Source organism: Marmota flaviventris, chromosome 4 (assembly GCF_047511675.1).
Source record: "Marmota flaviventris isolate mMarFla1 chromosome 4, mMarFla1.hap1, whole genome shotgun sequence".
Taxonomy (NCBI): Eukaryota; Metazoa; Chordata; class Mammalia; order Rodentia; family Sciuridae; genus Marmota; species Marmota flaviventris.
The window spans coordinates 17,504,619-17,576,383 of NC_092501.1; the positions used below are offsets into that span (position 1 = coordinate 17,504,619).

Consider the following 71,765-nt stretch of genomic DNA (forward strand, 5'->3'; position numbering starts at 1 on the left):
TCTCCCCTTGTTTCTTCATATTGTCCATGTGTCTTCCTCTCTAGCAGTGTGGATTCCAGGCATTACAGTTTCTATCTTATAATCTTGTAATGTCCCTGCAGGCTACCAGTACTTTGCCTACAGGAACCTGGATGATGGTCTTGTAGGTTCTGGCTGTTGTCACTAGCTGGAAAGCTGCAGGGGAAGTCACCCTACATATTGGTAGATGGGGCACAGCTCCTACCACGCATGAGGGTCACTCTGCTCCTACCACACGGTGGGCCAGGGTCATGGTCATCTGCTGCTCCTCCTTCCGTGCAGCCTGGATTATTACACAATCTTGACATTGAAGTTGGTCTGTCAGGGGTTAAGTATATCAAAGAGATTCTATATGTGCAAGCATTTATGCAGTTGCATGATAAGGGTCTGAACTGTCAGGAGCTAAGTTGAAGATGCCAAGAGGCACTGCCTCTGGTGTGCAAAGATATCAGGATACCAGAAGAAAGGGTTAAAAAAAATTTCAATCTTTTAAAACCAGTGCTGGGACTCCCAGAACTATTTTTCAGCCTGGCCCCAGGTAGCCACAGATCATCTCACTGTGGGTAAAGGACACCAGACCTAAACTGTGAACACCAGCCCTAAACTGTGATTTTTCTGGAAAAAATTCTGGAGTTTCATCAGATCACATTCTTTGAGGCCAGAAAGTTAGGAACTACTGCTTTACCGGCTTTACTGACTTAGTCAATAGTGTAGTTATCAAAGAAAAATTCTATGCAAGTTTATAATTGGAAAGAAAAATGTTGGGGTTAAAGCTAGGGAATACTATGATTTAAAAATACCCCCTTTATCAATTATCCGTGAAATGGTACTAATATCTGGATCAAATAAAACCTTCCTCCTAGACATTATTCCAAGAACTCTTATGCTAATTGCAAGTGTCACAGAGTATCTACCATGTGACCCAGGCACCCTCTCAGTGCCTTACATATCTTAACTTTTAATCCTTATAATACTATAAGATAGGTACTGTTATTAGCTTTGTTTTATAGATGAGAAAAATGGGGCACAGAGAGATGAAAACCATGAATCGAGTTTACATACAGCATTACAAGACCCTTCACATTTGTGGATGATGCAGTTTGTCGAGCTGTAATTAGTGGTTCAGAATAATTATCATTTGGACGTGTCTGAACAGTACCCATGTTGTAAACTTGAAGCACATGCCTAATCATTAACTGGATTCCTAGACATGCTACCTCTGGTTTTGTGAATAAGAGAATTTACCAGGTCATATGCAGAGGGGAGCCAGATCCCAGCTCTGCTTAATTAGAATTTGGCTGAGTTACTGTAGTTTAAAAAAATGAGGCTACTAATCAACAAAGTAACTTTATTTTTCTAGCCTTTATCACTATGAAAATAAATTTACTCTGGGTACATTAGGCATGTCTGTAAAGCTGAAATTCAACTAAACCTTATCTCTGGGAGGTTAAAGTTTCATGCATTCCAGGATTTACTCCCTTGATGGGGCTTTAGACATAATTTACTCTTTGTCTAGAATTGTGTTTATTCAACAGCTAATGAGCAGGTGACCTAGAAATTTAGATGGACTGTTTTCTAAGGATGTCACCTATAACTCACCTAGAGAAAAATCAACATTACTGATATTAATATTTACTTAACACCTCCATGGCCTATAGTGGTTACTAGGAATTCTCTAATTCGTGTGTGTAATTTATGTGTATCCAGTGGTTTTAGAGATGAAGTAGGAACATTGGCCAAAATTGAGAGCCTCTGGAAAAAATTACAATGTTTTACCATCTCACATTGCACCTAGACGTGCAGTGGGAATGCAATGCATGTGTCATTCATCCTAACACAGCGAGGGATCAAGCTCCACAATCCATCCAAGAAGTGGTGTGCAGGAGGAAGCTAGAGAAGAAATCGCACCCCAGGGTGTGGGTTACGGAGAGCCTGTTCTCTCATTCTTACTTTCAGGTGGAGATTATTTCTGTAGGATGATGATGAATGCCTGCTAGAATAGACATGGTTAAACCTCAGTCAACTGAGTTTTGACTTTATATTCAGGTTTTGTTTTATATCAGACAATTTAGATAATTGGAACTGGGTTGATAAAAATTGTTACTTTGGAGATATTTTCTTTGGGGAAATTTGTATGTTAAAAGTCAAAGGCAGTTATACAGAACGTGTTTAGAACACTCAAGAGAATACATTTTCTAAAAGAAAATCTTTGGGCCTCTATATGCCCTTGAAAGTAATAGAATTAAATTTTGTCAAAAGTATTCTAGAAGTGAGCCTTAGTTGAATTTAGGTTAATCTTTCTACTAATTAGACTGAATGGTTAATGACTGAGGTTCTAGTTTACTTTGCATTTAGATATTTCCTTCCTTCCTTCCTTCCTTCCTTCCTTCCTTCCTTCCTTCCTTCCTTTCTTTCTTTCTACCAGGGATTGAACTTAGGGGCACTTGACCACTGAGCCACATCCCAGCCCTATTTTGTATTTTATTTAGAGACAGGGTCTCACTGAGTTACTTAGCACCTTGGCATTGCTGAGGCTGGCTTTGAACTCTCCGTAGTCCTGTCTTAGATTATTTTTTTTCCTTTTAAAAAGAGACTGATCCTGAGGGAGGAAAGGTTTTTAAAAAAAGCCTGTCCCCAGGCATATCCAGCTCTTTCTTTTTTTTTTTTTAAGAGAGAAAGCGAGAGAGAGAGAATTTTTTAATATTTATTTTTTAGTTCTCGGCAGACACAACGTCTTTGTTTGTATGTGGTGCTGAGGATTGAACCCGGGCCGCACGCATGCCAGGCGAGCGCGCTACCACTTGAGCCACATCTCCAACCCCTCCAGCTCTTTCTTTCAAGTGTTTTCAAATTCCTTCCTTCAAGTATGCGGGCACATGTGTGCTTCCTCCAGCTTCTGTGCTGCCCAGTTGACACTGAGGCATTCTTCTCCATGGTGGCAGTCACACAGAGTGCATCCCCACCATGTGTTGCTGGCCATCACCAGAGATCTGGGCTGCTATTCTCCTTCACAGTTAATGCTGTCCCCTTGATTATGACCCAGGGAGTGGATGGGAGTAGAGGACACCTGGGAAATCTGATGCCTTCCTTTGTCAGGCTTGGGTATATGACCACCCCAAGATTCACAAGGTCCTGAGTCCCCCAATTCTGTGATTTACATATCCCTCCTTGAATACTACCCTTGGTCAGGCAAGTTGGCAGTTGTAAATACCTTCCATATTCTTCTTCATTATGTAGTTGTATTTTAGACATTTGACAAACAGATATTGAACATCTGTTTTGTTATTGATCAAGGCACGATTCCATGCTAGGAATGCAGGGGAAGGGAATGGGGGAAATCAAGAACGACATTTAAGAGGGAGAGTTGTAGAATTGTTGCCAAAACCTTGGTCCTTGTCCCTGATGCCAATTCAATACCAAGGATACGGTTTTAAGAAAAGTGAAAAAGGTAATTGCTTTTCTAGTGAAGGAGAACACAGGGGACTCCTGTCCCAAAGGCTGTGATTCTGCCCATCAACCAGAACAGGGGGCTCTTAAAGAGGTGACTCAAAGGCTACATTCCACATGTTCTCTGTTGGGGTTATAATTCACTTGTTAATTTGGGAGATAGTCATTTCTGAGATCTTTTAGAACCATCCCCAAAGTCTGCATCACTTCATTCCTATGATGAGTGTGTACTTAGGGACAGATAACTTTGCCTAGGATGGGGAAGGAAGATTAGGGAGAATCAGGGAGAGAGGAAGAGAAAGAAACATGTCCATTTAAAAAATAAATTGCAGTGGCAAAGCAGCAAGGGCTATATTCAAAGCATATAGTGGACACTGCTACAGAATGTTTAATTCTACAACCAAGAGCTTTAATGGTAACTGTGATAAATTCTATGAGAGAGAAGCTTATGACTTGGGGCCCAACTTCGTCTGAAGAGTCAACAGAGGTTTTCAGGAAGAAGTGAGATTTGAGTGGTGTTTGAAAGCATGGATTGGAGACAAGAAGGGAAATAGTCGGAGAGACCCTTATAAGCAAAGAAAGCAGCCTGTGCAAGGGAAGGACAGACCTCTGTTTCCTGAGGAACTGAAAGCAAGGTAGGGTGGCTAAAGTCAGAGAAGGGGTGTGTAGAAGGAGATGAGGGTGGAGCAGACTGTGCTAGGCATTAAAGACCATGTTTAAGACTTCAGAGTTTGTCCTAAAATCTGTAAGGAGCAATTGTAAGGATTTTAATCAGTTGGAGTGGGGAGGAGGAAGAGAGGTGGGGGTGTTTGGCATGGTCCATGCTGCATTTTCAACTGTGCCAGCTGACAAGCGGTAGGGCATGTGTGGAAGGGTGGTGGGTGTCAGAACTAGACATGAGGTGCACACAGAGTAAGCATTTTGCCTCCTGGGAAAGATGGCGGTTTGGATAAGAGTGCAGGTGGAGAGGGAAATGAGTGGATGCAGGGCTTAGAGCGATTTATAAGGTAAAATTGCTGAGTTATTCTGGATTGAATGTGGGAAAAGATCCAGAAGGGATATGGGAAAATTTCCCGAGTTTCCCATGTGCTAGGGAGAGAGAATAGGGTGAGAATGAAGGAGGACCTGGAGCCAGTAAAAGATGCCAAGAAAACAAAACATCTAGGTGGGTAGAAAGAAACGCAGGAGGGCATGGATCGTGAAAGTCAAGGAAAGACCTTGCCCCTGATACTCAGAGCTTGGACTTGCTCAGTAAAATGTCAATACCCAATAATTTCACATCGGCTTATACAACAATAGGAAAGTTCTGGCCACTGACTTCTAGGTTAGAAGTTAGGGTTAGGGTTATGTGAGGGTTTCTCTTCCAGAAGATACTTAGTTTTCTGTACCATTTGTGTCAGCATCTCGGCTCCACCAACCATCTTAGACGATATCTTCCAAGAACCCATGGTGATTTTCAGGGATGTGGTCCTAAGCAATATTTAGGAACAAAAGGTCTTGCTAAGTGACACGCTGTCTTCAGTGATGCAATCCTCCTGAGCACAATGAAGAAAACTCTCATGATATCATACAGAGTAGCCTGGCTTGATGCCGCAGTCTGGCTGGGCACAATCAGAAGCCACTTGTCAAAAGAAACTAACTTTATTTTTAGAACCAAACACGCCAAACAAAACAGCCTCTCAGGAAAAATCCTCAGAGCCTCAACTGCCACCACCGGCTTTCCACAAGCCTCTCTCTCCCACCCAAGCTTCTTTCCACCTCCCACAATCCTCCTGCTCTTGAGGCCTATTGGCTGGGTCACGTGGGCGGAGCCAAAAAAGTCCCCCAATGAGCAGCTCCGTGGTCTGAAAGGGCAGGGAAACAGTCCAATGAGCATCACCGCAGAGGAGCCAATCAGCTAGATGTTGCTGGGGCCGAGGAGCCAATCAGCTAGATGTTGCTGGGCCGCTGTGAGCCAATCATCAGCCGGCAGCTGGAAGTTTGGTGGCAGCTGGAAGTTTGCTGGGGCCCCTTCGGCTGTGGCTCTCAACAGCTTGATAGAAATTCCTAAATCTTTTCCTTTTAGATTAGGGCCTTTGCTTTCCCTCAGGATTCCTGAAAGTGTCCCTGAGGTTGTTCTGATAGTCATAAGTGCTGTTCATAAATGTTTACTTATTTTATTATGAATTGTAGACAGGATACAGAATGGTACGATTATAATTCCTTACCCACTTGCTTTACATGATTACTTTAGCTGGTGAAATGTGAGTGGAAGTGATATGTAGACTAAGAGCAAGTGCAGAGTTCACTATATTCCCTTTTCACAGCCTTGGCAACCACAGAGGACATGTCAACATGTTGCTTCTTTCAGTCTGGTTCCCTCAATGACCTTCATAAACAGAGCCACTATAATGTTGGCTCTGGGGTTGTGGCTCAGCGGTAGAGGTCGCTTAGTATGTGCGAGGTCCTGGGTTTGATCCTCAGCACCACATAAAAAAAAATAAATAAAAACAAAGGTACAACTAAAATAAATGAATATTAAAAAATAATAATCTGTCATTAACCCATAGCATCTGCAAGAAATAAACTTTGTTTTCTTAAAACTCAGAGATGTTTGTTACTGAATCATAACCTAGCCCATCCTAACTGATCTACAGATGTGCTTCCCAGAAACTCCCTTAAGGGTTTGTGTGAGTTTCAATGGTTTTAGGATAAAATGTTTGCCAGGATTCAAACTCAAAAGAATAGGATTCTCATTCCCCCCCCCCCAAAGTTTCTACAAGAAGTGAGTTTTCCAAGCATAGGGTCTTGGCAGCCTAGCCCTGAGGGATGCCAAAAACACTATGGCAGCATCCATAGCAAATTCTAACAGCAGTGACAGTAATAGCTATCATTTAGCAAATCTTACCATGTGCAGGTACTGTGCTAATTATTTGATGTAGGTTATTCTCTTTTATCTCAAAATAACCCAATAAGTAAATGGATATTAGCAAATCTATTTTCAGAATGAGAACACTGGGACTCAGATTAAACATCTTCTCCAAATGGCTAGCCAGAAGCAGACCTGGGATTGGAAACAGGTGAACTGGAGGCCTAGCCTTCACAGAGTTCGCAGGCATTCTGCTAGGAGGACTGGCTGCTAGTAGCTCAGTTCTTGAGCCACTGTCCTCTGTATGTTAGTGCCCTCGGCTCCTCAGGAGAATGAGTCTTCGCAGTGTGGTCTGTTTCTTTAGGTTTAGGATCTTCCAGCTCAGCCCTAACTAGCAGGCTCCCTCGTAGGCTGGCCAAATGACATATCACTATGAGCTTGTTTGTGCTCCACAATCACATTGATCTAAATTCAGATTGGCATTCTGCCAGTAGCTAGATTCATGGGAACTTTCCAGGTTCCTCAGTTTCCCAATCTGAAAACTGGGAGTACCAATAGTTGGTAATCCATAGGGCTGTTGGAAGGATGGTTCCGGGTTTGCCTCTTTGCCTCCTGACCCACTCTCCAGTCTTCCCTGCTCTACTGTATGTCTGGGGGCGGGGGTGACCCTATAAACTCATGCCTCAGGCTCCCTTGATGCTTGTTTTGATCAATAGGAAGGGTGGATCAGTAGTAGGAGGGCAGAAAGAGGGTAGACCCCTCTTTCTCAGGACATGACTTTGAGGTTTAGGTTCCTCCTGGACAGTTCCCTGTCCTTTGTCTCACTTGGCTTTGTCATTGTAACCCAAGGGGGGAGAGTGATCTCGGGTTGTTGCTATCTCTGGGTTGCCTCATGGTCCCCTTGTGTCCTTTCATCTCTTCCATGACCTTTTTCAATGGTTCTCTGATTAGAATCCCTCAGCTGAGCTGTTTGGCATGGGCTCTGTTTTTCTGCGTGCTCCTGGCTGACAAAGGCTTGCTTGAGATGATGCCTATAAATTACTTACAATAGTGCTTGGCACATGCTAAGTGCTGGATAAAGGGTTGCTCACCAAATGGACTTCCTTTCTGCCTACATTCTCTGTTGCCAGTTGCCCCAGGGCTGACCCTAGGTAGGCCCCTGAATCACTGTCCACTTCTCCTTCCAGATTGATGAAGAAGCACCTGGGCTTCTGTTCCCTGATTCCTCCTTATCTAATCTTACAAAGTAAAGGCTATGCATATCCCTCCATGACCTTTATGTCACATGCTACAGTTTTATTTTTATGAACTTCTTACTGTGGCTTTACAAGTCCTGCTTTATCTGATCTACCTTGGCTTTCCCCTTCCTCCCTCTGCTACTTTTCCTTTTACTCAACTCCAGTTATCCTGGTCTTTGCTCAATTCTCACTCTCTGCCAAGCTCTGTTCATTCTCTGGGCTTTGGCATGTCTGTTGGCTTCTTAGAGAGTCCTTCTCCGGACTCCTTCCATGGAGAGGCCCTTCCTCACCACTTTAAGGTCAGTGACCTCTGCTATTCTCTGTGACAGAGGCTGTTTGAAGTCCTTGTTTAGCACTTTTCTTCTTTTTCTTACTTGTCCCCATCTTTCTTCCAGCTGTCCATTTCTACACGCCATAGGCCATCAGACTATCAATTCCACAAGGGCAGGGTCCATGCATAATCTTCATCCTTGTATCTTCAGAAATTAGCAAGGTGCCTGGTATGGATCAGGCTCTTGGTCAGAGTGTTGGGAATGGGTGAATGTTGTTGAATCAATCTGTCTTTAAATACCTCTTGTCAAGTTTCCCTAGTTATCCAGTAGTGATAATTTGGGAGTCTGCCCCCTGCCCCTTGCCCCAGGTTTGGCTCTGTTCAGGCTGGTCTTCATCACTGCTCCTTGCCAGGGCCCTGCCAGACACATGAAGCTCCAGTCTCTCGATGGAATACCTAGCTACTGTGAGCTAGGTAGATCCAGGGAAGGCCCTACTTCACATGTGAAGGATCTCACATCCAAACCACAACTACTCCTCAGCCCTGTCCCCTTCTTCAGGTCTAGGCCATGCAGATTCCTACCTGCTTCTCAGACAGCAATCTCTTTTGACTTCAGGGCCAAACAAAGGCTACTGACCCCAGGCAAACAATTTCTCATTTTTTGGTTTTCTATCACAAAATGGTTGTTATTTTCAAGTACTCAAGCTCCCTCAAGGGCTTAATGGACTTTTGGATTTAAAGCAAAGGAGCCTAGCTACACTCCTGAAACAAGGGAAAATGGCTTTCATTCCTTAAGAATGAGCTAACAGATTAAGAAAAAAGATATATTAGCTAGTTTCTTAATTGCCCTAAATCCATACCCTGCCTGAGGCACCACTGGTAGCTAGAAGCCCAGAGTTCTGCCCAGTTCCTGCTGTGCTTCCTTCCTGGGAGGTGAGCCTCATTATATACCCCATCTGGCAGGTGGTGCCAGCACAGATCTCCCCGAAGTCTGAGGAGCCCTTCCTGCTTGACTTGGGGATATTTGATGACCACCTTGAGGGACTGTTGCTCCAACCTGCCTCTTCACAGGGGCCTCCTGTCCCAGTGTGCACATGAGTTAGATGTGGTTGGGTTCATTCTTTGGACATTATGTCTTACCACAACTGGCTTTGGTATGAGGGAAATTTCCTCATCTTCCGTTTTGTTTGCCCAGGAAGTTTATACTATTATAAGCCACAGTTCTATGTACTTTAGGACTTGGGAGAAAATAGATATGTAAGAAAAAATATCACATATTGTAGCATGAGAGCAATAACTCAAGGCTGAGTGAGTAGTTGTTTGGGCTTATAGGTTGGGCACACTCTTCATGGTGCAGGATTGTGAATGGTTCTGCTTTCTATAGTGGGCAGGATATTCATTATTTACTGTTCTGAACTATTCAAATTAGAATTAGAATTGTTCAAATTTGATTTATAATTATACACACACACATACCAATACACATATTGGTATATATACTGATTGATGTGTGTGTGTGTGTGTGTAAGTAACATGGGTTGTCCAATTTGCAGTCCAAGTATGGGGTGCAGTTATAGACATTTTCACTCAGTACCACACCTAATATTCCAATCATTCTTTGATATCTCTATTTTAAAGCTTAATATACTAATAAATTTCCTGATGAAGCAGCTTTCAGTAAAAAATGGAGCCTTTGTTCTGCCACAAACATGGTAAAAGAAAGCCAGAGAAGTTCCAATCCCTTCTGATCTAAGGTCCTTTCTAAAAGATAAGGTTTCTTTGCATTGCCATCTCTCAGCATGGCGTTGGCAGGATCTATTTCTAAGCTTTCTCTTTATTTTTTTCATATTTTTGAGTCATTCCGGCAGTAAGATCTGTGCTCAAAATTAAATATGATTTAGAAATGCTTTTGCATGAGAATCACAGAAGACCAGATTCTAGTGGCTTAAATAGGTAGAGAGTGGATAAAATTCAGAGGTGCATGATCGATGATGTTGGTATGGTCATTGTCACACAGCAAGAGGGGAAGAAAGTGAGAAAGCAGCAGTCAGTGACTGCCATGTCTGTTCCCTTTTACTTGGAAAGAAAAGTTCTAGAAGTCTTCAAGTTGGCCTTTCTCTTTGCCCAGAACTGGGTCATATGACTGTTCTGGCTACAGAAACAGCTGCAATATTAGGGAAAAAGAGGATCACCATTGGCTTAGATACCGTCACACATTCTTTCCTCAGAGCTAGATAGGAGATCACCCAGAACAAAATCAGAGACAAGGAATAGGTATGGGGCAGTAAATTCTCAGAGACTGCTCTAAATCAACTAGTGGATTCCAGAATCCATAGACTGAAGAACTTGCTGCTGGTTTTTGTACCTTTTTGGAAATAATTATGAAGCAGGAGTAAAGTAAGTATGCGAGACTGCAAAATCTGTGGAGGAAAACAAGAGAGAGAAATGAATTACAGTAGATGGGGTAGAGAGAGAAGATAGGAGGGGAGAGGAGGGAAGGGGGGATAGTAGAGGATAGGAAAGGTAGCAGAATACAACAGACACTAGTATGGCAGTATGTAAAAACGTGGATGTGTAACTGATGTGATTCTGCAATCTGTATACGGGGTAAAAATGGGAGTTCATAACCCACTTGAATCAAATGTATGAAATATGATATGTCAAGAGCTTTGTAATGTTTTAAACAACTAATAAAAAAAGAATAACTGACAAAAAATCTGTGGAGGAAGGGACTATGCTGTCTTGTTCAATTGTTCAATGTGGTATCTACAGAGTGATGGACATGAAGTAGCTGTTTCATTTTTATTGACTACATAAATAAAGCAGATTAGAGAAAAGATGATGATAAGAACATGGGTCCAAAAAGGATAAATCAATCAGACTATTGCCTTTAAAAGATTTTGATAGACTAATTGTTATATTTTACGTTAAGAACCATCATACTGACTTAACCATTTGGATTTTGACAAGTCAAATTAATTAACAAGATTATTACAGAGAAATGCTACTACACAAATGTGGGTCTGTAGCAACTTGAACAGGTGTGCCAGGATAAGTTTTGATCCATGAGTCTGGATCATTCTAGAAGGAAATCTGTTGAAGACAGTGACAGTTATTGGCAAGAATGAGTTGAATGGGTTTAGTATGAGAACAGTGTAGCTCAAATCCCTTCTCTACTACTGTCTATCTTTCTTAGACTTTGTGTTATTGTCATATATTTTATTTCTAAAAATGTTACAAAACCTCACAAGATATTGTTTTTAATTTTGTTGTACTTGTCTTTTATAAAGTGTTTTTAAAATAAGAAAATTATTTATTTTCATATTTATCTATTAAGATCTCAAATTCTTTGTATAGATTCCGATTTTCATATAATAGCATTTTCTTTAACTTTAACATTTCTTTTAGGGGGAGTCTTCCAGTGATGACTTATTTTAGTGTTTGTGTGTCAAAACATGTCTTTGCCTTATTTCGAATTATATACATATATATCCATACATACATACGTATGTATGTGTGTGTGCCCTTGTGTGTGTCTGAATTTTATATTGATTTATTTTCATTCAGTACTATAAAAAACTGCTCCACTATTTTCTGGTTTGCCTATTTCTGATGATAAGTCTGCTGTCACTCTTATCTGTTGTTCTTCTATACAACAATGGCTTTTTAAATCCATGACTGCTTTTAAGGTTTTATTGCTGACGTTAGGCAATTTGATGGTGATATTCCTTGGCAGAGTTTTTTCTTCGTTTTTACTTACATTGTTGAGTTTCTTGCATTGTGAATTTATAGTTTTCATCATATTTAGAAGTTTTCCTCCATTAGACAATTATTTCTTTCTATTCTCCCTCATCTTTCTCACCTCATATTTTCCCTTTCATCCAGGGACACCAATTGCTTGTAATACTGAGTTAACTGATACTTTGTTCAATTTTATTTTTGCTCATTTTCTTCCCTCAGTGTTTCATTTCAGATAGTTTCTATCATGACATTTTTAAGTTCTTCACTCTCTTTTGGTAATGTCTAATCTTCTCTTAATCCTATACAAATGTGTATGTGTGTGTTAAAAATATCAGATGCTAATTTCATCATCTCTAGATGTTTGGTTTGGATTTATTTAAATAAATATTTTCTTTTTTATCTACCATGCTCACTCAATGTCTTTCCTCTATTTCCTTGAACATATTGAATATAGTTATAATCATTTTCAAAATGTCCTTACCTACTTAATTCTATAATCTATGTCATTCCTGGGACTCTTTTAATTGACTGATTCTTTTCACCCCTCTTCACTAGGCTGGAGGCAGAAGCTTCTTTTTGCATGCCTGGTCATTTCATTTTGATGCCTCTGTAAATTTACTTTGTTGAGTACTGGATATTTTTGATTTCCTATAAGTGTTCTTTATTCTGGATTTCTCTTTGAAATAGTTTGAACCTTTTGGGGGCTGACTGTTATGATTTGTTAACTAGGATCGGAGTAGCACTTATTGCTAATCTGACACACGGTTAATTTTGTCCTGCTACTGAGGCAAGACCATTTGCATCATGAATTATGAGGGTTTTTTTCCCAGCCGAAATACCAGGTTGGGCACTATTCGTGGTCCTGTATGATCACTGAGTATCTTTATGCTCTGACTTGTGGAAACAGGAATAATTCCCTGCTTTGTGTAAGCTTTGGCAATGGTTCTCTCTTCTCATTTATATGTTCTTCCCTGGCCTATATGCTAGTCAGCTAAAGGCTGGAGCAAAGTCTGCACATCTCCATGGTTCCTTCTCTCTTTTTCTTCTCTGATACTCTACTTCCAGCTTCAGCTGCTATAGCCTGCCTGGTCTCCCAGTTCCATCTCCTTAACTGGACTCTCCTCTCTGCAGCCTGGAAACTGTCTAGGTGATAAATCAAGGCAATCATAGGATTCAGCTTACTTGTTTCCCTTCCCTTAGGGACTGTGGTCTCAAACAGATCCATGATGCCTAATGTTTGAAAGCCATTGTTTTATATTTACCTGTTTGGTTTGTTTTTTTTTGTTGTTTTAGGCAGGAAAATAAATTTAGTCCTGCTGCTCCATATTGGCCGGCTAGACTAGATTACAATAAAATTATTGTTCTGTTGATAAAATAGATTGCTGAGGGTGTCACCTGTTTCCAAAACAATTCTCATTAAGTAACCTGCAACACCTAGCATGACAATCCACATTTACAAGTAGAGTCACCCTTGTGCAATGGTTGTTACAGAAGAGTGGCCTACAAAGGAATTTTAGGTAAGACAATCTTCCCTTCTGGCTTACATTTTGAAATTCCTCTGGTGCTTTCTTTACTTCATTTCGTGTTACTTTCTTTTTAGCAATGATTCAAACCCTAAGGCTTTTCTTTGTCCTCCCCCACTTTTTTCAGGGACCAATAATCGGCATATAAAATTCCATGAAATTATGGGATTAGAATTCATCTTATTCTAGTTAATATACAGTATTTAGCCTTCAGCTTGTTGCTAAGGTACAGTTGGGGTTGAATAAAAACAGAGTCTTTTACCTCAAGATTGAAATATTTTAAAAATATGAATACACATTCCTGCTGCTTTGGGTTGTTTCTTTAAAAAAAATTTTTTGTAGTTGTAGATGGACAACATGTCTTTATTTTGTTTATTTTTATGTGGTGCTGAGGATCGAACCCAGTGCCCCACATGTGCAAGGCAAGTACTCTACTGCTGAGCTACAACCCCAGCCTCAAAGGTTGTTTCAAAAGAGAATAATATTTGCATTTTCAGATAGATTTATAAATAGAAGCAGAGAATGCAAGAGGAGGAATTCTTGTTTTTCTTGTTGCTCAGTTTCAACAAGTGTTTACTGAGCACTTTATTATACTAAAGTATTATAATATTAACTAGGAGACTGAGGCAAATCATTGACATGATTAATTTGTAATCTTATGGAAATCTGACACAGATTGATAAAGACCCCAAGATATGCCAGAGTAAATTTATGAGATTTGTTTCACAGGAAGTGTAATCATTGAAGGTTGGAGTGATAAGGGAAGGATTGGAGAATTAGTTCAGGAAAGAATTATAGAATTTGGGGTAGAATGGTGTGAACAGAATGAGGAGCATCAGTGCCCATGGCTTATTTAGGAAACATCAGAGAGGTAGGGGGGTCCTGATGGAGAGCAGTGGGAGAAGTAGAGGCCCCCTGGGGGCAGGCCATAATATGCCAGGTTCAGACATTTGGACTCTAGGGAGCTGTGGATGTTTTTTGATTGGGGTTGATGTGCACAGAGATTTGAGTATTAGAGCTTGTGTGTGCAAGAGGGACAAGTGGCTTGAGGACAGAGACTATGTCTTAATCATCTTTGCACTTCCAGATTCTAGTTGTTTGTTGCTTGAGTGCAAGTAAAAGGTTATCTGTTTCTTTCTAAATTGCTATGCTCTTGATAACCATTAGCTTTACCAATGGCATGACAAATATTGTGAAAGAGCCTTTTCCTGTTCAGTGTTATTTTGTTTAAACAACTCAAGTAAGCCAAATTTTGCTTCAGATTTCTTTAAGCTGTCTTTTAAAAAAATATTTTAATAGTAAATTGACGAATCATAGTTATATATATTTGAGGCACAAAGTGATGATTTATGAATACAATGGGAAGTAATTAAATCAGGCTAATTAACATACTATCACCTCAAATACTTACCATTTGTGTGTGTGTGTGTGTGTGTGTGTGTGGTGAGAACATTTGAAACATATATTTGAAAATCCTTCGGAGTGTAATACTATGTTCACCACTCTGTGCAATACATTTAAAAGGAAAAATGTATCTTTCTGCCGAATGGAGCCTTTGTATCTTTCAAGGTTTATTTTCTTTTTTCATTCTTCATTTTCCTTCTTAGAGGCTCAGCTATTCTCACAGAAATTATACAATGTAGCCTTTTACAAATCCCTGCCTCTCCCAAATTAAATTCTGCATAGTCTTACAAATTGCAAGAAAGGGCAGTTCACCCACACACATACATGAAACCGTACAACCCACCCGCTTCCCAACAGCTGGGGGTGTCCCCTGATTAGCTGAGTTCCTTGATTTGGATGAGCGCGCGTGCGTGCACGTGTACACTCACACACACACTCACACTCTCACACACTCACAGCCCCGGCAGCGCAACCATTTGTTTAGGCACGCTCCACTCTCGCGTGTCCAGATCTCACTCTTGGAGCCACGCGCAGTCACAGCACGTGCGTAAGGCCCTCGGGCCAGCCCGCAGCGCTCGGGCCCGCCCCCTGGCGCTGGCCGCGGGCAGCACCCACCATCACGTCACTGCTGCGCGCCGGGCGCGTCATCAGGGCGCGACGTTGCAGCAGGCTCTGGCTGAGACTTGAAGTGCAGGCAGCTGCAGCAGCTGGAGCCAAGCTGCGGGGTGGAGCAGCTGGGGCGGGAGGGCTACGAGAGGCTGCTGGGCCGCCAGCCTCGGGACAGGTGCGTGGTCGCCCCTCTCCCCGGACCTAGCACAACGCTTGCCAGTCTCCGGGAGGTCTGAGACCCCGTCCTCCTCCCAGCTCCTGCGTTCTCCCTGAGAAATGGGCCGGGCTCGTGCCGGGGAGGGGTCAGCACAGTTCTTCCTGGGAGACCAGGCTGCGGCACAGGGTCCCTGCGGGGGAGAAAGTCCTCATGCACTTAGTGCTCTAAGCACCTGCTGAAGAGGCCGGGGTCGCCTGCCATCCCGTCAAGTGCGGACGTTGAGGCAGCCGGGATGCTCAGAGAGCTGCTGGCACTGGAGGTAATCCGATAACAGCAGCCACCAGTGATTGAGTGGTCACTGTGTGTCGCACACCGTGCTGGACGCTTTGTGTGTGTGATTCAGTCTTTCTAGCAACCCGAATTAGATGGTATGGTATTATTCCCATTTTCCAGATGGAGAGACGAGAGGAGGGCATAGAAGTTAACTAACGAGACCAAATCCACACATATGGCACGCAGTGGGGGATTTAAACATCAAAGCGGGCCATCCTGCCCCTGTCCATTACAGATTCTCTGGTTGACTCGCCTCAGCCTAGCCTCTAGACGCCTTTAGGATCCTTTTTTTTTTTTAACTCCTTGACCTTGGGTAAACCCAGTGGGGAGGGAGGAGGAGAGTAGCATGGACTTCATATTAGCACTAGTCTTTTTCCTCTCCTCATCTCCTGATCACTTCTTTTCTCAGGCAGCTGCTTGTTCTCCGGTTGTGTGGACATTCTGCAGAGGAAACTGATAGCTGAGTGCTGAATTTTTCTTTTGTATCACAGAAGAATTTTTCATCCCAGGTGCATTGCTTTACTATTCTCTCCCCTGGCCTGTTACCTTAGATAGTTCCATACATTATATTGTTAAGGGCATGTGTGGTTATTTTGAGGATAATACTAATTGTAGCAAATATATATGTGAGTTGTAAAGAAATCAGAATATGCCTTCTAAAGAATATTGTTATCTGGAGGTGATCTTTCAGGATTTTGGGGGGAATCCTCTAAGGCCAGATGAGAGTAGCTAAAAGCTAAAATAGGGAATAGATATTAAGTTAGAACAATTTTATATTTTACGTTAATATTAGTGAATGTTTTCCCTTAGGATAGGAAAAGCCTTGTTGAAAAGGATGAAGACTTATAATTTGGATATTCCTAAATGGTGTCTTTCCTTTACAGCTTTGTAAATGTATTAAAAGTGGAAACATTTATTTTAAAGCATTATAAGAAATTAAGACACTCACTTCTTAATTAAGAAGCTCACTTTAGTTTAAGTGGGAAACTTAAAAAGTGCTATAATTGCCTTTATCCATTTTACATTACATGGTAGGTGTGAGTAAGAATTCCCAGCTTATAGTTTTAAAAAATCTTGTGTGCATACATGTAACAAGTTTAATTAAAACTAACTCATGCCTTTGTTCTCCCAGGAACCATTCAATTATTAAATAAAATGAAATAATTATTTGTTGCATACTTGTAGTAAGTTCTTATTTACCCTTGCAAGTAACTGTTCATAACTGTTCTTTTCAGAAAGTCTGTGTATTCAGTATTCAGGAAGTCTTAGGATACAATTGTTGATCCATGCCCCATCCTTCCCTGCTGCAACAGTCAGGACAGCCTGAAAATATAAACACATCAAGGGCAATTTTTACCCTGACTCAGCAAAGAAGCCCACCAGTTCATTGGATACCCTTTTATGGAACAAAATAATGTAGAAGTCAGTTTTGAGTTCTTGTATTTATTTTCTGGATTCCTCTTTAAAAAGGTGTATATTTTTCTAGCACATGATTTGGGAGCTACACTTTATGACATGGATGAATCTGCATTGAGCCTTGGCACAATAGATGTTTCTTATCTGCCAAATTCATCAGAATACAGCCTTGGTCGTTGCAAACACACAAGTGAGGAATTGGTAAGTTTAAGAAAAGAGATAAATGTATTCAACCTAAGAATTCTCATTTCAGTATTGTTTATGAATAAAGAAACATTGACAGCAACAAAATATAAAAATAGAGACTAATGACTACAGAAACTAATTATTAGAATTTATGTTTACAAAGTGTAGTAATACTTAACATTTTTTATGGTATTATGAAATAAAAAATTTAATAGTTGAAATACATTGATTATATTAAAAAGCAAAACATTTGCCTAGGGAAGATCCTAGTAGTTATTTTGGGTAGTGTAATTAAAAGGATTTTGTTTTCCTTCTCTTGGTATCTACTTTCCATAAGTTGTATGTAATAAGCACAAATATTATAACAGAAGTACATTTAAAAAATTAAAGATAGGAGATTGTATAAACCCAGTCTAAAAAGCCTACATATTCTTTTATTATTTTCTCTATTTTAACGTAACATGGCATATTTTAAATATAATTTCAAACAGTATCTGCCTTATAAAAAGATGTTTTTCTTTGAGTTATTTTTAAGAATGTTATACAGTGAAAATGTACATGGTGGTGGATGCCTATAATCCCAGGTATTTGGGAGACTGAGGCAGGAGGATTCCAAGTTTGAGGTCTACCTCAGCTATTTATCAGGACACTGTCTCAAAATAAAAAAAAAATGGGGGCTGGGGATGTAGGTTGGGTTCAATCACCAGTAGCAAAAAATAAAAATAAAAAATAAAAAAATTTATGCAGTGAGATTTGAGTAAATAATGAACTCAAAGAGAAAAAGTTTAATAGTAGAGTAGGGTTTGACCCTAATTGAGAAATGTAGCTATCATTTAAATATCAGGCATTAAACTCTCTTGATAGATAATTAAGTGTTTTTAAGTTTTCCATTTAAAATGAAACATTCTAAACCATAAAACAACTTGTTTGCTATGTCAGGCCTGAGGTTTTATTGTGGGAGGAATGTGGATTGCCAGCATAGGGATCCAGGAGTCTGATTTGTTTATCCTGTTGTCAAAAGTCCCCCCCCCCCCCCTTTTTTTTTTTGTACTGGGGTTTGAACCCAGGGGTATTCTGCCACGGAGCTATATCCCCAGTCCTTTTTAGTTTTTGTTTTGGGATCTTGCAAAGTTGCCCCAGGATGACCACAAACTTGCAATCCTGTACCTTAGCCTCATGAGACGTTGGGATTACACATGTCCACTGCGAAGCCTGGCCAGAGTCCCTTTGACCTTCTACAACTTTGTTTTTTTTGATCTACATTATTTAAATTTTTTATTAGTGATGTTAGTTATAATTTTTAATTTTTAAGTGACAGTAATTATGCATGTTCATGGGATGCAGTGTACTATTTCAACACACAGGTACCTATTAATCAGTTTTTCTTTACTGTCCCCTGCCCCAGCCTTTCCATCCTGGTAACCACTCTGTACTCTCTGCTTCTTTGAGATTAGCTCTTTTAGCTTGCACATATAAGTGAGAACATGCAGTATTTGTCTTTTTATGCCTGGCTCATTTCACTTAACACAATGTACTCTAGGCTTATCCAGGTTGCTGAAAGTGACAGAATTTCATTCTTTGTAATGGCTGCATAATATTCATATATTCATATATATATATATATATATATATATATTTTTTTTTTTTTTTTTTTGAGAGAGAGAGTGTATTTCATATTTTCTTTATTAATTCATCCATTGATGGACCCCTATAGTTTTAAAATTTTAGATGCTGCATTGAATATGCAATAATTGTTAGCAGCTGTTACTGTTCTTAAGTAATCAACTTTTGTTTATGTGGCAAGCTTTCTTCCAAGTGTTAATCCTTAAAGGGAAAAACCATAAATGAAAAATCACTACATAAGACACATAATTATACTACCAAGAGAGAATATGTCATAATTTTCTGTTCTCATGGAAATATCTTTGTTTTAGAGATCAAGTAGACAAGTATAGTTCTCTTGCCATTTAGACTCTATTTTTCCTTAATATTTATTAGGGTGAGTGTGGCTTTAGACCTACCGTCTTCAGATCCGCAACCTTAAAATGGAAAGAAAGCTTAATGAGCCGGAAAAGACCCTTTGTTGGAAGATGTTGTTATTCTTGCACTCCCCAGAGCTGGGTAAGTACATTCCTGCTTGTTGGTCTTTAATAAATAGAGTGAAATTTGTGACAGATGTCCAACTTTGTGTGAATTTTTATTGTTTGGTTTTAATGGGCTTAACTCATTTTGAGTATTGAGATCCATGTTTATTAAGAAAATATTATATCTAAAGAAGTTGACTTAATTTTTCTTTCACTATTTAATAAATATTGGTCCTATAGTTAATCTAGTCACTATTCTTGTTCTTTTGACATTTTAATATAATTTTAGGAGGAAATCTAGATCTTACTTGGACTCTTCCAGGTTGTTGGTAGGAACATTGATATACTACATTCCAGTTATTGAACTTTATGACAACATTAAAATTGTAGCAAGATGGGAGTGACATAATGGGACAGAATCAGAAGTTGAAACTGTGGCTTTGCTCCTGGCCTTGGCTAAATTTCTGTTTCTGAGATCTGTATGTTGGATTTATGATACATGCAGTCACTAAAATGTTAGGATGAAGATTCAAGAAAGAGTGTGCTTGGCTTTGTTTTTTTGTATTTTAGTGGAAAAAAAAAATGTAAGCCAGGCAATACCTTTCACGTTCTAGTATAGTATTTTAGAAGTGGGGACTGGGTGAAAGGTAGAAGGGTGAGCTAGCCTGGGAATGTAGGTCTCATGTTACTGTGCACTAAGACAGTAGAGTCACCTTTTAGAAGGTGTATCTGGATGGTAAGCTCTCCCTGCCACTTAAGTTCCTGCCATTTATAGAGGTTGCTTATAACCTGTGTGAATAGCTAACTGTGCTGTGTGAATTTTCTTCTCAGGGTTGGCTTGGCACAAATTAGAATCCTGAGTCTGGTATAAAGGGATTTACTAACACTGGAGTGATTTGTGTGGGTTCAAGCAGTTCACATTAAATGTTCAGGTCTGCTCAAGAATATCTCCTTATAAATATTGCTGCTTCTCAACCAAGTGCCTTATTGCAAGAATTTGGTAGAATTAAAGGCTCATGGAAATTTCCAGTCTAGAAGACAGACCAGTTCAGATTCATAGGATAGTAGAAATAAAGATTTAAAGAGAAGGTCATGTGTATTTTCTTTTGAGAGCTGGAATCTCATCTAAATCTAATTTTGAATGCTTATTCAAAATAATACCTTAACTACAATATTGGACCAAAACAATACCTTAACTATAATTTGCAGTGTGTTCTTAAGTCAGAATAGAGTATAATAAACTACTTGGTGGTTAATGATGGTGTAGAGTGAGTAGATGGAAAGAATGTATAGGTAATCAATTTTTGCTGAACTGATGAAGCTGAACTTGATCTTGGATTCATTACCATGTTTATTTAAAATAAAAATTTGTTTGAAAACTTTTATATTCTAGTTTATATTTTTATTAACTTTTAAATATTTGCTATAAAAGGAAATTCTGTTTTTCTTTTTTCTTTTTTTTTTTTTTTGTGGTCCTGGGGATTGAACTCAGGGGCACTTGATCACTGAGACACATCCCCATCCCTATTTTGTATTTCATTTAGAGACAGGGTCTTACGGAGTTGCTTAGTGTCTTGTTGTTGCTGAGGCTGGCTTTGAACTAGTGATCCTTCTGTCTCAGCCTCCTGAGCCACTGGGATTACAGGTGTGCATCACCTCACCGGGCCCTTGTTTTCCTTTTCTTTAAAGAGGTTTGACTTAAACATTTTTTACATATTTGGTTGAGTGTATGCCATGTTGTTTTAGCATTTATTTGTGGCATATTTACCTTTTTACTCACATTGGGGAGATACAGACTTTATCTTTTCAACAGAGCTGTCTTTGGATTATTTTTCAGGAGCACCTGTACAGAGGGTGACCTGTAGATGTGCATTTTCTCATAAGTGACTGTCATTTTAGGGGACCATAGTTTTCAAGATCTAAGATGAAATCCTAACCTCCCACCAGTCTTAATTTTCTAACTTATAGAAGGGGGGTAATAATTGTTATGTTTTGGGAGATTTAGTAATCTAACGATTCCTGCTTGGTACTTAGCATGGTTCTTTTGTATTTTGGGAACAGTGAAATCCCTGACTTCCCTATGAGTGACTTACACTATCTGTAACTAGCTCTTTTTTTTTTTTTTTTTTTTGGATGGAGGTGAGGAATGGTATAGGTAGGAAAGAGGCACTATTTCCTTTGGTTTAAAGTGTTAAAAATAAATATTTAACTTGACTTTCTTTGAAGGCTAGAGTACTTTTCAATAAAGCACATTTTCTCCTTTGAAGCAGTACCTAATTTTATGCTTGAATTTTAAAGTTCATTAAGAACTGGTACTGTGAGCTTTTCACTGTCAGTACAGTTGTGTATTTATGACCACATTTATTTTGTTTTATACAGGAAAAATTTTTCAACCCCAGTATTCCATCTTTGGGTCTACGGAATGTTATTTATATCAATGAAACTCACACAAGGTAAACAGAATTCTCTTATACTGCTAATGAATCTCAAAAGAAAAACTCCATAATATACATTAACATACTTTTAGGTGAATTTATATTTTAAAGAGTGAATTGAACATGAAATTTTTTTTTGTTATTGTTTATTTTTGTTTGTTTGTTTGTTTTTTGGTACCGGAGATTGAACTCATTTGTGCTTTACCATGGAGATTTATCTCCAGCCCTTTTTATTTTGAGGCAGGGTCTCATTAAGTTGCAGAAGTTCTTGCTAAATTGCTGAGGCTGGATTTGAACTTGGAATCCTCCTTCCTCAGCTTCCTGAGTTGCTGGGTGTGTGGTTATCTCTTCTAGTGTTCTTTAACTTATTAGTATACTAATTTTTGCATATGAAGTGTGCCAAAATGTGAGAAATATTTGGGAAGAGGTATAGGTTGACTGTCTTAGCTATTGTCACCATGTAATACTTCAAAAAAGTATAAATTGTTAAAATATGTCAATCTGTAGAGTATTAGAAGATACTTTTCTCTATTGAGTAAATCTTCTTTGATTTATTTACCTAGGACATTTCAAATTCTAGGTACATGAACACAGGCTACTAAGTGCCAGAGAAAGAGAAAAAGATATTTGTTTTCTATGAATCCAGGTTATAGGATAAGAAAGGAGAGTTGGAAGGTTAGTAAATGTCTATAAGGCAAGAGATGGAATAGCCAAACAAAACTAGCGCTCCTTGCAATTCTAAGAGTAGCCACTGAAGTAGATAAGTAGACTCAGCTGATGAAAAATGTTGAAATTCTATAAAAAATTAATGCAAGAAGTCAAATATTTACTTTTGAAGCCTTTCTGATATTACTATTCATAATTAGATGATAAGCTCATACATGAGAATGGTAATACCTGCATATATATTAAAGCTTTTTTTTTTTTTTTAAATAGAACTAAAGTCATAGTTCACACATGTATTTTTCCCATTCAGAGCTACTGTTTTCTCTCTGTTTAATTTATATTTATAGGAAAGAGGGTGGACTCTGGGCCATCAAAGCATTTTTTTCTGGGTTAAGATCCTGAGATAAGGAGCATATTATTTTCTTCTTGATGTAAATAGACTTTGTACATATAAATTCAAAAGGTTTGTTTATTGCCCTCAGTTGGAAGCAAGTTAGGAAAAGAGTATTGGCTATATTGATTTGGCAATACGAAACTATTCAGTGTAATAAGCTGCCTGTATAGATTTTTAGTTAGTGTTATATGAAGCAAAATGTAACTGTCTTTACACATACATATGCATTTATGCACACCTACATATATGTACTTGCTTACACACATATAGTATTTCTAGTCAGTTGAAAAGGAAATTCATTGAGACTCTATATTCTAGTAATAATTCTGAAAATGCTTACTGAAAGAAGACTTCAGAATGAACACTAAAAGTACTGGGCTACATTTTCACAAGATTGAGACAAAGTTAAAAAAAAAAAAAGAAAAAGAGGCATGAAGGAGAGAAGAAACAGTGATTGATAAACACTTTTCTTCCTAATTATTTTTCCTCAAGTGAGGGCTTTTGGTTCTTTATAGTATAATGAATTCTTATTTGAATTCTTTTGTATATATCACTATGGAGGAAATGATAATGCAGCATTGTATGATCAGAAAAAAAATAGTTTCAAATCGTTACATGGTGAAGACATGCATAATGCTTATTCTGAAAATCGTGTCCCCATCCCTTCATCTCTATTCACCTCATCTAAATACCTCGTAGTTACTGTCACTGACCAAAATGTGCCCTGTTTCTTGGGCATGTAGAATATGAGTACAAATATTAATGTCTATGTTAGTTATGCTTGATGTCTTTCATCCTATCAGCTTTGTTAATTCAGTTTGAGAGTCAGTGATTTTCTTAGAAAAAGTATTATAATAATTAAAAAGAAAAAACTTCCAAATTTTTCTTTTCATAGCCAATAGATAAAACTATAAGCTATGTAGATTACCTGCTTAATAGCTTACATATATTACATTCAATGTATTTGCCATTTATTGGTATTAATAAAGTCAAATTTTCTTTTGTTTTAATATTAGAATTATCTTCAGCAAAGTAAGACTCTTCAAGCATTAACGCTAAGGAAAATTTGTTACAGGAGAACCCTAACTCTCTGGAATAGGGGACATTAGGCTTTGTTTTTAATAGGAGAAAAAATTTCTGGAGTACTTTTCTTCTAAATGGTTTTTGCATTGCAGGCACCGAGGATGGCTTGCCAGACGTCTTTCTTATGTCCTTTTTGTTCAAGAACGGGATGTCCATAAGGGCATGTTTGCCACCAATGTGGCTGAAAACGTACTGAATAGCAGCAGGTGAGGGTGGGGACACTGTTGTCAAGGTGGGGAGAGGCAGGGGTGTTTGTTGGAATGAGAATGGGGAGGTAGGTCCCTTCAGTAACCCTTGATTTCTCTGGGACTTTGTCTTGAGAAGTGTTTGTGTTTTCAAACTTTAAATGTTAAGGAAACTGAGGACAGATGGGAGAATGGATGGCTTTGGTGAACGGTGCCATGGAGGAAGAGCAGTCCAGTTTTAGGGATTAATACTTAATGAGTTTCTATTACATGCAAGGCAGGTCATGAGTCACTGATGTGGTTGACTTATGGGGTTCAGAGGTGCCAATGTTTCCAGGACTCATTTTCTGTAATATGAATGCCAGGGACCTTGTTTTATAGTCCAAAGAGAAATGAGTTTGATATTTTTGTCAAACAGTTATTGAGTACATGGGTGTGAATTATTGAAATGGAAAGTCATTGGCAGGAATCTTAAGAAAGGGGCTGGAGCTGGAGCTCAGTGGTAGAGTGCTTTGCCTAGCACATGTGAGGAAAGGGGTTTGATTCTCAGCACCACATGTAAATAACCAACTAAATGAAATAAAGATCCATCAACAACTAAAAAAAAAAAAAAAAAAAAAACTTAAGAGGAGTTTTTGCTCTCAGAGGAGCTTGTAAATAGGGGAGGCTGCCTTAGACCCAGAGTGAATAGGGAGGAGGGGCAGGGCAGATTTTTCCCTCTATTCCAAAGGCTTCCTGAAACAGACTGACAATAGACTAACAGGAGAAAAAGGCATGTGGGTTTATTAATGTATATTGGACCTCACAGGAGGGTAATTACCCAATGACCCAGCGAGATTGAGATCTTCATGGGGAGAGAAAGGGGGATGTGGCAATTTTGAGTATAATAAATGACATTTAGGGGATTGTTAGTAAGTCTAGAGAATAGTCAGTAGCTTGGGACAAACTGCCTCTGGTCTCTGGGAAGTTAGGTGCAGGGCAGAACTTCACTGGAAACAGTGTCTTATGCATATAGCAAGACACATAGATAACCTGTGGGAGCTACCCTCAGAATGGATCAAAAGTCTGTCTGGACATGGTGAGGACTCCCAGTCTCCTCTGGTGGCTTATCTTCCCTGATTATTCAGTGAGATTGTTGGGGAGGTTTAAAGACCATTGCATTTCTTTTGGAAAAAAATTTCTTAGCACTTCTTGGCCTTTTGGCTAAGATCAAATCTAGAAGTTTCTTCAGTCAAATAAGGGAATTCTAGAGAACCCCTCCCTATAATTGGATCAAGAAAGAAACAAAAATTAGGAAGTACTTGGTCCTAAAGCATCTTTCAGGGGCTTCTGATTGATTTTAATTACTCAGCATACCAAAACCATACTTCAGCATATGATTTTCTGAGCCCCATCAGGGGAAGTACATGTTCTAGAATATGGGAGTTTGGGAGAAGGTTAGGCTGTTCCAACTCATTGGGGTGGCCCATTGTAGAGATCCAGTTGGATTTGGGGAGAAGGAAATGGGGTGGGTTGAAAGGCTGCTTAGAATTCCCAAGGGCCATTCATGGGCCCTGTGGTGTGATTATTAAAACCTCAGCCGTGTTGGCATGTAGTAAGTACTCAAGAAATATTTATTGGTTGTATGAGCAAGTGGTTGATAACGGTGATATAATAAACACATTAAAAACTTGTGAAGACATTCCTGGCCAGATGTAAAAGATGCTATTTAAGGAATAGACTGGATGTGTTGGGTCCTTAGAATCTTTTCATATTAATGAACTATGAGACCATTTGGAATTTTTCCATACTCCATTAGTCTTAACTCAATAGCAACGGTAAGAGAAAACACAAGTATTTGAATCTCTGTTGGATTATTGTATATTTTCTAGTTAAAAACTTCAAGTTTGTTTCATTCCATTTGTTTTAATTAGTAACTGGGATATTAGAAATGGTTTAAGGAGGGTTAACCTCATGTTTCTTTCCTAATCATGTGAAGGATTTATAAAACTGGATTAAACTTTTCCTTTCACCTCATTTTTTTATTGCTCAGTGCTATGTTGATCTTGACCTACTCCTTTTAAAAATTATCAGATTGATTTGAAAAAAAATTTATAAATATTTGTCTTTTTCTTTGTACTTCCTAGAGAGTTTTACATATGGTTCTATTAATGGGGTACTAATATAAGTCAATAGTAAATTAGGATTTTTGAAAGAAAAATTGCACATTACTTTGGCAATTTGTGTGTGTGTGTGTGTGTGTGTGTGTATGTGTACGTCTGAATTATATACCTACAAGGAAAATATTCCTTATTCTCTCTCTCTCTCTCTTTTTTTTTTTTTTTTGCTAGAGTGTTACTTTTGTCCCTCATACCAAAACTGGAACATGAAAATGTACAGTTGTTACCCAGTGAATTCTTAAAGTCTCATTGATTTAGGAATATAATATCCTTTATTTTTAACTTGAGCATATTCTAACTTCAGCTTATTCTTTCTTGTTACCTCAGGTTTTGTGATTCATCGCTGTAGTTTAGGCAATATGTAATATGCAGTGAAATGTAATATGATACCAGTTATATTGTCTGTCTTTCCATTTTCAAATCAGAGTACAAGAGACCATTGCTGAAGTGGCTGCTGAATTAAACCCTGATGGTTCTGCTCAGCAGCAGACCAAAGCCATCCATAAAGTGAAAAAGAAAGCCAAGAAGATCCTTCAAGAAATGGTTGCCACTGTCTCACCTGGGATGATCAGGTATTAACAGTGGAGGCACAAACTTTTACCCGGAGCTAGCCTGTTTGAGCAAATAGAACTGAACCATTGGATTCTCCTATCCTAGTATAGTGCTGATTGAGCACAAGATATTTTAATATATTTTTTAATGTTTATTTTTTAGTTGTAGTTGGACACAATACCTTTATTTTATTTATTTATTTTTATGTGGTGCTGAGGATCAAACCCAGGGCCTCACATGTGCTAGGCAAGTGCTCTACCGCTAAGCCACAACCCCAGCCTGAGAAGATATTTTAATGTTAAGTCCAATTCTTTTTTATATTCTTATTCAGCTTCTGTGGGAAGTAGCACTATGGTAGGCTCCAGGGTGTCTTAAACTCTGCTAACTGAGAGCAGCCATTGCAATATTTCTGATACCTGTTGTCCTCGACTGGTTATGAGTCAAGTCTCACATGCATGTCTCAAGGGAGAGGTTTGTGTGTGTTAGAGGGACCATTCTGCTCATTATATATTAGCTTGTTTATTTACCTTTAAAGTATGCAGTGTTATTAGAGTGAAATATGATTTTTATTCATAATAAATAAATTACTTCTTTCAGTAACATGTATTTAAAGTTAGCTCACTAGTTCTGCAATTCAGATACATAGGTGTGCACATGTACACACAAAGCCATTTACAAGTACTCATATAAAAGGTTGTAGTTCAGAAACCAAAGTTGAAAAATGTCACCTATAATTATAGCTGACATATAAATCATATTTATATGTATAGGTAAATGTATGCCTATAGATTTACCTTTTTGTTCTTTCTTTCAGACTTACTGGGTGGGTGCTGCTAAAGCTGTTCAATAGCTTCTTTTGGAACATTCAAATTCACAAGGGTCAACTTGAGATGGTTAAAGCTGCAGCTGAGGCAAGAATTTCTGTGAATCTGTTATTCTATTTTCCTCTTGTTTATAGGTTGTGACTTTAGAGTTCTTTGGGAAATACTCTCTGGTATAGTATCATGCAATTCAACCCAGTTGGAAGGTTTCCCTTTTGTGAAAACTGCAGTGGCTGTGTATCTTGGTGGATGTGGGGTAAAGGAAGACCTACCAGCATACGTAGGTTTCCTTTTGTAAATTACCTTGCAAAACCTAAGAGTCAAGTGGAACAATCCCTATTTTATAATAAGGAAATAGAGGCATAGAAAGAAATCACAGATAGTAAGGGATTTAGTTTAGGATTTCAAACCAAGCCTAACTCCAAAAACTTATATTCTTTTTACATGCTTAGGCCTGCCTCTCAGAGGTTCAACTTGAATTCTTGATTATGCCTCTCCTTCCCCTAGCTCATTCTGTTGTTATAGTTTTCCTTCTATTTAGTAAGTCAGTATTAACTTGAAAGAAGTTCACATTCTTGGAAAATATTTTTAAAGAATGAGTCACTGATTAGCCAGTGTTTGAGTGCCTCTAACCAAATATGCAGTTGCAAATTGTAATTGAATTTACATTTCAATTTTAAATTTGACATTTTTTTTTCTATTAGACGAATTTGCCGCTTATATTTCTACCAGTCCATAGATCCCATATTGACTATCTGCTGCTCACTTTCATTCTCTTCTGCCATAACATCAAAGCGCCATACATTGCTTCAGGCAATAATCTTAACATCCCAATCTTCAGGTAAGTTCAGCTTAATTTGAAATTTAAGTTATTCAAAAGATCGTGTTTTGAATTTTTGGTGGTTGTTTTTTTTTTTTTTGTGTGTGTGTGTATGTGTGTGTACCTTTTGATGCCTCTTAAGATGATATTAGCCTTTTTCCTTTTATTATTATAAAAAGTAGTACTTGCTTATTGTGTAGAATTTGGGTAGTGCAAAAAAGCATTATGACCATCACCATGGTTTATGTATTTTTTATGGATGAACTGTGAATACTTCAATTTGACAGGCAATATTTATCAAGTAAATAAAAGGCAGTTAGAAAGGTAAGATAGTAGACAACTATCCCAGGCTTGGCAGTAGGGAGGTGAAGTGGTGGTATAAAGGTAAATGAGAATAATCATACCTGAGACTTTGACCTTACAGAGCAAAAAACATGTAGAAGGAACAATACAACATGAAAGGTGTTTTTTAGAGGTTTTCAGGAAAATGAAGTGTATCCATTCAGAGGAAACTGCTGTGCAAAGACAGAGAGAGTCAAGAGCCTGGTGTGGTGGAGAGGTCATGGACCATTAGGGGAGGTATGAATATAGGATGCCTGTGGAAGGGTCAGGCTGGAGCTTGTAGCTGCATAGGCAGTGAGAGCTAGATCCACACGAGTTCCAAGGCAAGAGTCAAGAGTCCACTATGAGCCTTGGAAATGACATGTTCAGATTTCATTTTGAAAGATCATTCTGAAGGAGAAGAAGTTAGATCAATTCTGATTCTGTTATAACAATTTGGGCAAAATGTAATGAGGGCTTGAAAGTGTAGGAGTGCTCTTGAAATGGAGGGCATAGATTTACAGAGTACTTAGTAACTTGAATTTACAAGACTCAATGATGGTTCAGATTTGGGGCTCAGTAGAGGGGAAGAAGCTGGTAGGGGAGATTTCTGGGTGTTTTCCACCTAGGAAACTGGAAAGATAGTGGGTCTGAACACCCATGAGGAATTGGTGAGGAGTAGGTTGAGCTAGTTTGAGAAACTGAACTTTTAAACTTTGAACAAAGTAAGGTCACCTCTGTGAGAAGAGGGTAGGTAAGAGGAGTATAAATTTATAGAGAGACTGGATGAGAAGTTGGCTGGCAGGTTTTGCAGGCAGAGCCTCCTGGGTGGCATTCATTACCTTTGTGTGCTGTGAATTCTGGACCTCAGCCCCATGTCAAGGAGCTCCTTTCTAATCCCATGGCTCAGTGTTCTATAGGTTTTGAGTTCTGTAGCTTGTCAGTTTCCATTGATGTGATGAAATATTCTGAAATACTTGGCTCCATTGTGTCTGGGCTTGTGGTGAGGGAGTACCGCAGGGTGTGAAGGTGTGATGGAGGAGAGCTGCTTACCTCATGGCAGCCAGAAAGCAAGAGAGAGGGAGGAAGAATCTGGGGACATAATAAAGCCTTTGAGGGCATAGTCCCCAGGACTCGCTTTCTACAACCAAACCCCACATCCCTAGAGTGCTGTCACACGGGGAGTGAGGCTTTAACTTGAGCATTTGGGGGAATTTAATATCTAAGTCATGGCAGTGGCTGTGTGATCAGCAGAAGAGGAACCATTCACTAACGGTATTTATCCAGCTGTACTTTGGGCAAAAAGTGAGTAAGTCACACATCATTACCATGCAATAACGTGGTAATATTATATTAGCTAGTTAATGTATAATAGCTAGCTATAATACAGTGGGAGAGGACCCTAAAGGGCAGATATGGTTTCTAAGGATTAGAATACCTGTTTTGACTCTCCAGAGCACTTGAGTCCCAGTATCAGAGACCCTGGGAAAGGGACTTAGAAAGTCATCAGAGGTGCCAGAAGGCAGTTTCAGAGTGAAGAGGATTATTCCACTGGGCCTCTAGAGAAGCCTTGCCTCTTGTAATCAGAATAGCTCACATGCTGATTCCCGTTGTGTCTGATTCTCAGCTAGGATCTTGGGAAGTGCTTAATAAATACTTATAATTTCTCATAAATGAACCTTCCTGTTCACAAATTTGATGCCAGTCATTGCCTTGCCCACGCTTCCTTCACACATAGCCCAGTCTGTTTATGTGCAGCTTGCTTTTGTTGCATTCTTGTCTATACTTCTCAGGGTGCAGTATTTTTGTGACTGGCTCATCTCATTCATTTTGAATTTATTTTGCAAAGTTTTAATTTCAACAAGTGATACTAGGGCTGGAGTTATAGTTCAGGGGTAGAGTGTTTACCTAGCATGTGTGAGGCACTGAGTTCTATCCTTGGCATATAAATAAATAAAAATAAAGGCCATCAACAACTAAAAAAATGTTTAAAAAAATAAAATAAGAGTGATACTAAGCTTTGGCAACATTTTACCTTGGCCTTCTCATACTAACTGTGGAGGATAACACAAGTACAAATAGCACTTAATATAGTGTCACTCTGTTTAGATTAACATAGACATTAATGGTTCTTTTATAGTAGCATTGTAGTATTTGAAAAGAATAGGAAGAGGCTTTGAGTTCTGGAAAGATGACTTAGAAAATTTCAACTTTATGTCAAAAATTTATCTATTTGTAGAAAGAGACATGGGGCTGTGAACAGAATTGTTTTATTCCTGCGTATGTGTAAATAAAGTCAATTTTTGTTTCATGTTTTATAAAGGTGATTATACTCAGTTCAGTTTAATAAAATTATCCTTGTATCAAGGGAACCTGTTTAAGCAACAATTACTTGAGAACATTTTCCCTGAGGGACTATGTTCATTTTGTGAATTTTTATAAATTTGCCATGGACAAATTTCAGTATGTCTTGAGACCCTGGACAGAGTTTTAAAATTTAGAAGTATCCTATAATCCTTTTATAATCTGTGCCATCACCTTTGCAAAGCAGTATATCATGAAGTTCCTTTTGGTTTGTAACCAATGTAATAGACCTTCATCACATGCAGCGGTTGTCTGCAGGCTGGGGAATCTTGTGAATGATGAAGTGTGTCAGTGATGCGGAAGGTGAAAGACTGCCTTTATCTGCCTGGTCACCGCATATGTGGCTTACATCAGATTGCAAATGTTTTGAAGAAACTTGGAATTGGAGTATTCTTTTTATAGTTTTCCTTATAAATAATTCATGCACTCTTGAATTTATAGTACCTTGATCCACAAACTTGGGGGCTTTTTCATACGACGGAGGTTGGATGAAACACCAGATGGACGGAAAGATATTCTCTACAGAGCTTTGTTGCATGGGGTCAGTATGATCTGTAATTATCCTTAAGCCATCATGCCCGCTTTCACAGTGAAAGGAAGAAGAGATTGATGGAGCTGAGATTTTAAAAAACTGTTCTCTGAATAATTTGATTATTACCTAGGTATGAGTCTGATGAGTCTAATCATCAAAATACAGTGTTGGCAATGGTGCTTTGCTATTCTTGGTGTGGGTAAAATATTTTGTTAGTAGTGAAAAGATAGTTTTTTCTATATTCTTAAGGTTAGTTTTTCTTATCTGAGTCTCAGTTGAGTGGTTTTGAACTCATGCTTTGCTTTCTCTTTATATTTCAGCACATAGTGGAACTACTTCGGCAGCAGCAGTTCTTGGAGATTTTCTTAGAGGGCACACGCTCAAGGAGCGGGAAGACCTCCTGTGCTCGGGCAGGACTCTTGTCAGTGGTGGTTGATACCCTGTCTACCAATACCATCCCGGACATCTTGATCATACCTGTGGGAATCTCCTATGATCGGATCATTGAAGGTCACTACAATGGCGAACAGCTGGTAAGGGGTCTGCCTATACAAAAGTTACCATCACTTTTCAAGGCTTGCTTTTAGATTTAAACATCAGCATTTAGATTTGCTGTTAGGTATTCCCTGACTTTAGAACACAGTGAAACATGGTTGGAGGCATGCTGAGTAGCCCTCATCCACTGTGTCACTGTGGGGCAGTGCTCACATGGTGTCATTCTGCACTTGGAGGAAATGGCATGACCAGGGTGTTTTGTTTTGTTTTTTAATTTTTAATTTTTTAATTATAGTTGGACATGATACCTTTATTTTATTTATTTTTAATGTGGTGCTGAGGATGGAACCCAGGGCCTCGGACTTGCTAGGCAAGTGCTCTACCACTGAGCCACAACCCCAGCCCAATGACCAGGTTTTTCAGTGCTGGCTTTGGTCATTGGGCTGGAAAATAGAAGAGCACTTGCCACTGGGTTGTCATCTCAATTGGTAGCTTATCTGTGGTTTGCTCTCCCCAAGGGCCTGCCGTTTATTTGCAGATTTAGTTATGCCTGAAGAATTGGTGGGATCATATTGGCAAAACAACTACAAGTTAATTTGTGAAATGGCAGCAGGCTTTTTCTGTAAACTTTTTATTGAAGTATAGTAGTTACCAAAGAGTGCACAAAACATAACCATGTAGATTGAATTATCACAAAGTGAATACAACTAATAACAGCACCCAGATGAAGGAATAACATTATCGGGACCCCAGAAGTCACCCTGTGCCTTTCTTATCATTAGCCCCTCAAGAATAGCTACTTACCTGATTTCTTACAGAATAGATAGTTTTTTTCCATTAATGAGTTTCATATAAATGGGATAATACAGTATGTGTTCTTTTTACACCTGGTTTCCTTACTCAAGTGATTCATCCAAGTTGCTGCACATAGTTGATTTGTTCTCATAGCTCTAGCTCTGTAGTGTCCCAGTGTATGAATAAACCATAATTTATCTATTCATGCCATCATTCTTACACAATTCTCTTGGCAACCATAGGTATTTATTTTGTGTAGTATATGTTAGAGGTGGAACTGGTAGGCTATAAAGTACGTGTGTGTTCATTTTTAGTACTGCCAAACAGTTTGCCTTGATGGTTTTACCAACATACCCTCCTGTTGGCAGTGTGAGAGTGCTGGAGGAGAATAGTCTTGGTCTTATTTAGTGTGGAAGCCTTGGGTAAAATACTTACTGCATTCACTGCTTCAAGTATGTCACAAGTTTAAGGACACTTGACAGTTGCAGACTTTAAAAATTAAGCAATAGACCTGGATTGTTATCTGACAGCTTTCTTCTTATGCTGTCAGTCTCACTCTTGCCTGATGTCAAATAAATGCTCAGGAGGTGCTGCCTAGGCGAATAATCAGCTCAAAGGCCACTGTGAGGCTGACTGGCATTTAGTTACCTGAAGTTAGGTATTCAGACTCTGGGATTTGGTAGACTACTCTTAAGTGGCCTCTTTGACCTCTTATCTTTACCTGTGAACTTGAGTAGTTTTCAGGGTATTATATAATTTTATCCTTCACCAATTTGCAGCTGTATTTTTTGTGAAGGATGTGAACGTTATATTAAATGAACTAGTATGAAATGTTTTCCTCTCCCAGCGATGCGCCTACTTCTCTTGGTATCTTTGAATACTAAACACTTTCTGACAGGTCTCAGGTAATAACTTATTTTTCTTTATTATTGTTTTCTCTTTCAAGATGAATCTCTAGTATCTATACAGAATTATTCTTTGGAAAACAATTTGTTAGCTTTACTTCTCACCATGTTATCTTTTCACCACTGGAATTTAGGGCAAACCTAAGAAAAACGAGAGCCTTTGGAGCGTAGCAAGAGGTGTTATTAGAATGTTACGAAAAAACTACGGATATGTGAGAGTGGACTTTGCACAACCATTTTCCTTAAAGGTGAGAGTCTGTGGAGTGTGAAAGCATTGGCCCAGAGGTAGATAGTCTGGGCTCTCATCTGGCATTAACACCACCTCTGTGTACTCACGGCCTCTGATTCCTCTCCTGCAGGAAGGATATGACAAAAGTAGCATTTCCTAAAATTTCCCACCAAATTGTGCCTATTGACACAGGAGAATGTCTGTCTTTGGGAAGTAAAAAGGTTCAATGTTGCTATTTTTTAAAAAATTAATTCATGAGAATCCTATATATGCCAGTATTCTATAGTTTAAAATTGCATTTAGGGAAAATTTTTCAAAAAAAAAAAAACTTTCCCAGTGGGTAAAAATTGACAGTCTGTATGCTGCTGAGTGGAATTCAGTACCTAGCTATCTCAAGGGGACTGTTGTCTTCATTAACAGTCTGGGACTGCCAGTTCCCTGAGGTCTTGCTGTTTAAAATTCCTTAGATTTTCAGATTGGTATAGAGGAAGAAAGAGATGGGGGAGGAATCCGGGGACAAGGAGCAGGGGTATTATATATCTCCTTCTTTTGTACTACTTTGGCTCAACTTTAGAAGATTCTAAATGCTGTGCCACATACTTTCTGGTCTTAAGTGCTTTCAGCTCAGAGGGGCCTTGTCATTTCTTGCCACTTTATTTTTTATATTTTTAAATGATAGCACAGCTTGTTCTTATGATTTGTTTTTGTTTGAGGTTCTTTTGTATTTTATGTGACCTTCAGGTTGCCAGATTTCCTTCAAAAAGTATGGTAGTCTATTATTACTATTTCTCATTAGAAATGTTGAATGATTTCCATGACTATCTGAAAAAAGTTAACATTTTCCCTTTAGTTCTTAAGTGATTTTATTTAAGCATCATTCTGTCCTTTGTATTTTTAGTTCTTAGATTCTATGTTTAATAACTTTATGAATCATTTTGGACTTCCAAAGACAGTTTCAGTACAGGAAGTATTCCCATGCTCTGTAGTATGGCACATTTTTTTACCTTTGAGGATCAAAATGTTTTATATGTTGATAAAAAAGTGAGACAATGAAAGTTTTGATGATAGGTTTCTTTTCTTTCTTTCTTTTTTTTTTAAGGAATATTTAGAAAGCCAAAGTCAGAAGCCTGTATCTGCTCCACTTTCTTTGGAGCAAGCCTTGTTACCAGCTATACTTCCCTCACGGTAAGATTTGTGGAAATGTTTTTATATTAACTACCAAATAACTATTATTTTTAACATTACATAGAAAAATGTTAACTTTATTAAGAACATACTGCTGCTTCTTTACTTGATTATTGTAACTTTTCTCATGATCTGATAAAGAATATTGAATTGTGTTTTTACATTAGTTTGGAGGCTTTTATTTGCATGTGAAATCTTTTTGATTTTGTGAATCATGTACAAGTTCTTATTTGATTTATGCTTTTGAATATTTGAACTGAATTCTTCTCGGTAGTAGTTTAGGTTGTGCATATTGTACATAAATGAACCATGTGAAAGAGTTTTGCTATTTGAGTTTTACAGAATTCAAATTTAATTATAGCTTCAAGAAATAGAATATTAAGCCCTTCTTTTAATATGCTAAAATTTTGGGTTTTCAGACATGTTTTAAAACATGAAATTTTGCATTTTGTGCTTTGTCTGCCAGTGGGTTTTGGAAGTGATGTACCAAAAAACTGTTTATAGTCATAACTAAATAGCATGTTTTGTCCAAGAGATGATACTAAACATAATTAAGTATATTATGGAGGAAAACAACTCATAAAATACTCTTTTTTGTGGTTTAAATATAAAGTGTGTAGTAATTTGAAGTATTTAAATTAGATGTAAATTAGGTTTAATTTATAGATTAGTCCTATGTACTTTGCCTTGTGAAAGAGTGGGGCAGTGGAATGCTGATTTAAAAAAATCTTTTCAGACCTAGTGATGCTGCTAATGAAGGTGTAGAAATACCCAGTAATGAATCCAGGAATGCAGCAGAAGAATTCTTCCGAAGAAGGTTGATTGCAAATCTGGCTGAGCACATTCTATTTAGTGAGTAGAATTCCACACTCTAAATCTTTGATTCAGATCTGGCACAGTGCGGTGCAAACCTTACAGGTTTTGGAATCTGCTGAGGTTGTAGTTTCCTCTTCCAGGTCAATTGCCTAATTCACAGGTAGTGATAGGCAAGTTATTGAAAAGAAAGTGATATTGGGGGAATTTGAGGGAATGTGAACAAATTATTTGACTTGGTGTCTGATAAGCAGTGGTACTCATGTTTTATTTCTTGTGCTTTTTAAAAAAGGTTTTGTCAAAATGATTTGTGGCCTGTTTTGCTCATAAATGTGTTTTTGAACTAGTTTATGATGCAACATCTAGGTTTATAGTTGCATATTCTTTTCTTCTCTGATCCCATGGGTATTTTTATTCAGTAAGTATTGAGTGGCTATTTCACATAAAGGTTTGCTATAGCTGCATGGAATACAAATTGAATCATTAATGGTTCTGTGCTCAAAGAGCTTCTGCTGTCTCAGTGGAATAGTTGTATACAAATACTTGAAGTCATAGTGACACTGAGTAGCATTAGAGCTCTGGGTATTATGAGCCTCCCTTACATTCTAAGTTGCAGCATGTGTACTCTTTTAGAGGCTGCTTTAAAAACCGGAGACAGCTGCTGAGTGTAGTGGCACATGCCTGTAATCCCAGTGACTCGGGAGGCTGAGGTAGGAAGATCACAAGTGTAGGCCAGCCTTAGCAACTTAGCAAGCTCTAAGCAACTTAGCAAGACCCTGTCTCCAAATAAAAAGGTCTGGGAATATAGTTCTGTCCCTGGGTTCAATTTCTAGTACTGGAAAAAAAAAAAAAAAGTCCTCAGTCAGCACCATGGTGTCTTGGTACTCAGACCAGCAGGATCTCCTTGCTCCTTCTGCTCTGGCTGCTCATTTTCCCACTTGACTCTGGGCCAGAGGAGTTTCCTTCCTTCTTCTTTCCCTCCAACCTTCCTTTGGTGCTGGGGAATGGAACCAAAGGACTTCATACATGCTAGGCATGCACTCTACCATGGAGCTGTATCCCCAGCCCACAAGATCCTTTCTTAAGCACAGCTGATTATATGTCTCTTTTGCCTAAGATTTGGATGCAAAAAATAATACATCCTAATTTTTGAAAAGTAAAGGTGAAACAGATAGCAAAATCCACTATTTAAGTAACTAGTGGCATTACTGTCTAATCTCTAAAGATATTTACAATTTTTTACCATACTGGTTTTCATTTATAACATTTATTAATGTTTTAAAGAATTCTTTTTTAAAATATTTTTTTAGTTGTAGATAGACACAGTACCTTTATTTCATTTGTTTTATTTTTATGTGGTGCTGGGGATGGAACCCAGTGCCTCACGTATGCTAGGCAAGCACTCTACCACTGATCCACAACCCCGGCCCCATATTTTAAAGAATTCTTTATAAATACTCTTTTTAATGACTGTAAATATGGTACTGGACACTTTTTAAAGTCAACACTAGAGACCAATTGTGAGTGACATGTTCATGAATTCATTGTTATTTGTCATACAACTTAGATTATATTTTCTTTTTTTCCCCACATTTTTTATTGGTGCATTAAAGTTCTACATAATAGTGGAATTTGTTGTTACATATACATGTACACAGTATAGCAATATAATTTGGCCAGTGTCATTTCCCACTATTTCCTCTTTCTCTCCCTTCCTACCTCCCCCTAGTTCCTTTCTTATACTCTACTGACCTCCCTTTTATTTTTATGAGATTCCCCCTCATTCCTTCATTATTCTTTTTCTTACAGACTATATTTTTATTTCAAAATATTCCATGGATGTTCACATAATTTTCTATAAATCAAAATGTTGGGTTATATACTATAGATATTTTCAAATATATTTCTGTGCCCTTGCTGCCCATCTCTGGGCCAGGTTGAGGGGCCAAGGGTATAGCTCAGCGGTAGAGAATTTGGCTCAGCATGTACAAGACCCTGGGTTCAGTCCCCACCACTGCCCCCGCCCATGTTTAGCCTATCCCCCCAAAACCCCCATTCCCTGCCAAAAAAAAAAAAGGAATAGACTCCTCTGGGCCAGTTTGAGAAGAGGAAATGAAGATACATTGAGCTCCTGTTACCATGAGTCCTTGCCAGACCATCATTTCATTCTTTTACAGCCCAATGAACTAGATAATATTTTGCAACTGAGGCTCAGGAATTTTGTTTCATTTTCTCCAAGTCATGAAATTAGTGTAGAAATTAGGATTTGAGCCCAGATTTTTCTGACTTCAAATCCAAATTTTTCCTTTTTCTATACCTTCACTCTAACTTGGTGAGTATGTGCAAGAAGAGTGAAATAGGGATGTAATTCTAAAAGACTGCGGCCAGGGACAAGTCAGGAGACACACAGGGGGTATCCCATAGAACTCGAGAACAGGCTCATACTCTGGGTTTTGGTATTTCAATAAGGGTATCTCTTGGTCATAAGTATCCCAAATCTTTTGGCTGAGGTTGAAGGTGGACCCGTCTTAGATGGCATTATGAATAATGATCTCTAAAGAGGCTCCATTTTACCAGAGCATGGTGTAATGCTACAGTTTCCTTTTGGTAAATCACAGTTATAGGAAATGTGGCAGAGAACTTTTATAGTTTTAATACCTTTGTTTAAAATTAAGGTGCTTTTAAAAAGTTTTAGCTGTATTAAAAAAAAAAAAAAGTGCAACTAAAGCTTTTGTGTTTGCCTTCCAGCTGCTAGCAAATCCTGTGCCATCATGTCCACCCACATTGTGGCCTGCCTGCTGCTCTACAGACACAGGCAGGTATGTCCATGATATCACCCACAGTTCAGTAGAAAGCCTGCGAAGCTTTTATCAGCTGTTCAGAGGCATCTTCAGAATAGATTTGGCCCACTCCTGGCTAGTACTATGAGATAAACAGTAAAATAAATTAGGGACCCACTCCAAGGGAGTTCCTAAACATGGTAAAGGAAGAATCTACATAAAAGAAAAGTCAGACTACTTAATATATGCAGTAATAAGATATTCTTTGAGACCAGGCTCAGTGGGACTTGCCTATAGTCCCTATTCCTTGGGAGGCTAAGGCAGGAGGATTGCTAATTTTAGGTCAGGCTGGGTGAGTTCTTGTCTCATAACAAAAAATAAAAAGGTTTGCTATATGGGTCAGTGGTAGATATTCTTTGATTAAGATGGTTAATGTAAATAAAGTATATTTCATTGACTTGTGGTATGTTTTCTGATAGTGAATGATTTCCAAGTAATCTGATTTGTATGTTAGGGCCCACCCTCTGTCTTCCCACAGTAGACCTGTCTTAACTCTATGATAGGATAGACCGTGACTGGTCCATTCAGTCATGTTCTCAGCACCAGGCATGGTGCTGGTATGTATCCTCCAAATAAATGTTTGTAAGACAAATATTTAAAATGAAGGAAATTCTTTCTCAAAACTGAAAACTTCTTACCTTCAGACAACTTTTCCTTCCCTTTGTGATCTCACATACTCACTCATACTAGAGTGGTTTCTGGCATGTGGAGTACCATGTCATTCCTATAGGACCAGCTTTTTAAGCAGTTTCCTGACTGGCTCTGTATTGGTGATCTGGGTGTTTCCTGTAGGTCCCAATAGCAAGCTGTGGGAAGCCAAAGCAAGAAGAAAATCCTGGGAATATTGGCCTCTTGGCCTTTTGGAAAGGATATTTTCCCTGTCTTGAGATCATTTCTCTGTCTGTAGGGAATCAATCTCTCCACATTGGTGGAAGACTTCTTTGTGATGAAGGAGGAAGTCCTGGCTCGTGATTTTGACCTGGGGTTCTCAGGAAATTCAGAAGATGTAGTCATGCATGCTATACAGCTGCTGGGAAATTGTGTTACAATCACACACACTAGCAGGAATGATGAATTCTTTATCACTCCCAGCACAACTGTGCCATCAGTCTTTGAACTGAACTTCTACAGCAACGGGGTGCTGCATGTCTTCATCATGGAGGCCATCATAGGTATGTCAGGCCCCGAATGCTTTTAGATATTTTCTTGGAAAGTACAGGGCCTAAAACACATAGTGGCATCTACTTTGGTTAGATGATAGCCACTTGTTGGAGAAAATGCATTGTTATATTTTTAATTTCCAAATCTGCTGCCATGTCACTGGTTATGGCCACAGCAGGTATTTACTGAACCACTGTGTGTGTGCTGTTTGCTTATCACTGTGGAGGGAGTCAAGTGCCTTGCTGTCTAGGAGCTAAAGCTCTAATTGAGATGGCACGCACAGGGCAGTGAAGAGAGTGGAGGGCTTATGTGATGGAGAGAGTGCAGAGGAGAAAGAGCAGAGGCGACTGAGCCCTTGGGGATGTCTTTCATAGTGTTAAGACCATGTAGGCTCATAATAATCAAATCCTGTGGGATTTTCTCCAGTAAAAGCAGGCCACTGTTTTTGATATATTAACACTTAAGGAGATCTGAGTTATTAGAGCCAGGTGAAGTTTGTCTTGGAGACCCCGTGCGGGTGACTTCATTCTTACTTTTATGTCCCTAGCTTGCAGCCTCTACGCGGTTCTAAATAAGAGGGGCTCAGGAGGACCCACAGGTGCCCCCGGCAACCTGATCAGCCAGGAGCAGCTGGTGCGGAAGGCCGCCAGCCTGTGCTACCTACTCTCCAACGAAGGCACCATTTCTCTTGTGAGTGAAGGCTCTTCATGTTACCTGTTTTCTTTTGAGCATTTGCACAAAAACAAACCACCTTTGTTTTTCTCATAGAAAACTTTTGGCCCACTGTTGCAGCCTTCTGTTCACTCCTGCCGTCAGTGACCACCAAATCAATGTCATTGACCATCTTGGTTTGAGTGTGGCTCACCTCCCCAGTGAATCCTTTGTGCAACTACAAGGCATGGGAGGACAGATTGCTCCATGTTTGTAGTTAGACCCAAAGTGACTGAGTGATGTGTGAAAGGGTCTGAGTCATAGTTTGTCAGTAATTAACACACCCACATGTAGATGATGGATCACAGGTGATAAAGAGTGAGAGAAACAGCCTTAAAAATCATCTGTTTGACCCCCTCTCAATTTACAAATGAGGAAACTGAAGCCCAGAAGTAAAAGTTAGCATTTATATTATAACCTGGCACTTCTAGATATTTAAAATGAGACATATATACTGAGCCATAAATATTTCCTTCTCAATCAAGTACAATTCATATTTTATTTGTATTCTAATATCTCTTCCCCTTATATGAATAAGTCTTGGGACATTTGCAATTAAAAGTATTTTGAGTACAGCTCTTCTGTATGTTCTCATTTTGTATCATTGATTGGTGGTTCTGTTGGGGAACCTGTTTTGCATGAACTTTGGACGATGTGACAGGAAAGGTAGGGACAGATGAGAATCTTAAGATTAGCCTCATCCTTTCCCAGGGTCTTGTCATAATACTTTGTTTCCTCATTCACTACTTTTGTGAACATTCTTTGTTGTAAGATGGCCTATCAGAGAGATTGTCTCATAAAAGACCAAGAAACAGATGGTGGGGACCAAGACCCTACCCCTTAGAATAGGGCTTGCTCTACTCTGGGAGAGGACTGAGTTCAGGAGCGCCCTCTGCAGGTGGTTTCACATCAGGAGTGCCCACCAGCTAGGAAACTAGGTCTCTCTGGCTTTGTCCATGACCAGGCATTTATCAACAGGGTGGACATTAGAAATCACAGGACTTGCCAGGGGAGTAAAGTAGGTGATAACATGGAAGGATTTGACAGCTACTTTGTTCAGTGTCTTTAAAAAATATGGAACAGTGAAATTTATGTGTGTAAATAAGTTTTTTTTTGTTGTTGTTTTTCCTGCAGCCCTGCCAGACTTTTTACCAAGTTTGCCATGAAACAGTAGGAAGATTTATCCAGTATGGTATTCTTACAGTGGCAGAGGTAAGAGGAAGAGCCTTCCTTTATTTGTCTCTTGAGTTTCTTGCTCTGTTTCCTTACCTTTTCCAGCAATTATTTATGCCAGTATTTCTATCAGTAATTTTAACCCATAATTATATTTGCCATGTAGTCATGTCTAGGTGAAAGAAGAGAAACATAAAGATGGGGAGAATAAATGTCTTTTTGAATTATTTAATATTTTGCTTTCTTTTGTATAAGTGCTATTGTTTTAAGGCATACCTTGACTTGATTCTGTGACATCCAGAAGTTGCATTCTAAGATGCGACACTGTACATATCAGTGTGCTTGTAGCTTGCATATGTGCAATTTTCTCTTGAGATTTTAGTTTTGGTGGATTTGGTGTAGAGGGGAGGGCCTGGGAAAATGGAAGTCAATTTAGAAGATGGAAGAGTATCTTCATTTGCTCTGTCTGGTAGCTCTTTCCCAAGACCCTACCCTTCTCCTTCCCCTGCTATCTCCTGTGATTTTTGATTGGAGAGGGAGGTAGACTGGTATTAGGAAAGGCTAAACAGAGAAGGGGCAGGAATGGACTGAGAAGAGGACTGCCTTCTCTGGTCCAGCTGGGCAGTTACTTGGGTACCTGGGTGTATTTTTTCACTGTTGGTGGTCTCCTTGGCATAGCAAGATGACCAGGAAGAAATCAGTCCTGGTCTTGCAGAGCAGCAGTGGGACAAGAAGCTTCCCGAACCGTTGTCTTGGAGAAGTGATGAAGAAGATGAAGACAGTGATTTTGGTGAGGAGCAGCGAGATTGCTACCTAAAGGTACTTTGGTGAAGAATTGAAGGGAACATTACAGTGATGAGTTGAGGTTCATATTGCAGCTAGGTAAACTAAACTCTGGTAACTCGTTTATATTCTAAATACTCACTAGCCAGCTCCATCTAGTAAAGACACCTAAATTGCTCAGTTTGGGGATTGGTAAGTAGAAAAGGAACTAAGAGTTGAGAAATCAGAAAGAGGAAGACCAGGGGGGTCCCTGTCACTGCTATCTTGTGAAATCTACAGGCACATTCTTGTTCACCCATCCTCGTACCTACTCCCCATGAGGCAGTATTTTTTTTTTTTTTGCCAAGTGACATTCAGAATTTCTCTCTCTTTACATTTAGATATTACTAGTTTGAAGATAAGGCAGTGATCTTGCTTGCACACTCCAGAGGGGCTCAAATCAACCTTCAATTTTGGGTGGGTGCAGTGAGAACCTCCCGGGCCACAAAGTTCCCCATTACTGTGCCCATCTTTCCCCAAAGTGCTAGTGCATGGTGAAGTCCTATGGGGGAGACAGAAAGTGGGACCTGGGAAGGACTGAGATGATCTCGGTAGTCTGACCTGATGGCCTTTTGTCACACTCGAGTGACTGTTGAGTCCAGGCTTTAAACCCCAGAGGGCCCAGCCTCAGAACCAGTTGTTTGCTTTGATGACAGAATGTCATAATTGTCATTCAGTTATAAAAATTGCTTCTAGGGACTGGTTAGTGAACACAGCCTCAAATATTATAAAAGTGAAAGATTGCAGTAAAGAACACATTTCAGAATCAGTTGTTTTTAACAGAGATTATCTGCATGACGAGTATTCTCCTTTTATATAGTGTTAGTGGGAGGGGCCATCTTTTCAAGTTACTCTTTTTTTTCCAAATAAAGTCCTTGTCAGCTTGCTTCACTTCTTCTGTCCCTTGTTGGAGCCTTCATTTTCTGCTTTTGTACTCTCAGGTGAGCCAGTCCAAGGAGCACCAGCAGTTCATCACCTTCCTACAGAGACTGCTTGGGCCTTTACTGGAGGCCTACAGCTCTGCCGCCATCTTTGTCCACAACTTCAGTGGTCCTGTTCCGGAGCCTGAATATCTGCAAAAGCTGCACAAATACCTAATCGACCGAACCGAAAGAAATGTTGCAGTATATGGTATGTTAAATCCCTATTTCAACTTCTTTTAAAAATTAAAAAAAATTCATTGGTGCATTATAGTTATGCATAATAGTGCAATTCACTGTTCTATATTCATTATATGCACACATGTGATTCTTTCAATTTCATTCTCCCATACTTCCCCCCCGCCCCCCGGTCAACCCCTGGTCCCTTTTCTCTACTGGTTTCCCTTGTAATTTCATGAAAACCACCCTTCTACCCAACACACTTCTTTTTTTCTCTCTACCTTTCACATAAGAGAGAAAACATATGACCCTAGACTTTATCAGTTTGGCGTATTTCGTTTAAAATAATGCTTTCAAGTACCATTCATTTTCCTGCAAATGATATAATTTCATTCTTTGTGGTTGAATAAAATTTCTTTATGGATATATAGCACATTTTCTTTTTCCACTCATGTGTTGACAGATGCCTGGGCTGGTTCCATAGTTAGGCTGTTGTGAGTTGTGCTGCTGTAAGCATGGATACGCATGCATCCCTATGATATGATATTTTAATTCTTTAGGATAACTCTGAGGAGTGGGATAGCTGGATCATGTGGTGCCATTCCTTTTGATAAAATGCCATATTGATTTTCACAGTGGTTGTATGAATTTATAATCTCACTAATAGTGTTTCTTTTTCCTCACATTTTCTCCAGCATTTATTATTGTCCAATTTTTATTATTGTTTTATTATTTTTTAAATATTTTTTTATTTGTAGATGGACACAATACATTTATTTTATTTATTTTTATGCGGTGCCGAGGATCGAACCCAGTGCCTGATACGTGTTGGGCAAGTGCTCTACCTGAGAGCCACAACTATAGCTCCTTCTTGGCATTCTTGACAGCTGCCATACTGCAGCCATTGATGAAATGAGAGTGAAATGAAATCTTGGTGTAGTTTTGATTTGCATTTCCCTGATCGATGTTGGACAATTTTCATATATTCTTTGACTGTTTGTAAAACTTTTAAAATTTTTATAGAAATCTGCTTATTGTAGGAAATTGGAAAAATATAAAATTATCCTGACCTGTAACTCAATAGATTATTACAATTATTTTCTTTGGTATGTCATGTAAGTTAGATGATGCAATAATGTACTCTTAAATCTGGCTTTTTTTCACTCAACATTTGTGAGAGTCATACATGTTATATGTAGTTTGACTTATTGTCATGAAATGTTCCATTATTTACCATATTTTATTCATTCTACTGTTGAAAGATATTTGCATCATTTGCAGTTTAGAGCTACTTTGTATAGTGTTGCTGTGAACATGTTTGAGTGTCATTTGGGGGAGCATCTATGATCATATATATGACATACAAACAGGAATAGAATTGCTTGGTCACAGGCCATGGGTATATGTTCAGCTTTAGTAGATACTGCCAGACAGTTTCTAAGTGTTGTACCAACTTTCCTTCCTCCCAGTAGCGTGTGTTTCAGTTGTTCCATGTCCTGCAGCCCTTGGGGTTGTCACATCATCTCTCTTTTTTTTTTAAATTTTCTAATATTTATTTTTTGTAGTTATAGATGGACAGAATGCCTTTATTTTATTTTATTTTTTATGTGGTGCTAAGGATCTAACCCAGTGCCTCACACGTGCTAGGCAAGTGCTCTGCCACTGAGCCACAACCCCCGCCCTCATCTCTTATATCTATGATAGGTGTGGATGGGGTAGGGGTAGCACTTCATATGGTTACAGTTTGGAACTGAAACTACTTAGAATCAAGTTTTAGAGCCAAAAGGTATCCAGAGATAATCTCATTCAATCACCTCACTTTATGAATGAGGAAACTACCCAGGATCATACAGCTAGTCAGTTAATGGACAATCTTGGGTTTAGAATTCTTGCTTTCTGATCTGTAGCCTGTGCTCCCTCTGGCTGCACAGGTGTGTAGGAACCATCTATGCAGCACTGTGTAGTTTACAGGAATTCTCACACATTATCTTGTTTGAGTCTCACAGAGACCCTGCAAAATGGATACTTTAGGTATTGTCCGTCCTTCCTTCTCTTTTCTCCCTCCCCGACCCTTTTTCCCTAATAGATGATAGAATGGGTTTAAAGAGACCACAGATCATCTGGGAGACCTCACTGTTGCCAGTGGCAGAAGCGGAGCTGGCCGGTCTGCGGCTTGCTGTGGCCCTCCCTCTGCCCCCACTGCTTTCTTACTGCTGGCCTTGGGGCTTTATGTCCACTAGATCTAAACCCTGACAGGGTCTTATTGTTTCTCTACAGCTGAGAGTGCCACCTACTGTCTTGTGAAGAATGCTGTGAAAATGTTTAAGGATATTGGGGTAGGTATCCATGTTTATAAAAGCTGTGTTGACATTGGCTCTCAAGATCTAGTCTGTTTGCACTATTTGTATTGGGAGCGTGGCCCCAAGAACAGCTGCTTCTGCTGGGTTGACTGGGGAGGGACATGGCGACAGTGAGACCCATCAGTACAGATTTATTTGCATGTCCCAGAATTGTGTTGGTTTCATATTCATTCCCAAACTGTTTACATATAAAGATATCAGAGCGTTTCAAGATGCTCCTGTGAGCTCAGCCATTCATTTAATTCCACATGGCTCTCAGTTTTTTCCTTGTGTTTTTGCTGGTCTTGCTACAAGTCTTCTCAGGCTTTCCCTTGGTCTCATGTGGAACATGAACTCCAGGGGCATCAAGTGTCTCTTTGTAAGGGACGGTGTGTGACTTTGTTCTGGCTTCAGTCATAGTGTATGATGCACTGGTTGAACTGTGTCCCCAGCCTCCTGCCTCATGTGCACCTGCACATCCTCATTTATTTAAATCGGGACGTGGTTTTAGGTGCCTTTGCTGCCCTTTGGGGTCTAGAACACAGGTGAGGGTTGGTGACAGATATGCCCTCCTTTGCCTTTAATTGAATCTACACTTTCTCTTCAGGTTTTCAAAGAGACCAAGCAGAAGAGAGTATCTATTTTAGAACTGAGCAGCACTTTCCTACCTCAATGCAACCGGCAAAAACTCCTAGAATATATCCTGAGTTTTGTGGTGCTGTAGGTAACTTATGGCACCTCTGGCAAGTGAAGGGCTGGAGATGAGTCCCTTGCAGGCTCCAGCATTTGTCCTGAGAGTTGCAGGTGCCGTCGCGTGGCCGGGCCTGCCCTGCCCTGAGGTGACCTGGAAGACAAGTGCCTTCTCCCCTTTGTGGACCTGTGATCTTCCCAACTCTTAGACACAGCGGCCTATGGATAACACTCGGGGGGCCCTCAGCCTCTGTTGCAACTCATAATCAGTAGATTACTAGATGAAATCTCAATAAATTATTTTGGAGTTTATTAAAGATTTACATTTTAAGTACAACTTTTAAGGACTAATTACTGTGATGGAAACAGAAATGTAGTTGTATTCTAGAACTAAATGTTGTATAGTATACATAAATAGTGGAGTAATTCATTCGTATATTTTCTGATTAATCGTTAATGCTTCCCTTAAAAATAATTGTCATCCATTCACTCTTTTCGGTTTTACCTTTGTCAGTAGTAACTAAATTTGAAACGGGAGCCCTTTCATCCCAAGTGCTTTACAGATGAGTGGGCTGAGGTACATCATACCCAGATATCACTGTGCTGTCCTCTGAGGTCAGATTTAGAAAACGTGTTAAGAGCTACATGAAAACAGACAATATTAGTTTAGGTCAGGAACTGAGATAATGCGATCAAATAGCCAACATCAGGAATTAAATTTAGCTGGCAAAATACAAGGTAAACCTGGCCAGAAAACTGGCACTGAAAACTTGTGCTCACATAAAAAAGTGCCATTGAATTTCAAATGACCAGCAAGTATTTAAAAACTTCTCCTGTTTTATGTCTGCACCCCTTCCCACCTCTCACAGGTACAGCTGTTTCTTCTGAAATCTCCAGCCAAATAGCACCTGCACTGAGTTGATTAGCTCATCCTGATGGGCTCTGTTAGTTCATGCTCTGGCTGCAGACTCCCGACCCAGGGCTTTCATGTATGCACACAGGTCGGTGGGTGGCTGGTACTTACTCGAGTTTGCAGTGTTTGAACTGTGCAGTATCTGCATGTCCCTACTTCTAGGTGAATAGCATTTATGGATTTTTACCTTTGAGAAAAAAACATGGTTTATATGCCTAAACCCTCTCATGCCTCATAGAGGCAAATAATTAATTATGAAAAATTGTCTGTTTATAATGGGTAGGTGCCTTTTTGTGAGCAGGGAGCATAATTAATTGTGATAATTATGGTGATTTCTTAAAGATCATGTAATGTTAAAAATTTTCCTAACCATTTATTGTCCCTTATTTCCATGATATTATGAAACTGAGTTTTTTCTGATGAGTGTTGCATAGATTCTTTGAATTTAGTATAAAAGTACTGCAAATTAAGTTTGTACTTTCCTGAACTTGGATTTTAAACACTAATAGTATTTCATGAGTATGTGTGCATTGGGAGAGGGAGGGGTATTGGTGGATAGTTCACATTCTGTGAAATAATCTTGTTTGAGAGTCAGCAATAATGCTAATGCTGTGTGATCTTTCACCATTCTCCAATTCTGTACATAAATATATCTCTCCTTTATCTTGTAGAAACTCACGTACCATTAAGTCAGTCACTATAGCAACTGTGTGGCATGAGATGCCACCTTTTCACCTTCAATTTACTGAGTAGAATAGAGGAACACTTCTGGCTGCACTTGGGGACTACCCAGGGAATCTGTTCATTCCCTTGGATGGTCCTTCTCTGGGGAATCAAACACTTCACAAGTCTCTTCTTTTCCTATCCTCTAAATTGTAATTCGAGGATCATTCAACTTCTCTGTTAGTTGGCTGGAAAGTCCAGGCGGAGACTGGCTTTCCAGTGGATATTGCTGCTCTGCCTGTCACTTTTGCAAAGAGCTGCTGCTTTACCAGCTTGAGCAGAGAAACTATGGCTTCTCTTGCTTTATTTTCCCTTTTGGTTGGCTTGTTTTCAAGAAATTTGATCAGATGCTTTGGGGAATGCAATTTGCTAGCTCTCTTGCCACTTAACTCACTGTGAGGATAAACATGCATGCTTTTATAATTAACTGGTGCTTTGAAAACCTTTTTTAAGGAAGAAAAATCTCAACCAAAGTTATGCGCATCCAGAGAAGCTGACCCTTAAGTTAATTTTAGCACAGCTCATTCTTTAGTGCCTCATTACTGGGGAAAAAAGATCACAATAAGGCTTCCAGATAGCTCTGTTTTGCTAATAGACACGTTCTCATTGTTTTCCAACAGCGGATGGCTTCCAAGTAAGGTTAAACCAACTAGGTGCTTGTAAATAATTTATTACAGTTTACTGTATTGCATTTCTGTGAAACTGAAATGCATGCCCTTCAGGGGAAGACTGTGAGTCAAGTTTAAAAACAAATAACCCAGTAACAAGCAATATGAAACTGCACCCTATTTTTAAAAAAATAAGAAATTCAGAAGAAAGGAAGGAATTTGCACTGTCTTAAAATTCTAACAAAATGACAAAAATGTGTGTTAAGTGTAAAAAACTAGGAACTGAGAAGGCACTGCATCTTCTTCTTCAGACCTCTAAGTCTCACGGAGTCACGAGGGTGAGTAAAGAAAATATGTCCTAGGATGGCAGCGAATGGAAGCTCCGACTGTGGAGTTTCCTGCAACCTGGAGGGGCGAGGGCAGTGCCCGTAGAGTTCCTTGTCTTCTGAGGACCCTGGGAGATGTGCCTTGGTGTTTTTTAGCAAGTGTTGCTGGCAAACTGTTCGATCGTGGAAACTTGTGCTGCACCTGAGCACGGTAAGGGCTTGGCCCCCAGCAGTCTGTTGAACCTGGCATTTCCCAAACTCTTGACCTCAGGACCTTTTCCCCCTCTGGGACACCTCTGAACCTCTCACTAGTATCCTATGGAAAACATTTAGGAAGACACTACGTTAGGCAGTTCTGTAAGGAGACAAAACACTGACGAACAGATGGCACCGAGGCCGAATTCGCATGCATTTTGTACCACCAAATGTTGAGATGAATGATGGGTATTTCCTCCCCTGGAAAGAATAAGCACAGAAAAATTGTAACATAGGTGGCCAGAGCTCTTTCCTTTGATGGGAAGATGAACTGTCAATGACTCTGGCTTTTTTACTGAAAGTAGCAGAATTAATACAAGGATTAATTGTGGGAAATGATCAAGGTTTTAATTCAGATCTAGAAGAAAACATCGCACAACTGAATGCAGATTTTTATCCGTAGATAGTTCCAGTATTTAGAGATGTAGAACCTATTGAGGTTTATAAGACTTACTATGGGATGTAAATCTGTTTTTTAAAATACTCTTTTTAGGAACCTAGAGTTGCCACCTGGCATTTTAGTTTAATACGAACTAATGATTGCTTTGAAAGAGACTCTTCACTTTATTTCTAAACAGTTAAAAGGGCTAAATGTCTTGATGGAAGGGGTTAAAGTATTGCCTGTTGTACAAAGAAATGCTAGATTGTTGTAAAAAGAATTGCTATAAAGTATTGTAAAATAATGCTGAGTGATTTTGTGAGTGAAACTTGGACATGTTGATTGATTGTTATGCCTGATAATGTATTGTGAGAAGCACAGAAATGTAGTTTTGTTTTAATAAACCAAAAAAAATGAACCTTATTTTTGATGTCTTGGCTTTGTAGTTAAACGTTCCCTAGGCAATTCATTATACACATTCTTCTTGTTTGACTTTACATAAAACTTTATTAATGTTTACAGATCTAATCTGACATAAATTTATGAGCCCACAGTTCATGATTTTATTAACCAAGATCTCTTCACATCTGATCGACACTTGGAAATAGAGATATCTACCTCTTCTTAGCTGTGGCTTACCTTTTATTTGGTAAATTTTACATCATATATTTTTTGGGTTTCTACAAAGATTCTATTAAGCTTGGTGCTTCTTGTCATAAGTTCATAAAAATCACACTGAAGTGTTTTTCTCACTAGTTTATAATTAGTTGGTGAAAATATTTTTTTTTTGACAAATAAGAAAAGTATTTCTTTGATCATAGCACAGATGTTTTGTGGATCCTTTGAAAACACAGCTTCTCCTTAAGTATATTCTCTGAAAATGGTGGTGAACATATGCCTGATGGTGGTGTTCCTGCCCTTTGGTGTGTGCCCAGCTATGGAATGGACTAATGCCTGAGGCCACCTCTCCAGCCATCCCTTGGCTTTGACTTTGTCTTACCCCTTCTCATTTCCTGTGTAATGCTGCTGCTGTGACTGCCCTCACTCTTTGGTGGTCATTCTCTCCTTGGTATTAGCAACTCTTGGCTGCTACCATAAGTTACCTTTTCATAAATAAATTCTTTTAACTTTTATAGCCTCATGGATATTAATTTTGAAGCCGAATCTCTGGATGCTTAGCTTATTTTAGTCCTCACTTAGTCTCTTTTTTAAACCTTTGTCATCTTCTACATGCCTCACTAATAAATTGCTAACATACCTTTTAGACAAACCAGGTGTGTCTTTGCAGTTTCTGTCCATGACATTTCTAATGTGGATACAGCCTCTTTAGTTTTCGTGTTCCCTGTTATCCTCCCTCTGTCTACACTTTGGACTGTGACTTCTCTCCTTTAGATTCTTCTTGCCTCCCTTCCCTCGCCAGGCAATCTTAGTGTTATTGCCAGCCTGCTGACATATTTTTTTTTTTTTTAATTTCAGTTTTATCTAAAAATACCCAACTTTTGCTTATTGGTGTAACAATCTATGTGGATCAAGTCTATTGCCATAAGTTTCCAGGTCATTTCTTTCTTGCCAGCTGTCAGCTCATGCCTTTTGGCCTAGAAAATAGAGGCAAGAAGGAGCAAGTCCAAGATACCAGGAGATTGAAGGCAATCCACAGGGGAGAAAAGGTTGACCTCGTCATCTGACTTAAGTATGATTAGAGACAGGTAAGTCTTTGATGAGGGCCACTGGGCGATGTTCAGCCAGGCCATGGCAGCAGTCAACCTTTGATGTCTGACTCATTGCCACGTCAAAGTTAAGGTTGAGACAAGTCAGAGTTGGCCACTATCAGTGGGCTTGGTGCCAGTGTAAGAGCTACCTATGATGTGATGAAATGATTAGAACCAACTCAATCTCCAACTCAGGAGAAGACACAAGAAAGGCTCAGGAAAATAAAGTTCTTTTCACTCACACATGCTAGAGACAGGGGGCACAGACATACCACGTGGGGTCACATGGAAAGGCACCAGGGTGGCCTGCGGACAGAAGACGAGAGCAAGAAGTAGCTTTAGACCTGGGCCTTTATTGGGGTTTCTGTGGGCAAGGCAGAGTAAACAGATCAGGATTTCAGTTTGAAGCATTTTGATGGTTTGAGTTGGCGATTCCAGGTGTACATGGAGGAGCTCTGGCTTTGGGATAATGTTTCAGAGGAATGCTCCAGGCTGGGTCTTTTGCTGTCTCTAAGAATTGGCTAACTTCATTGGAATGGTTTCTCATCCAGACAGAAACGTTTTTTATGATGACAAAAAAATCACCGAACAGAAAATACAGCTCTGGAAAGGACTTCCGTCCTTTGTCGGAAGGACGGAAAATTTGGGGGCACCACCAGTATTCTGCCCCCAAATTTTACAGAGAGAACTGCCCATGCTCACCTATAGGTAGGTAGAATTGAGACCCCCACTTCAGTGAATATCACTGAAGCGAGCGAAACGATCAGCTCCATCTAGTGAAGGAAAGATCGACCATGAGTTTACGTGGAGCTGGCAGGGTCCCAAAACAAGTGCTAGATACAATCTGTCTAGGACTTCCCTGTGCCCTGTAGGTAGGTACTACGCACTCTGCACCCGTTAATCACGCGCTCTGGGATTGGTACCAAGAGCCCCGTGTCACAAATGGCAAAAGGGAGACTCTGGTGAAGTAGTTCAGAGAAGATTTCTGCCAAGGCAGAGCTCAACTTTGTTCTTGATCATTGTGACACCTTCCCTCCTGAGGTTTGCAAACTCTGCCTTTGTCCTAGAACCAGAGGCAGAGGCATAGGAGGTTAACAGCAGGGTGGAAAGTACCGCATCGCCGCAAGATGGGAAAGAATAGTGAAGAATGGAAGCAAGGAGCTTTGCCGAGTCCCTCTGAGAATGGTAGCAGGAGATAGCCTTTGAGGTTGGAAAGCGCTAGGATGTGCTGCTGTTCCTATGGTTGTGGCATAGAACCCAACTCGGCAATCCTTAGCATATGCCAGGTACCATGTGGCTCACTGGTGGTCCTCAACAACCCCCAAAGGAAACTATGCTAGCAGTGACTCAAGGTCATGCTGTTGGCAAACACTGTGACTATTTGCAAACAAAACCTTCAACCCTGGGTTTTTGCAAAGCCTCATTGGAGGTAATTAGCATCCCTACTGGGTCCACATCTGAGAGAAAAATCATGTGACATTGAAACCCAGTCTGGATGTGGCACATATTTGGGAGGTGTGGAGCCCAAAGCAGGTTTCTCTGGGTTTTGAAGACTCCCACCGTGTGCCCTGGATTGGAAAATGCAGTTGTCTACGGTGGCCAGTGACAGAGGTAGCAGCGCCACCCTGCCCTCCCACACTGGGCGGTTGCCTTGGTGGCCCCTGTGTCTGCAGTCAGGAGATAGCCTTCTCCTCCAAGGCACCAAATGAAAAAGCCCTAGGCCTGCAGCATGGGATGGCCGTGGTATCAACAGGGTCACAACTACATAATGCTTCCCGTCCACATGCTGCGGGCCATCATTCACAGAGAATGGCTTTCCTCTCTGGATCAGAAATTTCTTCAGACTGTCTTGCAGGAGGCTCCAGCCTCAGTAATTTTCCCCTGTCGAGGTTCCCTTTTATGGCAGCCACAAAAGAGGTGAATTAATTTGGAAAGTACGTCTAAAATGGGCAATGGAACACAATCACTGTTTTTGGTCAGGATGAAATGATCTTTACTGCCAATACCTTTGCATTTGAATGTTTTCCTATAAAAATTCATCGTGCTTCTCTACCATTGGCCCATGAGAGTCAGCTTATATCATGTGCCCATGGTTGCTGTTTTAATTCAGTTTTGTTGACAATAAAATCTTGTTAGCACCCACAAAGGTTGGGAGAGCAACTGTCAGAAAGGGCTTTTGGGTCCCATGGCACTGTGAGGAGCCAGCACGTGGTGGACACTGAATATGGGGTTACTGTAGTGAGGCTGAGCACCCGGAGACAGGAGGTACGTTACATCAGATACATTCCTGAAGAACTGTATTCAACTGTATTCAAATTACCAAATAATTTTAAAGGACTAAATGTTGTGTTATTTAATGTAACTCCCTAGCAAGTTCTTTGGTGATATGAAGCTCTTTGAGTTTGTAAATGAAAGTAGACCATTGGTTATGCGACTTTGGGCATGAGCTTGATCTCTTCCTTTTGTAAATTAGGGCTCATTAACAATGGCCTAACACCTATCATGGGGAGTGTCGGGAAAACCAACTGAGCCAGAGAAGGTGCTTTGAAAGTGTAATTTATTCTCTAAGTTTAAAAATGGGCTTCTGACATTGTATTGGGCTTTTGTAGTAGATTCTGAAGCGTTCTACCTGTTTGCGCTCGGCTACCCTGGGCCAGAGTACCTGATACCTGTCACCTGTGGCCACCCCTCTTCCTGTGTCTGCCTGCTGATATGGATGTTTTTAGACTATGCCCAAAGGGTTGAGGACCCATAATCCATGGTGACCCTCCACCAGTGAGGGGGTGGGGACCAGGGATGAACAGCCCAGCTCCTTTGCCCCTCAGTGGAGCAATTTGGAGGGTTAGTTGGGACTAATCTTGTTTCCTATCAATGGCCCACTCATTACCACCCCTTTCTTGGTTCCCTGTTCGGTGTCTCCCTTTCCAGTGCCCTGCTGGGCCTTCTGATATCAAATGCACATAGATGACTTGCTGGCAAACTCTGGTCTCTGGAGCTGCTTTTAGGGGAACTCAAAGACAGTCCTCATGACTATTCATTAGACTAGATGCTGATCTACAAAGCTACGTCAAGAGCTATCGTTTCCACAGCTGTTAAAGCTGTTCAGTTGGACTTAACGTCTGGACGTGATGTCACACCAGGTTGCAGAGCAATGAGAGCAAGCAAGTAAGCGAGAGAGAGAGAGAGAGAGAGAGAGAGAGGGAGGGAGGAAGAGAGAGAGAGCCCTTAATCCCCTCACTGCATCTTGAGATCTCTGTTAGAAGAATATCTGTAGACATTGACCTGGTTTCTTTGCTGGCCCCAGTGAGAAAGACCCACCTTCATGGATAGTGATGTTAAAATCGGGTGTTTAATGTTCAGGGAGTGTTACTGCTATCAACAACCAACACGGACAGTCAGAACTGAGCAAGGGAGACAACACAAAGGGGATGCCTGGCCCTCACCGTGGAGTAGCACTCCCAGGCCACACAGGACCACAGCCCAGCAGAGTTCTCTAACAACAGTGTAGTTGGTTGAGGCTGTGGGAGCTTGGGTTTGATGGAGGGTCTCATGGCAAAGAATCTTTGAGTCTTAAAGGAAGGGCTAGAACAGAGAGTAGGACAGGGATCCTTTCAGAATCTTACCTGACAGTTCAACAAAACCATTACAGGTTAATACACAAGACCAGCTGGTGGCCACACAAACCAGTGATCTGGAGGCTCCGGGCAGACCTGCCTAGCTTGGTAATGTGAATTTTCAAAGAAATGGAGTCAATGTTTAAGCTGTCAGAAGAATTTTCTATCAAATTCTAGCTCTTGTTAAAGCCACTAGAAGACCTGGCAGCAGCTGGTGTGCATCCTGCCTGGATTAAGGGTGGGGCACGTGCCTTTTCCCTTTGCCCCGTTTGCACCTGCCCTAGTGTCCTTGGCATGAAGGCCAAGGTCAAGGATCATCTAATCACTGGTCTTGTAGAGTTGTGTCTTGTTTTTCAAAATAGAGAGTAATGCCTCTAAAATGCTTGTCTTTGTTTAACTTAGGAGAAAGGATGTCATTTGAGTCTGCAGATGGGCAGTCTATTTTCCTCAGGAGAGAAGTAACAACAGTAAGCACAAATTAATTGCTAGTCATTAAGGTAACAGCTATATAGGCAGGTTCAGCCACTTTCCATTTTACAGATGAAGAAACTGAGGCAGGAAGGTCTTGGGAAACTCCTCAAGGTCTCCAGTGAAGCTGGGAGCTGGGTGCCCCAACCCACTCTCCTCCTATCAAACCCAGGGTTTCCTGAACTTCTGCTGGATGTTTGGATTCCATGATGTTGGTGTGTGCTAAGTCCCATTTGGGAGGGGCAGGGAGAGAGGAAAGACAGTGATGTGCTGAGAAGTAGGACTTTATTACTTTATTATCACCAAATAAATAAATAAATAAGGAAGGAAGGAAAGTCCCTTCCCAGTACCCGTGGTCTGCCTTGGGAGCTAAATGCACCCAACCCAGGACAAAGGGGCAGGGGGCAGGCTGGGGTCCACCAGCACACTAAGTTTTGAATGACGAGGTCTAGCGCTGGGTGTGGGACAGTGACCTTTCTACAGTGGCTCCAGGCAGATCTTTGTTCTCATGACTGCTGCCCCAGTGTGCATCACTTTGCTATTCAGCCTCAGACTCCAGCTAAGGCTGAGGGTTCAGTTTCTGGTGCACTGAAGAGTCATGTGCACTTGCGTTGGTCCTTGGTTCACTACCTCCACCTTATGGGGGACATGGCACCGGCAGGGCACACCTTAAGTGCTTTCTTCGCTCAGAGTTCTGCCTCCAGATGTCCCAGAGAACTTGGTGCAGGAGCCTCTGCGTTTTCTACCTCTGCCTGTTCACTCCTTCCTCGACCAGCGCTATCCAAGCCACTGTGTCAGCAGGACCACCCGAATACAGGATTAGGCTGCGGGGCTTTCCACACTCCCCAGTCTTTTTGAAGGTCGTGAATTTCCAGATACAAACGTGCTTCAATCAGGCCCCATCGGTACCAGGAAGCAGGGTGGGGCACGCTGCGCTTTCCGGCTCTGACCACTAGGTGACGCTGGGACTTCATTAAGTGGTTCTGGACCCAGGACTGGGGTGGTGGGAGGCGAGCGTGGCCGCTGTTCCCGGACCTCGGGACTAGGGGGAGCGACTCCAGGGATACTCCTTAGCAAGGCGGCTTATCACCGAGCGCTGGAATGAGAACTCGGGATGGTTTCTTCAGTGAAGGAAAGGGAAGGAAAGAGAAACGGGACAGAGGCGGGTTGGGTATAAGGGGCCGCAGTGGGCGTGGCTCAGGAAGCCCAAGGTTCAATGGGACAGGTGCAGTCCCTTAGCTGCCTGGCATCTGCTGTCTTAGGAGCAATTAGAAATGCTTTCAGGGGCTGCAGAGTGAGGCATGAGGGCATCGCTTTTCTGCTTTGCTCTCCGTTCAGTGGTGCCCTGGGCACTCCAAGCCCACTTGGTCTTCACTGGGCACAGGGTCTCTTTTACTGCCCTTTATATGGTCCACCTGGATCCCTGTTCACTTTTGAAAAGTGGGATGCTAATGACGTCAGGAGTTAAATAGTGCACAGTCCTACTTTCTTGAATAGGAGTAAATAAGTGCCTCTCCCGTCATCTAGAAATGCCTCCTTGCTGCCCCTTGTCACCTTATGGGAGCTTCACTCCCAACAAAGACTTGCCCAGCTGTAAACTGAACTGACTTCCTTCTGACGAAGCTACAGAATGATCAGACTTAAAATTAGTACGTACAGTGTAAATTGCACACACAGTGAGATCAACAGAGTGAACTGGGGAGGACCACAGGGAGAATGTGTAACTTCGTGTCTGGGATCTGTGAGAAGACCGGGGACGCTGAGGAGGGGAAGGGGAGGGACCCTGGGGCTGGTGGCAAGAGTCCTGTGTTCCGGTTGTGGTGTAGTCCTGAGCCTGCCTGGGACCTGCAACTCTTGGCTCACCGCAAAAGGAAGAGACCCTGCCGCGAGAGCTCGGAAGGCGCCTAGGATAAACGGCGTTCCATCCACTAGAGGGCGCCAGCGCCCTGCAATGCGGCCGGAGTTGCTGGAGGGGCTTCATAGTGTGAGAGGTTTGCGGTGTCTCAGGGACCTCCCAAGTGCCATCATTACCTGGAATCTACCGCACTGCAGCCCCAGAAGCTCCTTCCCTGTGCAACTCAAATGTGGCTGCTGTTTCCTTGGGCATCTCAAAAACCAGCTCTGACCCCCCCCCACCCCCCCACCCCACCCCCGCACTGCCAGCCTGACCTCTGGGGGAGCCAGGAGTGGGGACCTCTGGCTAGGCAGGGCCTGGGGACTTTGGCTGCTGTGGTTCTGTAGCCCGGTCTGCCTGCAGGAGCCTGTGTGTCTCTATGGCCTCCTCCCTGAAGGTCAGGTTTTCTGGGGGAAGACAGTGTGGTTGTCATGGGCACATTTGTTCCTTTCTGCCCCTCAGGGTCTGGAGCAACCCAGCAGTCAGTTGGAACTCACTGAATCCACTGGGCCTGTTTTCCAGAACCAGGAAACCAACCCAGGAAGCTGGCCATGCTCCCAGCTTCCTGTGCCCTTCCCCCAGGCTGTTCTGGCCCAGGACAGGGGAAGGATTCTGCCCACCCTGGCCCTGGGCTGTGGTCCCCCAAGAAGCTCCCTGGAGGAGCCCCCAATAGCTGCTGCGAGCCTCTGTCCAGACCCTGTTCAGCCACAGCCTTCCTGGCCTCTCTGCTGGGTCCTGCTGAGCCTGTGTGCCCCTGGGTCCAGGGAGGTGTTGACAGTGGCAGGCGTTCTGCAGGGACGGAGGCAACCTCTGCACGGGGCTGACCCGGGCACGGGCTGCACCAAGTTCTTGCCAGGGGTTCAGCCCTACTAACATGGGCTATGGCCTGCTGGGAGGTTGTGGAACCTCATTACCAGGCTGAATTTTCTTCTCCAGCAGGTAGGGTCCGCCTCTCCTCCTGCAGCCAGAGGAGGCAGCTTCCTTGCTGGCTCCTCGTGGAGTTGGTTTGTCTGAATGTTGATATATTGTTTTGAATGGCATTGTGGGTGATTTCCATCACAAGAGCCTCAGAGATGAAGTTGTCCAGAGCCTGAGGTCCTTGTGCAGAGTGGGGTGGAACTGCAGGGCGCCTAATGGAGAGGGGAGACCAGCAGAGTTGACATGGTGGTGCCTCAAAGCTGAGGACAGTGGTGTCTGCTGCAGAAGCTGCTTCAGGCTGGGATTTGGGGCAGTTCCTTTGGGGCAGGCCACAGCCCCATGTGATGAGGATAGACAGAGGACTGGTGTCACAACAAGGGGGTTGAAACCAGTGCGAAGCAGCCAAGGGTTGGATTTCCATTCAATCTGTATCAGGGTGTGTCATGAATAAGTGTGATTTATAGAGGAGGGGAGGCTCAGAGAGGCTGATATTCTTGGCAGTACCACACAGCAAAGCAGAGACAGAATGAGGCTCAGAAGCCAGGTTTTTGCAACTTATCTTTGATTTTTTTTTTCTTCTGTAAATAGGACACCAAAGATCTGGAGGTCCAGAGTTCATTCATTCAGCTAAATAATATTTACTGAGAGCTTAGTGCATGCTAGGTGCTGGGAACAGCTTGGAGAGTCCTCAGGGATGTCGAGGCAATGTGGGAAGTGGAAGCAGAGTGTCAGGGTGACTCAGAGGAGAGGCCTACTTCTACCAGGTGGGAGATCAAGTAAGCACATATTAAGAAGCAAATAAATTAAAGATATAACAGGGATGGAGCCCTTACTAGACCCTAGTCCCTGTAAAACAAGATCCCTTACTTCTGAGAAGACTGAGGGAGAGCCAGGAGGGTTCTGGAGCCCCCAGGTGGTCACTGGCGGAGCTGGGAGTCTCCTGGGCAGAGGCCTTTTGTTTTTCCTTTAAAAAATTCCCGTTTATCATGGAAAATTCCAAACACGTACAAAAGTGGAGAGGAGCCACCCCGCTATCCTTCAGCTCTCGCAATCGCCAACTTAGGGCCAATTTCGTTCCAGCTATCCCCTCCCTTCCCACCCTGGATTGTTTCACAGCAGATCTCCCACAGAATATCATTTCATTCATAAATATTTCAGCAGGCAGCCCTAAAGGATAATGACTCTTAAAAAAAAAAAAACATAATAATCACAGTCTCATTATCACACCTAAAAACATCAACTGCAATTCCAGCCAGTGTTCCAAGTTCAATTGCCTTCATTTTTTTTTTTTTTAAGTTGGTTTTTCCAAGTTGAGTTCCAAATTAGAGCCACACATCGCATGCAGTTCGGTCTTCTAAGTTTCTCTGTAGCTGTCATTTCTCTCCCCCTCCTTTTCATCCCTTGCCATGTTTTTGTTCAAAACATGTGGTCCTCTCTTTGTGGCTTCCCACACCTGGGGCTTGCTGTTGGCATCCCTGGGGTCCTGTCTAACACGTTCCTCTGTACCCTGTCTTTTCTGTAACCTGGAGTGAGACTGAAGGTTTGAACAGATTCAGATTGGAGTTTCTGTGGTGCACATTTTGAAAGCAAGAATCAAAAGGCAGCTTGCGGAGCGTCCTGTGTGCTGGTGTCTGTGTGTACACACACGTGCCTGTGCCCACCGGCTGGCTACCCCTCTCTCCTCTGAGGGCTTCCTAAAGCCTGTGCTCTCCAGTGGCCACAGGCTCCTCTTCCAGGCTTCTTGTCAAAGAGCAGGCAAGGAGCAAATAGAAAGTGTCCCCCTTGTGGAAGGACGTCCTCCCAGATGCTGTTGGAAGAAGCCTTCAGCTGGGATGAATTCTTATTTTTTTTCCCATTCATTTATTTGTTTATTCTACATTCGCTCAGATATTTGTTTTTAATTTATTTAATTTCATTTATTCTAATTAGTTATATAGGACAGCAGAATGCAATTCAATTCATATTACACACGTGGAGCACAGTTTTTCGTGTCTCTGGTTGTGGGATGGAATTCTTGTTGGTGCCTCCTTCGGGCTCCTCCTGCTGCCTCCTTCTGTAGCAGGATGAGCCTCTGCTTCCACTCAGAAGTTCCCGGGGTCTGGCACGGAAACTGCACTGACTACAGTTTACCTGAGTGCCGACCAGTGCTCCCCCAGGCACGCCTCGGGAACAGGGCGAGTGCTGGGGACCATCTGGAGTATGGGTTTGCTCTGTGCCTCTCTGAAAGGGTGGAAACCACTATGTAAGCCAAACACTGAGACGGAAGGTGTCACCTGCAAAGTGGAGAAAGAGGCCAGGAGGCTCAACCTCTAAGACACTTGTCCTGGCACAGGAAATGTTTGCTCTGAGTCCAAGCAACTGGGGAGCATTCTTGCCCCTCCTCTGTATCCCTCCCATCCAACCCATGGCTCCTCGTGTCCATGTGAGCCCCCAAACAGATCTCAAATCCACATCCTTCTCTCCACCTCTTCCAGCCAGCCTCAGCCTTCAATTGCTCCCCCTGCCCTCCCCTCCTCCTGCGTCCTCTCTCCCCACTTGGATCCCCTCCTCACACTGCTGCCAGAATCCTGCTCTTAAAACATCCATCCCATCCCACTCAGTCCCTACCTAAGATGCTGCAGGAGGTGGAACAGCGATGTCCTAATATTTGCATCTGCCCAGAACCTCAACCTCAGAATGTGATCTTATTTGGAAATAAGGTATATAATTAAGATAGGCACAGAGAGAGGAGAAAGCCACTTGACGACACAGACAGTGATTGGCATGGTGCATTTGTAAGCCCAGGAATGAAGGGATTATGGCAACCACTGGGAAGGGATGCAGAGGATTCTTCCTAGAGACTTCAGAGGGAGCAGAGCCCTCTACATGCCTTGCTTTCAGACTTTTAGCCTCCAGAACTGGGAGAGAAGGAGTCCCTGTTGTGCTAAGCCTCCAGTTGGCGTTGCTTGGCTTTGTTACGGCAGCCGCAGGATTTGAACACAAACCCTTAATCAATGACATTCAACCTTGGACCTAGGATGAACCCTAAAACCATTTGTGTGGCCCACCAGGCTGAGCATGGTCCATGCCCTCTGTCCTGTGGCTCCTGGGTCATGTTGTGTCAGGCCTTGTGCTTCTCTGCCCCGCAATCATCCATGGTCCTCACTTTAGACATCAGTTTCCCTAAACAACCCCATTCCCCATCCTGCTTTAATCAGAAATAGGGCCCCCCCATTATTCTCTCTTCTGCTATTCTTTGCTTATCTTACTTCATAGCGTTTATGGCAAGTTACAATTTTGAATAAATTACAGGGCCTGTTCCCTTACCCAATCATGAGCTCTTTCTGGACACACATATCAGGCTCTTAATACCATGTCTGGCACATAGTAGGTGCTTAATAAACCCTGAATACATGAACTCCACATCCATACAAGTGAACATATTCCATGGGATGAGGCTGTGCAGAGGGTCAAACACAGGGTCAGTAGGGTGTGGGCAGGAGAAGGGGGCATGCTGTTGGGGGAGATCAGCAATGAGTGGATAGGGTAGGACGGGCTGATGAGGGAGAGCACCCCAGCCCTGTGTTTTGTTGTTAATTTGGAGGTGCTGACTGCTTGGCACCATGAACCAGGTGGAAGAGGCTGTCTCTGCTTTGCAATGAGGAGGGTCCTGAGTCTGAGCAGGAAAGGTGCTCAGCTCTCTGGGCTGTGATGGACATTTCTCAAACAGAGGGCACATGATTGTGTTTGACAAGAGCCTCAGCCCCTTTGGGCCAGGGACTGTGGTAAAGGACATCACCTAACAACAGAAATTTCACCACCGGCAGGACGTCAGGTGTCAGGCCGAGAAGGGACTGGGGGAGCATCTGCTCCAGCTGCCAGTGCACAGAGGGTCCACCCAGGCTGACGTGAGGCCACTTGCCCGGTGCCCGCTGTTGGCATCCTCTCGGTGGCAGTGCAGGACAGAACCCAGCTCTCCTTGAATGGTCCCTACTTCCTCTGGTGCCCAAGCAGAGACCCAATGCCAGAAGCCTGGCATTTAAGGAAGCTGATCTGTTCCAGCTTGTGCTTAAAGATCACAAAGGTGACAGGTCCATTTTATATAAAAGTTATACTTTTTAAAGCTTTCTAGCTTTTTCAGCAACTTAGGCAATGCTGAATAGGTCACTGCTTGTGGTGAGCCGCTTCTGCCGTTTCTGCAGACTATGGTCGCCATTACGAGATGGCGCTGGCTCCGCTGTGGTATGTGACAAACAACTCCTTATCTGAGAGAGTTGGCACATGATTTTCACCACCCTGTGAGAAAGCTCCACGCGGCAGCTTTGTATTGGGGCTTGGGATGCTTTATTAAGGCTGGGAGGGCATCCGGGGGAGAGAGAAGAGGAGAAGAAGAAAGAATAATAAATATCAAGGGACCTGAATAAACTGCTGAGAGAAGATTCCTGAGTGTTGCGTCTTCCTTGCGGGCAAGGGGTCGCGACAAGTGGTGCCGAGACCCGGGAAACCAGAACTTTCAGCAGTCAGGGGTGGTGCACCGGTTAGTCCCAGGTAAGTGGGATCCGCGACCAAAGCGGGGTTAATCCCAGGTAAGTGGGATCCGCGACCAAAGCGGGGTTAGTCCCTAGTAAATGGGATCCGCGACCAAAGCGGGGCAGCTCCTCTGTAAACACAGAGAGAGCCTTACATTTTATTGCAGCTGCACTGTGTACTTTCGCTTCTACTTTCGCTTTTGTTTTTTGTGCTTCCTTTGTTGTTGTGTCATGGGTGCCGCATCTTCAAGTCCGCTTCTCCTGGCCCTAGATGGCCTGTTACGTTCCAAGGGCCTGGAAGTGAAACATAGTACTTTACAGAGATTTTTACAGAAGATAGATATCGCTGCACCGTGGTCTGCATTTTCGGGCAGCCTTACTGTACCTAGTTGGGATAAATTAGGCAAAGATCTTGACTTTGCTTCTGAGCAGGGCATATTAGAGGGTGGGGTGATACCCCTTTGGAAAATGGTCCGTAGTTGCCTTACAGATGGTAAATGCCAAGAAGCTGTGAGTGAGGGTCAGGCCGTTCTTGAGCAACTACATGAGGAAAAATCTGAAGGGTCACATAGTGAAGTGGCAGAGAGTATCAAAAGTAACAGTAGTGAGAAGGCAAAAGAGCCTGAAGATAAAAATAGGAGAAGGCTCTATCCAGACTTGACCGAATTAAAAACGCCTGAGAACACAAGCGGCTCAGAGTGTTCTGAGGACCTTGATATATTGTTGCAACAACTACATAAGATAAAAGTGAAAAAGAAGAAAAAGGAGACACAGGGCATGCAGGCCTACTGTAAGAAGGGGAAGGGAAACTCTGAGGAGGAGGAGGTAGAATATCTAGAAGAAGATATGGTGCCTGTTGCCCCACCTCCGTATGTGGGGGGGAGCCAAGGTTCCGGGAGGTCTTTTCATGCACAAGTTTGGAGGACAGTTAATACAGATATGGGACTTGCGTACCCGGTGTTTCAGGACAATAATAGAGGAAGATATCATGAGCCTTTAGACTTTAAGATAATTAAAACCTTGGCAGAATCTGTCCGCACTTATGGCATAGATGCCGCTTTCACTCTCACTCAAGTGGAGGGACTTACTAGATTTTGCATGACTCCCTCAGATTGGGCTAGTCTGGTGCGCGCTTGTGTCTCCCCAGGCAAATACTTGGACTGGAGAGCATTTATGCTAGAGGGCGCGGTAGAGCAGGCTGCACAAAATCATGCAGCAGGACACCCTGCCTGGGATAAGGATATGCTTTTTATCTAATGCTACTTTGCCCTCCGCAGCAGTCTGTCTCCAATCTCCGTTCCTGTTTCTTTTGGCTAATGTTACATTACAGGGGATGCTTAATTGTTCTAATGTTACTTGCTACTTGTCTGAGTGTTGGAATGGCTCCTGGACTATGGCAGTGATTATGAAAATTCCAACCTTTGTCCCGATCCCAGTTACTGCAGATCCAGAATCCTTTCCTATTGTTGAATTGATTAGAGCCCGTAGAGATTTTGGAATTACGGCAGCTATAGTGACAGCTGTGGCAGTGTCTGCTGCTGCAGCAGTTACAGCTGGAGTGGCCATGGCCAGTCAAGTACAAACTGCTGCCACTATTAATCAAGTTGTTCAACAAACTTCCACTATACTTGAATCCCAAAATTCAATTAATCAACATATTTTGTCAGGGATTTTAGCTGCCAACCAAAGGATAGATTTACTCCAAGCTCAGGTAGAAGAATTGGCTGACTTAGTGCTTTTGGGTTGTGTTGATCAACGTGCACATTTATGCATAACCTCTGTCAGATTTAATGATTCCAGGAATGCCTCCCGCATCATTGGCGAATATTTGGCCGGAAATTGGTCCATGGCAGCGGAAGACATGATCCAGTCTCAACTAACTCAGATTGCTGTCTTGAACAGTACCCGTGTCGAACCAGTGACTTTGGGTCGATTCACCGATTGGATATCTTCTGCTTTTTCCTTCTTCAAAGAGTGGGTGGAAGTAGGCATTTTTGGTGCAATGTGTTGCTTCAGTGTTATACTTTGTTTGTGGTTTCTCTGTCGCCTTAAAACTCGCCATGCACAAGAAAAGGCTATGATCATACAAGCTCTTGCAGCTTTAGAAAATGGCAACTCACCTCAAGTCTGGCTTGCGCATCTTAAACAGTAAACCTTTGTCATGGTCGTTGCACCCCAAGTTATTATAACATTGCACTGGGATCGACATGACTTTCCTTGTTATTCTCTTAGTGTTGGAAAGCCCTTGCACTCTGCCGGTCTTACTGCCATTGCACGCAGATGGGTTTCCACACTAGCGCTTTTCTATCGTCTTGAAGTCCGTGCCTTTCTTTCAGGGTGCTGTCAACTTGTTTGTCATTAATACAGCCACAGTTCAGCCTCAGCTATCCCCCTTCGTCCACCATCGTCACGATACAGGATGCGAGGCAAGGCACTGCACTTGAGTGATCCTTGACGTGGACCTCAAGGAGAGCATGTCCTATTGCATGCGGGTTAGACGCGTCCACGCCCCGCCCCACGAAAAAAGGCGTCGGCTGATATGGCCTCGGATCTGGGGAAGGGCCCTCCTTAGGACTGAGCCATACTATGCAGCCACTTCTGCACAGTGGGATAGGACCTCTACTCTCGCCTGTATTGTTTTAATAAAACAGAAAGGGGGAACTGTGGTGAGCCGCTTCTGCCGTTTCTGCAGACTATGGTCGCCATTACGAGATGGCGCTGGCTCCGCTGTGGTATGTGACAAACAACTCCTTATCTGAGAGAGTTGGCACATGATTTTCACCACCCTGTGAGAAAGCTCCACGCGGCAGCTTTGTATTGGGGCTTGGGATGCTTTATTAAGGCTGGGAGGGCATCCGGGGGAGAGAGAAGAGGAGAAGAAGAAAGAATAATAAATATCAAGGGACCTGAATAAACTGCTGAGAGAAGATTCCTGAGTGTTGCGTCTTCCTTGCGGGCAAGGGGTCGCGACAACTGCTGTCCCTCTGCAGTCTCTAATGCCCTTTGGGATCTTTGATGTCTGGGAGCTTGAGACAGACTAGGGGGTGCAGGGGGAAAGGACACTCAGGCAGGGAGGAGACGTGTGACCTCAGTTACCTGTCCCGATTCCTATTTAGACTGTCTAAGCCATCCATGTTGGGCCTTGAAACCCGACCTGAGTTGGGCATGCAGTTGGGGCTTCATTAAGGCTGACTGAAGCCAGGGGTGGCTTGAGGGCACGAGGGTCAGCTGGTCCTTTTTGTGACTCGCTGCATCTGCTGGGGCACCCTAGTCGCCTTGCTCAGGATGCAGCACCTCAGGGTCAGGAGGACTGGGAGTGCCTGCCCCACCCACCTGCCCAGCCGCAGCACCTGGAATCTCTCCTTTCCTCCCTGCATCACTGTCCTTGGACAGGAGCTCCAGCTTCATCTCCGCACACATCTCCAATGGCCCTGTCCTCCACCCCGGCCAGGCCTGACTTCTAGCTGCTCTCCTCCTTGTCTCCCATGCCATGGACCAGGGTTTGCCAAGCAACTTTGAAAAGGTGTTACTTTTCAGCTGAAAATCACCCAAATGATGCCTGTTCTTGTCTCGACACTTCAAACTGTTTGTCATGCACTTGAGTAGAGTTCTGATGCCTCTCAGGGCCACAGACAGAGCCCCCAGGTGTGGGTTCCTGACAATTCGCAGGGTCCTTCAGAGCCTGCCCCCATCCCTTACCAGCCTCTGCCCCGTGTTCTGCTGCCAGCTGCTCGGCCCTGCACCGCGGGGAGGCTGTCTCTGGGCCTCAGGTACAGCACCTCCTCACTCTTCAAGTCTCAGCTTCACGGTGGCCTCCTCGGGGTTGTCCTCCTTGACCACCCTTGTAATGTGGTTGAGGCGGAGCTGACTGTGGCGCGTGCACCCTATGAGCCACCCGGCCTAACATCTTTCATTTTTGGTCTCTTTTTGAAAAACGTCTGCAGCTGCTTCCAGCTCAGCCTCCTGCTTGCTCTCTTCATGGAATTTTTTTTTTTCGCATTTAACAAATTTATTTATTTCCATATTTACTTTTTTGTCTCTCTTTCTATAAAAATGTAAATTCCCCGAGGGCCTTAATAGGCCACATTCCCAACTGTCTCTCGGTCCACGCCTGGGGGTGCCTTTAGGAGGCACTCGGTTATTATTTGTTGACCAAAAAGAGAAAAAAATAAATAAATGCACGATATTTTCCAATACTCTCCTTAGGACTGGTAGAGGAATTGCGGGTCAGGTCAGGGTCTTTGGATCTTCTCTGTTTGGTCTGTTTGTTCTAAATACATGAATGGAGCCCAGCCCTGGACCAGATGGGTGGACATTACTGTGTATTTATTTATATCACATCTTCCTTAAGGAAGGCACAGCTGGCCCAGGCTCATCTTCTGTCTCTCTCCCATCCATACAGGCCTCCCGGCTAAGTTTTGGAGCCTGAATGAATCGGTTACACATGAGAAGACATGGATAAACTTTTCTCTTGATGGTGAACAAGTGGAGGAGAGATGATCCCTGCACCCGGCATCGCCATCGAGTCCAGATGCCTCCCACTAGTCTTAGAAGTAGGTAGATTATGGGCTCTAGTTAGCTAACAGGGATTTATGGTGTGTTCTCTGGGATTTAGCTTCTTGGTCTGGAAATGGTTCCCCAGGACAGAAGGAGCGCTGCACCATTCCATTCCTGGGGCTCTGGCTCAAGTCAGATTTCCTGCGAGAGTCCCGCTGATTCTGCATCCCAGCTGGACCTGCTGAAGAACATTCTCTCCTGTATCTCCAATTCCTGGTGCTCAGTTCTGATTCAAATTCTTCCACAAACATTTGCTTAGTGTCTTTGGCAGGATGTGTCACATCTCTGAGGCCCGGTCTCTAACTTCTGTCGGGAGCCTGACTCTGGTGAGGTCCAGACAGGCCAGGGTCTATCACCTGCCGCCTCCAGAGTGGCTCAGCCTCTTGCTGAGCTGGAACAGATTCCTGAATACAGTGTGGTCCCGCCGGGAAGGAGCAGGGAAACCGGCATCCTAAGTCCTGTCTTCAGAGTGCTGCCAAGAGCTTTGGATTATACAGGGCAGGATAGAAGGCAGGTCAGTGGGCATAGCCAAGCAGAATTGTCCAAACCACAGTCTTGAGGATCATCATCTCAGGTCCCATCCTCTGAGGTCCTTCTGACTCCAGAGGAGATTGCTCTTGCTATGGTTGCAATTTGGTTCCCATCTTGGGATGATTATTCCTGCTTAACAGGGACAGCCTTGGTTCCCACTGTGGGGTGACCTGCCTGCAAGGTTCAATATTTCCAGAATCTTGAAAATACTTTAGTTATTCTTATCTCACTGTCTTCAGCCTTGAGGATGCATGAGCTAGGAGAAGTAAAATTTAGTACTAATCGACCTTTTATTACAACCTGTTTTTCGACAAATACTCCTGAAATGATCTATGTCTATGTGCAGAGTTGAGCAAGTATCTGACCCAAAGCTTCAGGTAGCAAAGGAGCTAGCCCTTGGCCCAGGGGAAGAGATTGCTTTCAGCAGAAGCAGCCTCTAAGTTCCTGTTATAGGATCATATTTTTTAAATGCTCACTGATTTTTGTTATTGTCATTTTTTCCCTCTCCTGTCCTTTTGTCTCCATTTCTGTGCTAGCACTAGCAGGAAAGAGACAGAGAAGGAGCTCTGCAGATGGCTTTTGAATTTCAATAGCCTGGGCCCTTGGGGGACAGAAAGGACTCCTATAAGATGAGAATTATTTTGTAAAACACGAGACTTCTGAGAGCAAGACTGTCCTTCTATTCCTACTAGCAAAAGGTTCTCAGGGCTGCAGACAGGGAGGCTGTGTACACAGAGACCCAGGTAGAGGCTGGTTTCCTGCTCCCCAGGCTGAGAGCTCTGTGAGGTGGGAGGAGACTCATTCTGTTTTCCAGGGAGACAACAGGGCCTCTGAGAAGAAATGGCTTCTTCATGGGTCTCTATAAGGAAAGCCCTGGACAGCCTTGGTTTACCCTCAACCTCAAATGAAAAGTGCAGCAGCTGATTCCAGGGGCCCATGAGGTCAAAAGGGGCCCAGAGGGAGGAGTGGGGATCCCTCAGCGTGACCTGTATGGGTACAGGGGCATTAACATTGGGCGACCCTTTCTTCTCCTTGCCCCCCACCAGAGCTCAGCATTATACTGGACTTCCTGAACCCCCTGGAAGACCTCAGGGGAAAAGGAGGGTGGACTTGAACCAGCTGATGCAATCCCACCACCCTGATCAGACGAAATGGAGTCTTTGATGCTTGGAGGATGCTGATTTTGTTTGACGGTGACAGAGCAGACTTGAGGTTGGGCCTGAGGTTGGGTCAAAGGGCATGGGGTTTTGAACTGCTGAGAAAGTTGGTTTGGAATAAAAATGCAGAAGTAGAAAAGGAATGAGAAAGGGAAAGAGTGAATAAGAGAGAAATAGAGATTAAGGGACCAACTCCCTAGCCACCAGCAGCCCAGCTGGTGGGCAGCAGATGGGAAAGTAATGATCTACAGATCAGGTCCTGTTAACAAGGCTGATGGCAACTAGGAGAAGCCACCTGCAGCTGGCTTTGTGGAAAATCTGGCACCAGAGCATGAGGCTTCGAGTAATCTTATCTTGGGAACCACTGAGCCATGAACTTGCTAAATGATGTCTGCTGGAGGCCTGCTCAGCTCGGGCTCAGCTGCACTGGTGGTACAATCTGCAAATGGAAGGCCAGATGGGGCCAATAGTGGTGGTGGACCCACGGTCCCCTCACAGTGAACACATGTTGCAGCAGATGCCTGGGTCTGCAGCTCCTGGGATGGTAGAACACATGCTGCTGGGATGCCCGAGATGTCAAGAGGGGCATCTGTTCATGCTGTGCCACCTCCTTCCTTCCAGTGTCCACCTTGCTCTAACCTGCGTCTATTATGATGGAACCTAGTGCTTCTGCCCACCCACTCCCGCTGGCCAGCATGAGGCTGGTCCACTAGGAACTGAGGCTGGTGCCATGGAAGGAGGTGAGAGGCATGGCATAGGGGGGTGCAAGAATTCTGGGTTCAGATGGATGTGGACTTGAGCTCTGGCTCCACATTTCTCTGTGTGACTGTGAGCAAGTCATTTGAACCACTGTTTAAGCCTCCGTTTCCTACTCTGCAAAGTGGGAGTTTCCATCTCAGACTGCCTTGGAGGATCACAGGGTGATATCCTGTAAACAGGGTACACCTGGTACCCAGGGCTACTCAGCAAGGCGAACTTCAACATCACATGGGTCTTGCACAACCCTTGTCAAATAACGGCCCAGCACGGGGGGACACAGGGGCCCATGCTTCTCTTCCAGGTGGGGTCAAAGCTCTCTGAGTCCTTGGTGATCTCATCTTTCCCTGCTTTTCAGCCCCTGGATTTGTACTTTTTCCTCCTCCCAGGGCTGGCCTTGTGAGAGTCCCAGATGCAGGAGGCGGTAGAAGTGACTCTTCCCAGGCAGAATCCCATTAGAGGATTCCACATTTCCTGAAGCCCTGCCCATCAGAGCCAGCCTGTTACCAATTACGGTACCTTCCGGTACTTAAGTGAGGGCAAATAGAAAGAATGGGAGCCGCTGCGACTGCTGGGTCTCATGGCTTGGAAGGTGTGAACCTTGTTGCTCACAGTAAACGTTTTGGGGATGAGCTTCTCACCACACTCTCGCCTAGCACCCTCTCCTCAGGAGGCTCGTCACTCTCTCGAAGGCAGCATGTGGCATGAAGGTAGGAGTCCTCCATTATGCTTGAAAAGCCAACACTCTGTGCCTGTTTCTTATCTGTGAAATAAGGGAGTTAGAACCTGGGACCTCTGGGATTAGTGTGCTACTACGTTACTGAACTTGAATGCTTGTAGGAGAAAAAAATTGAATCATCAAGATGGAGAGTACGCAACTCCGGGTGGTGGTGACCAATCAAAGCTGGTTGGTTTTTGAAATTACTTCCTGGGAATGAACCATTAGCAAGAGATGTGGCTCTGTGGGCCTCTAAGAAGGAGAGGGCTGAGAAGTGACTCCTTTCTCATAATTCATTTTCATTCCAGAGATGTTCTGGATTGGGTGTAGTTGCATCTTTTCAAATGGCACTCAGCCTGGGCTTCTCATTAGAGTTTTCTGGGGAGCTTTTGAAAAATTTTGATGCCCGGGTCACACCTCAGAATCATTACGAAGGAATTTCTGGGAGGGGTGTGAGACATCCATACTTCGTAAAAATTGCCCTCGTGATGCCAATGTGTGGGTGAGGTGGAGAAGCAGAGCTCTAGACTAGCCCATCTCAAACTTCCATGGGCGCAGGAGTCACTGTGGAATCTCGTGAAAGTAAAGCTTTTGACTCAGGCTGTAGTGGGGCATGTCTATGGGTTCTTCTATGGGAAGCATCCCAGACCACACTGCAGAGGCTTGGATGGGGGGCTCAGCCACCTGGCTTCGCTGTCAGAACCTACAAGACCATAGGACCCTGAGGCTGCAGATAGCCATCTGGGAAACTTCTCTGCCAACCCTCACCAGCAGAATGGGCCTGGGAAGTGTGGGCGCATTGGCTAGAGAAGGAGGAACCCTTACGTGCTTGTTCAATAGCTCATTGGTGGAGAGAGCGTTGGTTA

At 42.1% G+C, this 71,765-nt stretch overlaps 1 protein-coding gene across 6 annotated transcripts; it reads left to right on the plus strand.

Moving 5' to 3' along the window:
* The first annotated feature begins 10,027 nt into the window (after positions 1-10,027).
* Positions 10,028-50,492, plus strand: Gpam (glycerol-3-phosphate acyltransferase, mitochondrial). 6 transcript variants are annotated; one of them, XM_027930431.2, is made up of 22 exons: positions 10,028-10,219; positions 15,999-16,098; positions 17,076-17,206; positions 19,190-19,312; positions 21,655-21,728; positions 23,946-24,059; positions 26,623-26,769; positions 27,564-27,660; positions 28,275-28,411; positions 31,517-31,616; positions 31,928-32,140; positions 33,937-34,050; positions 35,131-35,216; positions 35,953-36,068; positions 38,778-38,848; positions 39,777-40,041; positions 40,578-40,720; positions 41,876-41,953; positions 42,593-42,733; positions 43,678-43,867; positions 46,114-46,172; positions 46,783-50,492. In XM_027930431.2, the coding sequence occupies exons 3-22, from the start codon at positions 17,105-17,107 to the stop codon at positions 46,897-46,899; spliced, it is 2,487 nt and encodes an 828-aa protein (XP_027786232.2). In that variant the 5' UTR covers positions 10,028-10,219; positions 15,999-16,098; positions 17,076-17,104; the 3' UTR covers positions 46,900-50,492. The 6 variants fall into 6 exon arrangements, with proteins under 6 accessions (XP_027786232.2, XP_071467019.1, XP_071467018.1 ...); XM_071610915.1 differs by lacking the exon at positions 10,028-10,219 and adding an exon at positions 12,968-13,080; XM_071610916.1 differs by lacking the exon at positions 10,028-10,219 and adding an exon at positions 15,178-15,274.
* Positions 50,493-71,765: the final 21,273 nt, after the last annotated feature.

Coding starts and splice junctions, on each gene's coding strand:
- Gpam (XM_027930431.2), top strand. CDS start 17,105: ATGGATGAATCTGCATTGAGCCTTGGCACAATAGATGTTTCTTATCTG. Junction 41,954..42,592: donor GTATTCTTACAGTGGCAGAG/GTAAGAGGAAGA, acceptor TCCTTGGCATAG/CAAGATGACCAGGAAGAAAT. Junction 42,734..43,677: donor AGCGAGATTGCTACCTAAAG/GTACTTTGGTGA, acceptor TTGTACTCTCAG/GTGAGCCAGTCCAAGGAGCA.